This window comes from Crinia signifera, chromosome 6, assembly GCF_055691185.1.
Source record: "Crinia signifera chromosome 6, ASM5569118v1, whole genome shotgun sequence".
Lineage (NCBI taxonomy): Eukaryota > Metazoa > Chordata > Amphibia > Anura > Myobatrachidae > Crinia > Crinia signifera.
In genome coordinates, this window is record NC_139222.1 from 152,953,756 (window position 1) to 153,025,844 (window position 72,089).

The following is a 72,089-nucleotide window of genomic DNA, read 5'->3' on the forward strand; positions in this document are numbered from 1 at the left end:
ATTCTCTGTGCAAATATGAGTAGCTCTGAAGATTCCACTAATGTGTGACTGAGACAGGGTGGAAGTGGTCATCTCTGATGTCACACACTCTCCTCAAAACACCTGCCATTTTCTGGGTGTGGCAGGAAAGATGCAGGTTACCACCTGTCAAGCAGCAAGAGAATTATATTTATGATCCTTATGCATTTTGACACTAAGAGACTCTTAGAAAATGGCTGTCCCCATACTGCAGACAGAAAACTGTCTGCAGTATGGGGGCAGCCATTTTCTAAGTGTCCGTTTTCATTATAGAAGCAGGAGCCAGCGCTGGGAGAGACGGGACTGTGACGGCAGGGCAGGCAGGTACCGGCAGACAGCAGCGGGTAACTATAGCCCCGCAGACCCCCGGCGCCCAAACTTTCTCTGCGCCTCCCCGCCACCGCGGGGGCTGCGGAGCTATAGTTACGCCACTGGGTGGGGAGAGGAGGAGCAAGGTCGAAAGAAGGGTCCCAAACGGACCCTCACGGGCTCGCTTCGCTCACCACACTTCGGGCACGGTGGCTCGCTCCCCTACGCTTCGCTCGCCACCTGGTTACTAAAGGCAACCAGTGGTGGTGTGGATAGTGAAGGAGCAAGCCCCCCGGCCTTGCTCCTCCCCCTGGGCATGGAAGGCCCTTTAGCCCACTACAATTTAGCATCTACCGTATTAAGTCTTCTAATGAGTGGTGACATTGCCCATAGGGGAGCTTCTATCATTTTATAGAATGTACCTGAAAAATGCTATCTAATAGATGACTGATTGGTATGGGCAACTTTTCCAGTAGTTCACTCTCCCCCATAGTTTACTGTTATACTTAGACAAAAAGCTCTCCTCCCCATTATAAATGCTAATACCAGTTACTTTAAATGTGATTAATTCCTCACAACGTGAAATACATCTGGTAAATGTTATCAATGACACGATTTGGTCACGTGATCCCTTCAGTGACATGTAGTAGTAGTATGTAAATGTAGCCGTATGACCTCATGCACACATGATGCTGACTGTACACTGCTTGTTGCATGTATTGTACTCTACATCTAGCAGGCCACTACTGCGCCTCCCTCACCCACACCCAGTAATAGTGACGCACGCATGCGCATTAGTCGGTACGTGAGCTCGCCTCGGCTGCCAGCCAGATCCTGCGCGACGTCACCAACTTACGAGCGACTTGCGCCTGTAGTCTTAACTGTGTTAACTAATGTGTTTATATCGATCTAATATAATAGTCAGCATAACGTTATCATGTAGTAAAGGGGGCACCCAGGTGATGAAGCATATGCCAGTGGTGGTGCCGGCCGTCGTATATATAATCCCGTTACCCATTGCAGTCATGTTTAAGCAATAAGCAGACAGAAGCCCAAAAGTAAAATGGCCGCCAGTGACTCAGGGTGAGGAGCCGTGCCCCGCCTCCTTTCCGGGTGAGGCGAGCGCGTGACGCGTGACGTCGGTACGCGGTGGCTGGCTGGCCGGGGCTGGTTTCTGGTTGTTGTCCCTGTGAGGAAGCGACGCTCGGAGTCAGCAGCAGGAGAAGCCCGTCAGGCCCGGCGCATACGGAGACCAGGCCAAGCAACGTATCGGGGGGATGTCGGTGTTTGGGAAACTGTTCGGTACCGGGGGTAAGGGCGGCAAAGGCCCGAGCCCCCAGGAGGCCATCCAGAAACTTCGGGACACAGAGGAGATGCTGACCAAGAAACAGGAGTTCCTGGAGAAGAAGATCGAGCAGGAGCTGTCCACGGCCAGGAAGCACGGCACGAAGAACAAACGAGGTGAGACCGGGGCCATGGACCGGTAGTGGCAGCACTGTCACCGTCCCCAACAGGCGTCTATGTGGGGGCAGGTCCCTAGGTAATGATACGTATCAGGTGCCTCTAGCTCCCCTGTTACCCCAAACTGCTCCCACGTGATGGGGCTCCAGGTGTTGCACAGTAGCCTGGGTTAGTGCAGGTGGTGAGAGCTGGGCCCGGGTGTGTTATGTCAGACTAGAACTAGATTCTTAGTCTAATAGTAGGATAGAATGGGCAGTGTGGCCGGGGCACAGGCAGAGGTGACATCGGGGCTAATGAAAACTGGAAATACCAGGTAGAGGAGAAATCCAACTAATGACAGGATAGTCTAAAGAGTACCATATACTATACGTGTTATACCCTATATATGCACCCATGCACAGCACCTCCTCAGTGATGCTTAGGGGGGGCTGTATGGATGTTAGAATTACTTGGTGGTATTGCAGAGTCTAATAAAATTGTCAGATTTTGATTTTTTTTCATGATGTTTCATTTGCGGAAGATATGATCTGCAGTTGTGGATAGTTGTTAATAAGGAAACCCACCCGTTGTGCGTCAGATGCATTGTTTCAAAAATACCTTTTAGGTCAATAAAGTCTCAAATATGATCTCTTGTTTGAGATCATAGGACCTTACCCCAGAGCAATAGAGGTAACCTGCTGTATTTACATGGTGGCTGTTGCATCTTTAATGTTATGGTTATATTGGTTTTCAGACCAGCCTGAAATTTATAATTCTGCAACAGGTGGAGTGTCAGGTTGGTCCAGGTGTCTTGTCAGTTACTAAATTATCATTTTTATTCAGTGGTTCCCAATCTGTGTGCCATGTTGGGGTGCCTTGGGTTAGTGGTCCAAAACCAAATCAAATTATTTATGGTCAAAGTCAAAACCAGTGATAGTGACTGCCAATCATAAAACATGTTTAAAATCAAAAGCACCTCTGTCCACCACCTCATAATTGATCATGGGGATTACAATTTACTTAATTTCATATCTTTTTGCCCAAATTTAGCAATGAAGAACATTTCTCCTAAGGGTGCCATGAAAAAAATTCTGATTCTCTAGGGTGCTGTGATTCAAGAAAGTTTGGGAACCCCTGTCTTAACTATTAATACTGTGGAGAAATGGCAGAGTTTGAAATAACCAGATACAGTATACTGTATGTGGGTAATCCACTAGATTACAACAGCCAGAGTGGGAAAGGCGTAGTGTGTGTCTGTGTCAGAATGAGAAAATGATGTAATAAGACACTTGGGGTCAAAGTTTGTTTTAGAAGACCTTAAATACCATTGTCTTAGTGTATCCTACAATGATTATAGAACACTTTATCATCTAGAGCAGGTAACTTTGGCCAGCACTATAGAACAATTTCCTCAAACAGCAATTATGTATTGTGCACGGGTATGGATCATTAGGTCACCCAGCAAGTAGGTTGACCTGCAGAAAGGTCGAAGTGGGTAAGGTCGACAGTAACATAGTAATTAATGCTGGAAAAAAAGACAGTCCATGGAGTTCAAACGATCTAAAAAACCTAACCTAAGTGAAAAAGTTGACTTTTTTTTTTTCCACCCGATTGTCAACACAGTCAACAAATACTAAAATGTAGCACCGCCCTCCCACCACGCACTAGTGGATGGTAGGGCATGAAATACCACCTGTCGGCACTTGTCATGTTGACATGGACACGAAACGTACCAACGCTCGCCATGATTTGGGCACACAATTTTATTCTCCCACCACACCCTAGTGGATGGTAGGGCATGAAATACCGCCTGTCTGCTCAAAAAAACATGTTGACCTTCCCCATGTCGATCTAATGACCTTATGAACCTTCCTGCATGTCGTCCTAGTGGTGTCGACCTAATGCTTGCTACTTGGTGTTGACCCAATGACCATATCCCATTGTGCACAACAACTGGTCAGTCTTTATTAATACATTAATTAGGAGTAAACCAAAAATGATTTGCAGATTAAGGTTCCCAGGAAATAGTGCACCCCAAAAAATATCCATTATCCTGCTAAAAGCAAGTATTTTAGCATTGAAGCCATTTAAGCTGTGTACACACAGGGGGCAATATATTGCTCAGTTTCTCCTTTTCATCAGCGACCAGGAGCAGCGATCATAAGGGAGCGCACACCCAGCGATTTATCGCCGGTGCACATTCCAATCGCTGGCAATATGGTCGCTCAGCGTCCATATTGCCAGCGATTATAGCCCGTGTGTACACACCTTTTTAGAGTGTTTGTAAATCAATATTTACATTCTGGTAAACTAGGTGTGGGAGGAAACCTACTCTGTCTACAGGTGCAGCTGCATGGCTTAAGAAGGAAAGAATATGTATGCGTATATCAGAGAAATAATGTAATTAACACAGTAGTAAATTAAGATAATGGTATATGTCCCCAAACAAATTAATAGCAGAAAGGGCGTAATGTTTAGTCACAAGCAATAAACACTTTAACTCACTCTTCAGGAGAAATACAAGGTACTTATTTGTCCACTTACAAATTAGATCTCCTCCTGAGTCACCAGGAGTTGTAATTCTCCATAAAAGGAATTATAGCTGATTAGTTTCTATACTTGAGGAGCATACTTCTGTTTATATGTGTGTATTTTCCAGCCACAAACTGCCTTAAAGTCCAGTGTTATGTGGTTTGTAGTGACCAGCCCTGAGTTTTTCAGGTGTGCTAGGGCTGCAATGTGCGGAAGGTGGTTATACCAGTAGTAACGTTAGATCTGTACGTAGAAAGGGGGGGGCGTTGTTAGGTCAGTTGCTAGGCGTGTAGCAGCCTGCCAGAGTACAGAAATAAAGCTAGGCTGCTTGTTGTTGGTACAATCAGTAACGTCGTTTGACAAGGGCAGCAGTGATTTTGTGAGAGGCCACAGCTTTAGGTTTAGCACTATAGTGACAGCAGCTCTCTGTTACCACAGGTTCTAACTAGTAGGGAATGCAGTATTGCTGTGTGTGGTTTTGCTTCATGTCACAATCTGCTTTTAATCTTATGATGGTTCTATGAAACGCAAGTCTACACTATGCTTATGTTTTTAGAAAAGGTGGCTGATTTAAACTGGTTACTGGACCAATATTGGGCTATTTGGACAAAAGCACGACATGTCAATGTGTTTTTTTTTTTTTTTTTGTTAATCCAGTTTTCTTCATTCTGCTTTGACTTGAGGCACGGTGGTGTGAAAAAAAAAGTCTATTAAATAATTAGTATTGTTATTCAAATGGTCAGATTCGATAATTTTTTTGCCCAGCCATCAGTGTCCAAGCCACTGGGTAGTATTCAGTGCCGCAGCGAGGGGGTTAAACAGCGAGGATTGCAGAAAATCAGCGATCCTCTCTGTTTAACCCCCTCGCCAGCCACTCGCCCTATTCAACGTTCTGGGGAAATCCCCAAAACAGCGAGACCTGCGGCTAGTGCAGAAAACCCGCTGTATTTAGCCGCGAGTCTCGCTGCTTCTGGAGCCGCATACGCCAATTCCCCCTCCCTCAAAAAACGGAGCGAGGGGGAATTGGCGTATGAAGGGGGGTGCGTTGAATACTGCACTGCTCGCTGTCGCCACTCGCCCACGGCATTGAATTCACCCCACTATGTTTTCGCACTTCAGGAGGCTGCAAGCTGAAATATATGTTCCTTGCTACCTTCATGCCCGAACGGAGCAACAATTGAATTGCTTCATTTAGTGGCAGCCGGAGCGAAGAACTATTGACTATCGGCCCCATAATAATGGTTAATGCTAGTGGAATGCTTAACACCTACTTTTTTGTGTATACGTATTTTTCGTTTTCTATATAAAATTTTTTTTATTATCAGATTAATTTAATTCTAAGTAATAAGTATGACTAATGCTAAACATTAACATGCTCACATTTTCTATTTCATCTATCTCTGAGTGTATTTTGTATGTTTAATTTGTCTACTTATAAAAATATGGGAGAAAAAGAAGACTCTTTGCTGGGGCCCTGTTTAAGATTATGTAAGGGGTATCCCTTTTACACCAGCCACATATTCCGGTTTGTTGTCGGGACAACACAGGTCAGGGCTCCGTGTAATACCCCTTTTTACACCGAGGCAAAAACCCAGGATTTTGCCGTGTGGACCCGGGTCAGCGTCTATGTAAAAGGGGTAGCTGAAAAAAAAAACACTGGTCCATTTCCCCACGAATCCTACCCTGGTCCTGACCAGGGTGGAACACGGGGAGGACCCAGGTGAGGGCCAGTGTAACTGAATATACCGGGTCATCTGACCTGGCTCCCATTTACAGCAATGGGGGAGCCCAACCTCGTGAACGCAGCATCCTACGGTTAGTTAGGAGATTGGGCGGGGGTGCACACAGCCTCTGCTGCTGTCTACTGTACTGTGCAGACAGCAGAGGAGGCAGGGAGGAGGTGATTGGATGCCTGTGGCATCCATTCACCTTGCGAATGGGGAGGGGGGGTGCTAGCGGTGCATGGAGGCTGGGGGCAGCCCAGCAGCTTGCCTTGGTGCTGGGTTTTTCTACATCACGGTGATCGGCGGTAGCGGCACTTGGGAATGATGCCATCTGCAAGCGCCGCCCACGTTTACATTTGCTGGCGGCACCGTAGTGTAAACAGGAAAAATCCCGGATCCAACCTGGATTGGAATCGTGTTCCAGGATTCTTTTGATCAATAATCGGCCAATTATTGCCAATTATCGGTAAAAATCATCCGATATATCGGTCGGACAAAAAATCGTTCTAGTGTGTGGGGGCCTTTAGAATAGAGAATTCCTCACAATGAGCAAGGTTGGTCCAGATGGAAAAGCAGTCTGTGATAGAAAGGCTGTCTGGGTTAGTGTTAGAAATACCCCTTTCAGACATATGCAAAAATCCCGGGTTTTTTCACATGAACGCGCCCAAACCCGGGACTAGCGTATGTCTGTAAGGGTATACCCGGGATTTCACTCCCGGATACTGAGCACCTGCAATTGACCAGGGTTTTTCCCGGTATTTAACTCCCGGGTATAATACCCGGCTTATGTCTGAATGGGTTTACCCGGGTTTTTCAGTTTTAAACATGTAATGTTGCTTTTTTTTGCTGCCGGGGCGTGTCCCATTTTAATGATGAAATACTGAAATGCTTGAAAAGCCTGGCTTATGTGTGAAAGGGGTATACCCGGGTTTTTCCCGGATTTGAGGTGTAGTGTGAAAGGGGGTTTGTTACAAAAATCCCGGGAGTGACCTGGGTTGAAAATCCCGGGTAAACCTGGACAAAATCCCAGGTAGTATGTCTAAAAGGGGTAAAAGTTGAAAGTCTAGGAGTGGTCACCCAGCATGATCCAAGCAGATGTGTGGTGGTGGATGAGGTAAAAACCTGACTCGTTTTGCTGTTCTACGCAGCTTTATCAAAAGTAATCCTTGAAGTGCTGATACAGGGTTTATATACCTTTTTTATTTAATTGTATGGCACACCTGTCAAATGCAATCCCACTAATATTTTGTCAATCGAAACATAAATTGCTCAAAAGTACTGGTAAAGGAGACTGTTTTTGTTTTCTATACATCATTAATAGTAGTAGTAGTTGTTTGTTTATAAGGCGCCACAAAGTGTCCGCAGCGCCGTACATAGCAAACAAAAAACAAATTACAAGGTAACGTACAGGGTGTGTTGATTAAATACAGCATAAATAGGGGTATAGCTGGTAGAACTAAAATCAGCATCAGTTCTTAAGTAGGTGTCCAAAATGTCTAGGAGACTTGAGATGAATTAGAGGAAGGGAAGAACAGGGCAGGAGCACTGGTGAGGTAAAGAAGTAGGGTGAGGAAGGAGGGCCCTACTCAAGAGTTAACAGACTAAAAGGAGGTGGGTGGACGAACGAAAAACAATAGGATAAGTAGGAATGGATGGGAACAGATGGAGGGGTAGGGTAGGCAAGATTAGGAAGAGTGAAAGAGGTTAGGAGGAGGAGGGGGGACAGGCTAGTCGGAAGAAGTGGGTTTTGAGGGAGCGCTTGAAGGAAGTAAGGGAATCAGAAAGCCTGATAGGTTGCGGGAGGTTGTTCCAGTGCCGGGGGGCAGTGCAAGAGAAGTCTTGGACACAGGAGTGGGAGGAGGTGATTAGGTGAGGTCAACAATTAATAGATAAGTACTTTAGGGTAATTTTATGTTTCTATTGATATAAAATTATATTAGTAAATACAGTGCTTACAGAAAATGATTTTTACAGGTTGTAAGCTACTGCGGATATGCCACACTTCACTGTATAAGAAGACTATTGTTTGAAAATAGTGGATGGATTTTGAGGAAAATGTCTGTTCAAAACTGTGAATACAGATTGAGTATCCCGTATCCAAAATGCTCGGGACCAGGAGAATTTTGGATAACGGATTATTCCGTATTTCGGAATATTTTAATATTTCAATGATGTATTTTGAAGTATCTTGCATTTATGCTGTATAAACACATAATATACACACAAATATATTTTATTACCACATAAAATACACACAAAAATATTTTAATTGTTCAAAAAACAAGGTTTCAAAACGTGAAACAAAATGTGTGTACTATCTCAGCACTGAATTTGAATGCCAAGCAATCATTGTCTTGCACATATATAGTGCCAGTTACATATCATGTGAGTTTTTAGCAAAAAAAAAAATTTTTTTCACTTTCTGGAATGTCCGTATTTCGGAATAATTCGGATAACGGATATTCGGATACGGGATACTCGACCTGTAATTAGTGCTGTACAAAACCTGAATATTAAGTATACTAACCTTTTGACTGTCGGCAGCTGGTACTCACGGCTTTTTAATCGCGAGTATCTGCATTTCCTGACTTAAGTGCCCCCTCCCGCATTGCTGGAGTTAGCAGTAGTGTTCCCGCTAGGCTGTTTGAGCAGTGCCCTGCCCCTCTAGCAGCGCCCTGCTAAAACAGCCTCACGGAGAAGCCCAGCGCCTCCGTAGTAGGCCATGCCCGGCGCTTCCCCGGCAGCACAGCGACTTCGGAGGGGCCGGGCGCGCCCCCTTTGACGTTGCAGCCTGGGCACGCCCCTCTTGTGACATCGGCAGCCCGGTCCGCCGCCCTGCCTGCTCTAAATTGAACACTATAGCAGCATGCTGATTATAATAGCTGCGGGTCTGATCAGTAAACACTGTTGACCTGTCCTAAGGTTCTTGCTATGTCTGATTTTTTTTTTTGTCTTTTCGCTCATTTAGTATGGTTAGTCACTGCAGAACCCTTGTAGAGCCATACAAATAAACAATGATAAGAATGTGAAACTTTTAGGTTTTTATTTTTTTTGTTTTGCCATTAAACAGTTCTGTGTGTTCTGTCTATAGCTGCTCTTCAGGCACTGAAACGTAAGAAGAGGTACGAGAAGCAGTTGGCACAGATTGATGGAACGTTATCTACTATTGAATTCCAGAGGGAAGCCTTGGAAAATGCCAATACAAACACAGAGGTTCTCAAAAACATGGGCTTTGCAGCTAAAGCTATGAAAGCTGCTCATGACAACATGTAAGTAATCTGGGTCTGTTGGTGTTACTAATGTCTGTTACTGGGCATCTGTCTCATTCCTGGCTTTGTGTTGCAGAGCCATAGAAGGCTTTCTCTGCACTTACTGACCCTTTTAGCAGGCAGTTATGCTTTCAACTTAGTATCATTAAGACCTAAATTTGACTAATATATAATAATATAGTGCGATTAATAGACAGTGGTGAAGGTTAAGTTTAAACAGATAATGACTGAAGCGCCCTGCATGAATTAACCTTCCATTGGTGAGCTGTATGTCAACATTGCCCGGTGTATGGAAATGCACCTTGTATGCTGCCACATTTGAATAATGCTGTCGGGTTTGAAGATACCTGTACAAGCCCACTTTTCAGTGGGACCTTCCAAAGACAGATGTACCTAGCATTTCAGCAGCTAACCTCTGGCAACTGGCTTACAATGGTCATTTAACACCATGAAAGATAAACCGACTACTATATGATGCCTGTCATTGCTAATATGCTTGTTTCCACAGGGATATTGATAAGGTCGATGAACTAATGCAAGACATTGCTGACCAGCAAGAGTTAGCTCAGGAAATCTCGGATGCCATTTCCAAGCCTGTCGGGTTTGGGGAAGAGTTTGATGACGTAAGTAACCATAATAAAATGTATGTCGGGATCTGCTTTCTCCTTCTGAAATCTCTTCTATTAGCCACACACATATAAGCCCATATTCACATTTTAAAGCATATTCGACTAAAAGGGTGATTCTATCACAACATCAGTGCAACGTGTTTCTGAACACACAACACACTACTATTGATGGGGAACCTTGCCTGGTTTTCGCTCTCACCTTTATGGGACTAAAGCTAATACAGGCAAGGTGTTCCAGCCTAAATAACACAGTAAAAACCGTGAACCTGACCAAGTGGCTAAAGTGTTATATTTGACACAGCCTATTCTAATTCCTTTTATATCTACCTGCATTCCACTGTTTCTAAGAGCAACACTACTTAATAATAATGCTTGTATCTGTTCAAACTATTTTTAGATTTATTATTGAAGCATAATAAAAAATTCTATTTTCTTTGGTGTATCAACAGCAGTGGATATGCCTTTAAGTTTACTCTTCAGTATTCAAAACCGCAGCAGTTTGATTACTCTTTAAAAAACATCTTGTTAACATATAGTAACATAAGCCTTATCCTCCAACATTAAAATATGTGCTAGCTGTGTGAATGTAAAAGGTGAAATATATTGCGAAAAATGTATCTGGAACATTTCTTAGCAGCTTGCGATTGTGAACATAAGGCATGTAAAAGGTCTGGTGTGTGTGTTTTTTTTTTTTTAGTTTTTTTTTAAATAATCAATCGATAATTTTTATTGGAGAAACAATTTTATATGGGGTACAGAAGTAAAAAAAGAACATTGGGGGAAAAAGGGGGTTAGGGGCAATGGGGTGGAGATGGGGTACATCCAGAAACTGTCATATGGCATAATACCAGTATTAACTCCCAGGAACATCATTAAAGTATATAACGATCACATTTTCACTGATAGCAAGGTGTGGGCATTGAGGGACCCAAAAATGTAATATAAGAAGTGTAGATAGATAGTGGGGTGCGAAACATATCAGGTATGAAAATGATACGGATATTAGAAATTCCAACGGTTAGTCGGTAGGCGTTTCATTCATGCTAAACTGGAGTGGGTCAGTATGAGAAGAATTTGGGAAATATTGGGCTTCCTCGCCCTCTTTGCCCTCTGTCACATATGTGTTCCAAAGGGTCCAACGCACAAATGGGGAACTTGCTGTATAAGAATATGGCATAAAATCAGTTTCCATGAGGAGATGGTAATTTGTTTTATGAATAAAGTAATGATGGATAATCAATAATGATGGAGGGGAAGTTGCTTCCACTGTTGAGCTAGGTTGGCACGACAGCTATGAGAATATGTAGGGGGATAACATGAAGCAGCGCTAAAGCAGGATCAGGCAAAAATCTTGAGTACTGTGTTGATTAAGGTGAAAACCTCATTCCAATACTGTAGTATTGCTGGGCAGGACCAAAAGATATGACCTATATTGCCGCATAATCTCCAGCGCATATTGGGGAAAAAAAGGGCCAAAATGTATGGAGGCGGTCAGGAGTGAGGTATAATCTGGACATATGGTGTAAGAGGATAAGAAAATCTTTCGCCATTGGGCAGTGGTGAGAGTTATGCCTAAATCCAGTTCCCATTTCTTTTGAGCAATCGGGGGTTGTAAGAATTTTGTACCAATAAGATATGTCACCTCTGGATTTAAATAGGAAGGGCCGGGTAAGGAGTGTATGTGAGATGGGTAGGGGGAAGCGACTTCCACCAATGTGCAACTTGATAGTGTAGGTTTTCTGAGGAAGGGATGAAGAATTTTTGTTGTATGGAGGGGAATGGCAGAAGGAAGTTTCCATCTAGGATGTCGCTAAGGAGGGAAATACCATGAGCTGTCCACCTATGCAAATTAAGGTTAGGGATCAGCCTCGCTACAGTCGTGATGGGTATGTTGGAAATGGTGCCGGCCAGTGAGGGCATGGTGGCGGACAGTTTGTCCCAGATTTTTAAAGATGCTATTGTAGATGGGAGCAAGGTAAGATGGTCTGGACTGAAAGGCTTAGGGATCTGTAGCAGGTCTTTAAGAGGGAAGGAGGGGGCAGAGGCTTGTTCAATGTCCACCCAGATATAGGTTAGACAGTAGACAAGAAGAAAAAGGACTGTTGTTTAGGGAGCGCACTTGAACAAAAAATATTAATCACATAAAATTTAGCTTTTAATAGGTCATATTTTAAAAAATCCCATTATATAACATAATGGGAAGCCGCAGTGAATTTTAAAGAGGTTAAAATCACACGTACAAACATATACACACACAGATGGTGTTTTAGGTGACAAAGAATTAAGGAAAAGGTGATTGAGGGTTGCTAATTGGTTGGGGGTGAGAGTGGGGAGTTGGATTGAGTCTAGAATGGAAGATAGTTACGCTAGTGGGCTGAGGTGTGTCAAAGGATCAGTGGACAAATTATATAATTGGGAGTAGTGCAAATTGGTTCATGATATCCTTAGGGTTTACATTTTTGTCATTAGTAGGAGAGAATACATGTTTAATCCTACGTCTAGCCTGTTGGGCACGAAGTCTACAGGCTAGCATCCTACCAGATCTATTGCCTAAGAGCTACAAATTTTGTCGAATTCTATTCAGGGCTGACTGCGTGCGAGCTAGGAGCATTTTCTGTAGTCTGCTCCGTACACTTGAGATTTCTTTTTTAAGGGCTCTGGAGGGACTAGTTTTGTTTCTAGATTCTAATTTAATTACGCCGGTCTCGAAATCTGATTGTAGCTTAAGGGATTGTCGTTTAAGAGTGGCATCTGCCTGAATGGCGGCACCTCTCGCGACTGCTTTGAAAGCACACCAATGATTGACAGTAGATGTATCTTGAGGGGTGTTAATGGACATATATGAATTAATGGAGTCCAGTATGGCTTTTTTAGACAGGTGGGGAAAGAGACGCCAGGGTCGGGAGGGTGACTGGGGGGAATTCAGATTCCATTTCCATAGAACAGGGACATGGTCAGACCATGTTATGGGTAAAATATCAATGTCTTTATTGTTTTGCAGAATCCACTTATCGCAGATAACAAAGTCTACTCTAGAATAGGGATTGTAGATGGGAATAAAAGGTGTATTCACGACCGGAAGGGTTGCGAGATTTAGGGGGGGGGGGGGGGTGTTAATGGCAGAGAAGGGAGTCTTCTGTAATGCAACAATATCTGCCTTCTGCTTGCGGAAAAAGGAGAGTCCCAGTCTACGTTTATAGGGGAGTTTAACCCCTTAACGTTCAATGATATTAGATTGGGCATTCTGGTTCAGGATACATGGGCGAGGTGGATTTAGCTTGATTTGTAACATATGGGGGACACATAGGGAAAGATCAACGTGTTTTCCTGAAAATAGAGGGGTTCTGGAGAGGAGAGGGACATCTGTATTTTTCGACTCCCTCGCCGCTCTGAGGATTTGATCCTTGACCGTGAAGAAATGGACCCACAAGAGGGTGTCTTTTGGTAGGCAGAAGAGACTGTCCGCAGCCTAGGGAGGTGGTGGATAAGGTCAATCAGGAGCTCCTTGACGTCGGCAGTAGGAAGGAGCTAACGAAACAAGGCATAAGCATAGTCCTCTAATTCAGAGTTGGAGACCGAATCAGTGATGCCTCTGATCTTAAGATTATTGCTCAAGATCTGCAAGTTTATATTTGAATTGTTCCATGTTGTATTGTGGTGGCTATCATAAGAAGAAATCGGGTCGTTATGTGAGGCAACGAGCTCCTCCATCTTGCGTTCAAGTTGGTCAGTGAGGTCGCCGATAACAACCAATTCGTGAATAGCAGATTTTAGGTCCTTAGACATTTTCGTCTTGAAAACAAAGAACACTTGGCACAAGGATTTCACGTCACAGGAGCATCAGAGTTGCAGTCAACCCCTGACAACACAAAGGGGATAGAGGAGGAGCCCGATGCAGATGTCGGCGGACTGTGTCGTGGTGGGGGTGTTTGTGGGGGTCTCTGAGGGGGAGGGAGACTTTGGGTGGCTGTGGGTCTTTTATCTTCTTGGAGGGCATAGCGGAACAGAGAGGGGCAATTAGTATGAGGAAAGTCTCCAGAGGCTAGGGTTGCCAGGAAGTAGTAAAGAGGTTAACTCTGTAGTGGTTGTTACATGTAGATTAGAAGAAATGAGCGGCAACTGGGACTGTGAGGGGCTCACATGTGCAAATCGTGGGCACAGTAGTGAAAGTTAGTGGGATTCCAAGGGGAGACAGTCCTGAGTCACCAGCTTGGACCCACCAGGGTAGGGTAGCTGGGTATGCACAGGCTCACAATGTATAGGGGGAGAGGTGCAGGGAGCACAATCCACCCCACCAGTCACCAGCTCCCAGAAGCAGGCAGCCAGGGTGGTGAGGTCTGGTGTGTTTTTATTATGCATTTACTTTGGTAATACTTTACCTGGGTATAGTAGAGCATGCAGACTAAAACTAGGCATCTGCATCCACAGCAAGTTCTTTGTATATTGTTTTGTTCACTGCAGCAACAAAAATAAAATGCCCTACCTTTCACGTGTTTCCATTAAATCTTGTTTTCTAGCATTTTGCTGCCCTGTATCTCATGTTTGATTAGTACAATTTGTCCTAAATAGGATTAAAGGCTTTTTGATGTAAGCAGCAATTACTATTTTTAGTGAGTATGTGCTTGGCCCTTCTAATTATCAAAAATTCCACACTAAACGCTATACTTGCAGGCATCAGGATTACAGGAACATGCTACATTGTGACAATAGACTAACTTGTCAGAGCTCTTGTAATGCTATGTAAGCGCAATGCTCTAGCAAGCAAATGTAGCGAGCAGCTCATTTAGTGAGCAGCCATTTGTCATGTCTAATTTGTTAGCAGAGGAGTACCTGGAATAACCCTGCGCTGGGCACTCATTACAGATACGAGCACGGCTCTATACTATAAATTGTGGATTACAACCCTTTTATATACCCATTTATTTTTCTTTTTTTGCACACAATGAAGCAATCTGATGCCAGTAAGGGTGAATGCTCTCTAGTGTTTGTTACATTCTTGCAAAATGAATGGGCTACTATTTTTAAAGGGCTGGAAAGTGGAACAGTGATTGGCATTGCTGCCTCACCGCGCTTGGGGCTATTCCTTAAAACCGTGGTTCTTAAACTCGGTCCTCAGGACCCCACACAGTTCATGTTTTCCAGGTCACCCGGCTGGTGCACAGGTGCACTCATTACTCACTGACACATTTTAAAAGATCCACAGGTGGAGCTAATTATTTCACTTGATTCTGTGAGGAGACCTGCAAAACATACACTGTGTGGGGTCCTGAGGACCAAGTTTGAGAACCTGTGGTTAATGATATTAGAAATGTGTTTTTTTTTTTCTACTTGTGCTTTCATAAGTTTCTTAATACTCAGATTTCATACCTCATTCCCAAAAGATATTGGTCAAATAATTGGCTTTTGACAGAACCCTGAACATTGTTATCTTGTGTGCGTGTGTATGTGTTTGGTAGCAAACTTAGGGGTACATTTACTAAAGCTTCTATAAATTAAAGTGATGTTGCCCCTAGCGACCGATCAGATTCTGTCTGTAATTTTCTAGGATGCAATACAGAATGATAGATAATCTGGTTGCTATGGGAATAAAAATAATTCATTATTATTTGTGAAGTCCATTGTTGTTAGTGTTCATTCTAGCACCCGCTATCTTTTAAAACCCCTGCAGTTCCTCTTCCCTGCCTGAGGTGTCGCTGTCTGCTGTAGTGCTTCTAGCACAGTGTGGTCTGTATATCAGCACTGATATACAAACCAGACCTGTGCTAGAAACACCACAGCAGACAGCGACACCCCAGATAGGGAACAGGAACTGCAGGGGTTTTAAAAGTTAGCGGGTGCTAGAATGAACACTAGTTGTCACACACAATAATACAAATAAAGGATAATATATTCCTCACACTGGACTTTTATTGCTCTAAACCTGTGGTTCTCAGAATCTACTTTCGGCTACAAACAGTTAGTTTTCCATGTCACCTTGCAGGCGCTCAGGTGTAATTATTCCTCACTACTCTTCTAAAGGCCACAGGTGGAGCTAATTATTTATCTTGTGGTTCTGTGACCTGTAACACAGGCACTGTGCGGGATCATGAAGGCAGAGGGGCAGGTGTAATAATACTTAGAGATAAATGCAAGGGTGAAAAAGAATGTTAAACTTCCAGCAAATCAGCTCCAACTGTCATGGTTTAGGCATTTTGAAAAATGGCAGTCAGGAGATGATTGGCTGGATGTTTATCATTCTTTTTCACCCTTGCGTTTATCTTTTAAAGGCTTAATACATCTGCCCCAGAGTTTGATAACACTCTACACGCTATGGTGTGTGTGTGTGTGCGCGTGTGGGTGTGGTTTATAAGTATTTTATTGGACTGCATTGTTTACTTTTTAAACAAGCAGTTTCCTGATAAAACCATCCTTTAGGTCTGTACACACTGTACAATATGCGGCACCAGGTCTGTACACACTGTACAATATGCGGCACCAGGTCTGTACACACTGTACAATATGCGGCACCAGGTCTGTACACACTGTACAATATGCGGCACCAGGTCTGTACACACTGTACAATATGTGGCACCACTGATAGGTGGGTACACACTGAATGAGCTGCACAATGATAATGTCATATTATTGTGAATATCATTCATTAAAATCAGATGGTGTGTACCTACCTGTTTTTTTTACTCCTGCCGTAGCTGTATATGTTGCGGGATTATGCATGGCTTCCACTTTGTTGTTGTTAGCCGTAAATGGAAAAGTCTTTACCCATGTGTGGTATCTGGGAATACTTTGATATGTACTACATTATTTATAATGCTAAATTTCTTTATCTCCAGGATGAGCTGTTGGCTGAGTTGGAAGAGCTGGAACAGGAAGAACTAGACAAGAATCTTCTGGAGGTCCATGGTCCAGAAACTGTGCCCCTCCCCAATGTGCCTGCAGCCTCTTTACCCGCAAAGCCAGGTAAACGAGCTACATTTCAGATATTTGTATTTTGTAGGTGGAAATGTTTTTTTTACGGCCTATTTATTTTACCTTGTATACATGTATATAGACTTAAAACTATTGCCCCACTGGGCAGACACTAATTAATGGCAAGTCAGTAAATTCTATACATGAACAGTATTAGAACACGAGGACATGCACTGAAACTGGGGGGAGTTTTCAAATCGATTTCTATTAGATATGGACTATTCGACCTGCTCTGAAGTTTTTTATGCTGCTTTCCCACTGCCTAAACGGGTAATGACCCGGTATTTGTAAACAGGTCTTTAAACGAGTAAGAGCCATAAAGACCCTTTCCCACTGCAGCTCTTAAACGGTCAATTGCTGTTTAAATACCGTTTTTGTCACATTCACATTGTACCCGTTTAAACCAAAAAGCAACCTGTTTAAACCCATAGCAAACATGGGCTGTCATATTTCTTGCCCCATAGGATGTGGTGTGTACAGTCATCAGCCAATCCTATTCTTAACCTTTATTATTATTATTATTATTACTAAATACCGTTTAAGAGCCTTTCCCACTGGCAAAAAAACCCGGCTCTTAAATGGGTAAAACACTGCTTTTTACCCATTTAACAAATACCGGTCAGTGTTCGCGAAAACCACCCAAAAAAGTGGGTCCCGGGGACCCTTCACTTCTAAAAATTGGGGTCCTACCGGACCTTTTCTGGGTCCCAACGGAATAAATCCTCCTCTCCCCTTCTCCCTAGCATAACACATGTGGGTCGGGGGGGGGGGGAGAGAGAGAGTATCAATTGGCCCACTCGCATAAAGGTACATATATACTAGAAACTAACTAAACCTGAAAACAGGGACAGTGCGTGCCGAAGGCGCGCGCTAAAAATTTATGGCATGTTTTTTGGGGGGGAAGTGGTGTCACATAGTAGTACACATTACAGCACACCCCGTAATGCCCAGTACACATTACAGCACACCCCGTAATGCCCAGTACACATTACAGCACACCCCGTAATGCCCAGTACACATTACAGCACACCCCGCAATGCCCAGTACACATTACAGCACACCCCGCAATGCCCAGTACACATTACAGCACACCCCGTAATGCCCAGTACACATTAAAGCACACACCCCGTAATGCCCAGTACACATTAAAGCACACACCCCGTAATGCCCAGTACACATTAAAGCACACACCCCGTAATGCCCAGTACACATTAAAGCACACACCCCGTAATGCCCAGTACACATTAAAGCACACACCCCGTAATGCCCAGTACACATTAAAGCACACACCCCGTAATGCCCAGTACACATTAAAGCACACACCCCGTAATGCCCAGTACACATTAAAGCACACACCCCGTAATGCCCAGTACACATTAAAGCACACACCCCGTAATGCCCAGTACACATTAAAGCACATAAGTGCTGCTTACTTACATGCTTGTTGCTAGGGGTTACATGCTCCTTGCAGGGGTCACATGCTGGGGGGGATGGGGGCATTTTATGCTGGTTGCCACATGGGGAGGGGACGTTTTATGCTGGTTGCCATTGGGAGGGGGTGGCGCATATCGGTTCGTTGTCACAGTGGGGGGGGGGGTGGGGGGGGGCTGGAAAACATGCCGCTCAGCAGAGTAGGTGAGCGGGCTATCAGCGCGGCGGGGGACTGGATGTGGCTCGGATAGCTGACACGCTGCTCTGAGTTGCATTAGCCACATCCAGTCCCCCGCCACCCTGACAGCGCGCTCATCTACTCTGCTGAGAGCGGCTGTTACAGCATCCCATCCTGTCCCCCCCCCCCGCTCTCAGCAGCGGAGTGGACTTAGGATGCAGAGTTTGAAACGGTAACCTGCTCTCATGCAGGGTGCGTGGTGCGCAGCGGCAGCAAACTGTATAAAACCTACAGTGATTGGGTCCCGGCGGCCGCTGCAGTCACAGTGATTGGCTCGCAGCGGCGGCTGACAGGATCAGTACAGCGCGTCCTCGGGGACCCCTTTAGTTTTAAAAACTGAGTCCCCTGGGACCGTTTTAGGGTAAAATACGCGCTATAGCGCGTTTTTGCGAACCCTGCCGGTATTTGTTAAACGGGTAAAGCACCCTGCAGCTCTACCCGTTTAAAAGGGCTAAAAAAAACCAGCAAATTACCATTTAAGAGCTGCAGTGGGAAAGGGGTATGATACTCCTTTTTGATTTCCACTATTTTCTATTCAATTTTCCATTTGATGTGCATTCGATTTGCTATTAGATCAACACTGGCTTCAGGCAGGAGATGGACATCAAATTGAATGCTGCAGTGAACACATTAGCTTTGCTCTCTCTAAAATTAGGTTTCCACTATATAGGGCGGTATTCAATGAGCCTGATTCGCCATGTTTTTATGGCGAATTTGTGCTGTTTGGCGAATTTTTGACTAAAACGGTGAATCACCCTATTCAATGACCAGACTGCGAATACATTTGAAGGTTTTTTTCGCCATGATTCACCGAGTAGCAATCGCTATCTTTTTATGGTGAAGTGGAATGTGAACTTTTAAAATAAAGTGTTTTGTTTTTTACATTTGGTGTAAAAAAATCAGGAATTTTATTCTGAGGAGGGGCATGCTATTTTTATTCATGTGCTGTAAGCACATGAATATATATTTAATTTAAATTTTTTTTTTTTTAACACAGCAGCCAGCAGGGGGCGCCGGAGCCGAGCCGCTCATTAGATATTCATATATTCACTGCACCCGATCGTTACATATGCACGATCGGGTGTAGTGAATATACCCGGTCCCCTGCTGGCACCCCCCGGGGGCAGCCTGTGCTGCCTGGCACCCGGGGAGCCCACTTCCCCCCCACATACGCTCTGGGGCAGGCAGAGAGACTTCCATCTCCCTGCCTGCCACCGTCCTCAGGCTCCCTGCGGCGTTCGCCGCAGGAGCTCATATTCGCCGGTCAGGGGCAGCGAGCTCCTGACTCGTTGAATACCGGAGCCGGGGAGGCTCCGGAACGTGGCGAATGTGCAGCGAATCCTAAACAGGATTCGCTGCACCTCGCCGGTATTCACATTGAATACCGCCCATAGTCTTGGCTGCCAAGACTAGTTTTCTGTTAGTTTTCTGTTCGATTTACACTACACAGGGCACTGCGTATTGGGATCGAATCTGCATCGAATGTAGAAAAACCATTCGATGCCCGTTTGATTTTCTATTCGCATTTTTTGCTTCTATAAGCATTTTTAAACATGGTTAAAAAGGGGGCAGAATAGATGGGCCAAATGGTTCTCCTCTTCTGTAAATTTCTGTTTCTATTTCAACAGCCTTGCATAGCTGACTTTTTTGTACCTAGAATACGTCACTACTTATGACTAGCAGAGCGCATATCTGGTCATATAAAGCATAAATTGCAGGACCTTCTGTCATAATAGGTTAAGTACTGTATGAATATATAATAATAATGGCAAATTCGGCATTCATGGAAAATCGCAGTGCCAAATCTTTAACTACTTCTTTTTATTACCAAATCTGCACATTTATTAAATAAAATATTCTGAAAAAGATTTAAATAGCTATTTACATAATTTGATTATTTTGAAATTCTACAGTTTTAGGGACATCATGGAAAAACATATTTGCCAGTTTAAGCTGATACAGAAGTTGGTGTCATATACAAGATGTGGTAAAAATACCTAGCAGTGGGCATGAAAACATAGTTCTATTTGTCAATAGTTATAGAAATGTTAAGTGTGCACCAGCTAAGATTTTTTTTCCTTTTTCAGTCAAGAAAAAGCAAGAGGAGGATGACGACGATATGAGAGAATTGGAAAGCTGGGCCAACGTGTAAACTTTTGTAGCTGTGTAAAGTTCACAGAGAGACTGATCACCTGTTGGAGTTGGATGTACATATACGTGGGAAGAAAGGGGGAGGGGGTACAGAAAAGGACTACAATTTTTCTTTCTCCACAACTCTTTCTCTACCCAAAGCCTGGAATGTGCATTCGGGGAAAAAAAAAACAAATGAAAATTATCGGGGCTCATATTTTGGCCTAATTCCAAATGGTTATGAGTTTCCTTCCCCTCATCCCCTTTTTCACTCCAGCATCAAATCTTCAAGCCCAGTGTTTGGGTAACTGATATGTGGTAGCCAGATTATAAAGGAAACCTGGATTATTGTTGCATTTAACTGCTTGGCCTGAAATGCCTGCGCTCTGAATAAACCTTGGACTAGATCACTTCCGTAAATCTCCATGTTCATTGTAATGTTTCTCACATGGATGCCTTGTATCCTGAAGTTATTTGCCATACAGTATACCACACAGATTTCTAGGTTGCGTAGGGGAGATGACTATGTGAGGACACTGCAGATATTGCTGTTCATTTCCATGTGTGTTCCTGTTAATGCTGCACACACCCTCTGTCTGTCATACTGTAGTCACAGAGGACTGCAGTGTTGAGCATCAATGAGTTAAAATGTTACTATGTCTTACAAACCGTAATAAATGCATCAATACAAATAGAAAAGGAAGGGGCATAGCTATGTAAATATGTAGTCAATGCTATGTGCTATATTTGTATATGTTTTGAACTATACACATCAAACTGTAACAATACATGTACTTATGTTGAGATATATTCAAACACACATAATATAAATGAATATACAGTAAATGTTGCTTGGCACTAGGAACTACGTTGTCAATTCTTCAGTCTCCCCACAGGTGTCTTCGGGCTCAGGCAGAGATACAGTATACTGTAAGATACTTGACCACAATCCAAAAACTTTGAGCTTCTAAAATAAATTTCCTCAGTACACTTCTGAGCCGGTACCAGCCACCCAAATATTCTTTCACAAAGATGGTTTCAATGTTAAAAAAAATATTTTTCCTTCTATAATCTGTTTTGCATATTTATTGCTCACTACACAAACGTTGGCTTTTAAGTTACACCTTTAGAATATCTTGTTTACAAGCATCCAAGAGCCTTTCCTTATTCTCCACACTTCTCTTCTCTGTTGGAATTAGCTGTACATTGAAGGCATTTCCTGTCAGTGAAGGGGATAATGGGGAGCAAGTAAAAAAATAATCTTTTTTTTTTATTGGTGTATTTAAAAAAGGAGAGAAAAAAACATTTCACACTAGTGATATTGTTATGTATGTAATAAGTTTTTTTTTTTTTTTCCAATTTTTTTTAACCTATATAATTTGGAAATAGAAATAGACTTTCTATAAGATCTCTATATTCCTTTTGTTTTTATTGAACCGTTATCCTTTTTTGCTTAACCAAGATACTCTTAATAACTAAAATATAAGAGGAATAGACACTGCTCTGAGAGAGGTGGGTGTAACCTGTAGACTATATACATAACTAAAGTGAATGGCTGCACAAATCTAGCTTTGTACATGGAGTGAATGTATTTTGCAATACTATGTCCTTGTTTAGAACATTTTAAATTTTCAACTGCATTGCTCTCACTCATGAAAGAAAATAAAATATATTTCAAAATGTGAAGTATTTTTCTCCTATTCAGTGGTCTGCAGCCTGATCTTTCAATGTAGATGAAATCTGTCTTCCCTAAGCCCAGAGTTTCCCAAGCTCTTTTACAACCCAAGTTTTAAGGCTATCCATGCGTGAGCACAGGTAATTTAATTATTACCTTATACCTCTTTCAAGCCGCACAAATAACCCGGGATAAAAGCAGTGTTATACCCAGGTTGCTGGGCAGTCTGGGTAACCCATTCTGTTTCTATAGAGGAGGCAGCAGCGTCACATCCCACCCCCGCCTGATGCTCCGCCCCACGCTACGGATGACGTCCGCTACCCGGCAAAAAGTTGGTCGCTGCTAGGACAGACCAGTGTCCAAATCACAGGTGAGAACCGACATTTTTCGACGTGAAAGAGGTGTTGGCCAATTTGATTTAACCACCTGGACTAAAGCTGCATTGTAAGGTAGGAGTTAAAAAAAACTCTGCCTTAACCATTTTTTTAATTATTTTGTTAATCCCCCTCTTTTTTTTTTTTTTGATCTACTTTAAAGGATGAAATTGTAAAAGAAAAATGTAACCAGTATCCAATTACATAAAAAATGGGGTGCAGCAGTATCAAAAGAATGTGATAAAATTACATATTGTTCAGAGTCAGCGTAGGAAAAGGGTATGACAAATTTGCTAAATCGTTGTTGATTAGATTAGGCTTGTTATTTGAGTACCCCTCCTATTTTAAATTTCCACAGTACTTATGAGTGGCGTGGAAGTGAGAGGTATGCATGTACTTATATTAAGGAGTAGAGGAGGAGTAGTGTGCGGTCAGGAATCGGGTCGCGCTGTGTTCTTGAGGGGTTCCCGCTAACACCTGTAGGGTTAATGCCACTGCTTCCTCCACCTGTGTCACCATGGGGCTGATGTCTGAGGGCAGTGTGGGTAGGTCCCTTTGGATTGCTGGTCAGGAAAAAGCATGAGGAGATGCTGCAGACCCAACCGGAACTGACGTAAAGTGGTTCATCTCCATGGCAATGGGAGACTTATTCTGCCATCGAGAGACTTTTTCTTCTTCTGCCATTACCAATATTTTCAAGTGCCCTAGATTGGGAACCACTGCTCTAGTACATGGAATTTTAGTATTGAAGGACCATTGTAGTCAGTTTTTTCAATTAAGTGCTTAAGGTTTTCTCTTTATTTTAGATATTGGACGAAGGGTGTTTTACTGCAGTGCATAGCTAATTGTGAGCACACAGGTGGAGATGTATCAAGTCTTAAGAGAGAAAGTGAAGGTCGATAGAGATTACCAGTGATAACGCAGAGATTTGTTTGATAAGATTAGATATGATTGATAACCCAAACCTGTATATTTACTTTATTACCTTTAAATAAAACGGCAACGCTGAAATGATTGCACACCCACACAACCTTGTTATAAAAGGTATGACAATGCTTTACTTAAAGAATAGCTTCATTACAGGTATTTGCAAATGCAGACTAACACAAGAAACATCAAATTGATTAGCTAATACTTAAACAGTAATTCTAAATCAAATCAAAATGGACACCTTTCAAGGACAGTGATCAGCCATGATTAAACCTCCTTCATAATTACCTCCAGCCCCCTGTGCTTCCTTGTTCTTCCTCAACTGCCTTTTTCCCTCCTTCTATCACTCTGATATTTAAACCTTTATCACATTAATTAATTACTCATAGGCATTGAGTCTTATTGGCAAGCTCTGCTTTCAATCATGATGTCATAATTAACCCAACACCCAACTTCAGTGGCCTTGTGGGTCTACGCATGTGTGGCCTTGTTCCCATATTATTCAGTTTGTGGAGACTAGCTTTCTGTCCTTGCTACATTATACTGTCAACATCACATTCTTAAGCTTCTAAAACCAAAAACAATTCTCTATAAGAAATCACTCTTACAGCACTGTTCTGAATGATCAGCCATTTTATAATATTATTATGCAAGTCATGCCTAACAAAATGGCTGCTGCTTCTAACAAACACCTGCTGCTTAGCGCAAAGGGTAGGCCTCATACGCAGTGAATAGTACATTGTGCAACAAGCTAAAGTCATCTGCAGCAATAATAGCAGCAGTCAGGAAAACAGAATATAATAAAAGCATAGATTTATTGATTCGTTGATTTTCTGTATTATCAGTCCATCCTCAACTTTTTTAATATCTCTGAAGAAAGTTCATATCTCTCGTACTGTGCATCATTTGTTTCTCTCTTAATACATCGGAAAACCTTCTTGAAGCATTTCACTAGTATACAGAAAAATCAATAATATTATCTTGGCAAAAACATTAAACTTCTTAAAGCATATATAACATTGACTTATGCGAACCAGTTATTGGGGTTCAACCAAATAAACCAACTGTAGGGAATCACATCACTCACACCTGTTCAATAAACTACATTTTTTTTTCAACCCAAATAATTTAATTCAACTTTCCTTTTAATGTCACCATCAGTTTAGTATTTGTGATGCTTGTACCATATTTTAATTATATTCACAAATTCAAATACAATTTTATAAACTTGGGATAATGTAAATAAGTGTGTTTCTTTAATATACCATGTGTTACTTTCAAATCTTTATGTCGAATCACCACTGTATTAATTAGTTAAAGTAAAATTTATTACAATAGATCTTGTTTGTAACCATTTAGAAACCTTAAGTTTGTAAATATAATATAATCCTTGTGGTAATGTCCATATCTTAAGAGACAGTATGTTTGAGAAAACATCATAAGAAACAATTCAATGAGTACCCTTTTTATCAAGATTTTCCACTAGCTCACCCAACTCTGTCACATGATAACTACATGTTTTGTTGTACTCCAAAATATCTCCTGTTATTACACTCTTTACCAATTTTAAAGCTGGGGAGAGTCAGTAACCTTATAAGATTCACTTGTGTAAATCCTACATAGAAAATTAAGTGTTGTTTGATTTGACTGCAAATATAAGTAGCCATTAACCCAACATTACCGGAGTGATACCGTAGATGACAATATAACCAACAATCAGTTTACCTTATTGTTCTTTTTATCAGCTCATGATGAGCGTCTTAAAGAAGAAATGTCAGTTTGCATATAGATATTATGTTTGCACTATTGTTACCATCCTTACTTAGAATGCCTCTTCTTTACTGATACCTTACTAGATGTATTCTATCAATGGTTCTGGTGTGGATGTTCTTAGTTACTTTTATGTTATTACTCATATATTTATTTTAAACCTTCTAATTAGTTTAACATATTGGCTATCAGTATTTTATTACCATCCTCTGATGCATACCGAAACCTGGGAGCATCAGTAGTATGATGTATATGTGTGTCTGTTATGATTATACTTGTGGGATTAAAATTAAAAGCAGAAGTAGAATACACCATCATGACTCTAGTAATACCTCTTTGATAACTATACACACTGTCCTTGCCAGCAACCAATCCCTGGTAACCCTCATTCACTATAAAAATATGAAAACTTAAAAAAACAAAAATGACTTCTTCAGTTAGCGAGTGTATGGTAAACTTAGTCACTCATGGGGATCATTGTTTTACACCTTGTCCACAACCCGCAGGGACACCACTGAGGATGCCCCCCGATTCCGTGGACCTTGTCTTGGTCTGTGTGGGGGCCCTGGACAGGCCCATCATCAAATAAGTTTATTAAGTTAAAATCAAAGTCACAATATTTATCTGCATCAGTTTCTTTTTCTTTCAACTGATATCACCACCAGGTCGGAAACCTTCTTGCAGTGAGACGCATTAATTCAATTGGTTTGTTTCACAGGGACGGGTCTTTCCTTTGATCTACGAGACATTTAATTGTAAGAATTTTCTCACCATTGCATAGTCTCCAGGCTGGACCTTATAACAACATCCCTTCATAAGCTTGTTTGCTTTTCTGGTAAAGTATTTAGATGATGTGAGAATTAGAGTGACAAGTCTGCTGCTGGATGTTGAATAGGGTTTGCTGGTCTCCCAAAAATAAAAAAATGTATATATAAATTAAAATAATGATCTTATAAGGGGACAGGTTCAGTGGCTGCTGAGTAGTAGTGTGAATGTTATACAAAACCGAAGACAAAACTTCAAGTCAACTCATGGTAATTTCCACACCCACCTTAAATAATGTGTTCTCAATGTGCATTTGTTAACATGTTCAATATTGACTAAAACCTTTTAGTGTGTGGTGAGTGCAACCAAATTTTCATACCCATATTTTGACTTATTCCTTAGAATACCTTTCCTGTCAAAATATGTACCTCTATACTTTTTTTTTTTTTAATACCATATACCTTATGGGATAACGTATCTGAACACAAATTTCTCAATAAATTTATTTGCTGTATAGGATGCTGTACATGGGACAGCTGGGATGTATCTTATAATCAAGATAACATATCAGATACCATTTAAATATAATGACAATTTTGTATGCATGTAAATTCAATAAATGTATTTTTAACCTTAGTAATGGACCAGTGGTAGGAGAAATGTTAGATGGTTCTATAGGAATAATTTTCCTGAGTTCATTCTTCTGCAGATGCGTTTGGGCCTCTGCATAAGATGAAATCAACATACATGCTCTCTCTCTCCTTCCATGGGTCATCCCATGGGCAGCTTCCGCATATGCCAGGAGGAGGGGTTTGGGGAGCTACTGGTCTACCCCCTCCATCTTTACATAGGCCATTAGCCTTTTGACTGCATCCATTCATCATCCATTGGCACATTCCTGTTAAATACACAACTCTTGATGTTTTATGAGCTTCTGCTGGTCAATTGTAAAAACATTAAATTGTATAGTGGTGTGATTCACAACAGTGGCCGTCTTATTTTTGTTACCAAGTGCAACAAGATCACTTTATAACATGTGAGCTTGACACTTAACTACTGCCTTTGCAGGGAGTTGCACAGCCTCAATGAGCTCCTTTACTTGCTGTGATATTAGCGTATTATATCATAGCAAAATCACGATGGAAAATGAGGATCTCTAAATCCAATACTACCGCATATCCCGTATATGGCCATCCTGAGTCTCCTTGTTGGTGACAACTACAATCTTTGTAGATGGTAGTGGCGTGTCAGAGATATCAGGTCTAATTGGAGAAATTTTGCTTTAAATATTCCTCACAATCATGTTCTAAATCCTGCCTCTCATCCATCCTCTGGGACTCCCGGGTCCCACCAGGTAGCAGAGTAGCAGGATTTAGCATACCACACCTGACAATGGTCAGGTCATGTGGCGCTGGGAGCAAAAGTTCCCAACAAGAGAACCATGCACTGGAAATGTGTCTTGTCCGTGAAGAGTTCATTAGAAAAGATGTAGCATTAGAGACACATAGTGTGCGGTGTTCTGTAATTTCTATACAAAGGCTGCAGCAGCCGCCACAGTCCTTAAACATGTTGGTAAAGCAGATGCCACTCGGACAAGTGTGCAACTGTAGAACCTGATGGGTCTATGTGAACCCCCATGTATATGTGTTCAAACTCCCAAGGCCGCTGCCTGTTGTTCCTTACAGTAAAGACAGGTATATGATAAATCTGATATATCCAGTGCTGTGGTTTCTGTCAGTGCGTGTATCAGAGCCTCAAATGAAGCAATTATGTCAGTATATTGTACTTTGTCAGCTCTGTGTCAGTTAGATTTAGTAGTAGTAATAGAAAAGGTGTCAGTAAGAGAATCCTGTAAAGAATTTAAACACATCATTAGATCATAAACATATTGAATCAGCATTGTGGTAGCAATCATGCAACTCATTGTGGGACATAGTGGGGCTGTCCATAAAACTTTGGCTTAATTAAGTCCACATATATTGGACTGTGCTGTAAATAAATGAAGTAAGTACTGACTATCTGCTATTTGATAGTAAGATATATGCAGATCATAAATCAATGATTAGATGACTGTAATACTTCCATAACTGTAAAGTGAATTGATTTACACTAAAAAAATAATAAGAATAATCACATTGGGCAGATAACCTACAATAACAGAGTGTTGCAAATACTATGGGTATTAAATAATATGCGTTGTTGTAAAATCTGGAATAAAACTATTTCTTGTGGTCCATAGATGTTTAGAAACTTGTGACATGATTAGTAATGAAAAACTCATCAAAATACTAATTGCTTAATGCCCTATGAGCATCACTCGTATCCTCTAACCCCGTGAGGGTGCTCATATCGGTTAGTGCCTTCTGACAGCAGTCTCTCATGGATTCCTGTTAATAATACACAATTTCTTCCAAACCACTCTGAGAAAAAAATAATCATTAAATCATTACAAATATTTGAGATAATATCATGATTAGTTGTGCAGCAAATGCGATTACTAGTAGCAGGACCCAGTAGTGCTGCGCCTAATTGTGAACTCCATTCCTTATTTGTGGGCTCATATGCATGACCAATGGATCTAGTAAAGTGGCAACATGCAATCAGATAAATCAGTAAGCATAAAAATGCAACTCAATATGCATCTTATAATAATCACTATAAAAATCTATATTTTTCAATAAGGGCTTTGATAAGGATTCTGCAGCATTACCTGCAGACTCAATATCTTTTCTAAATAGTTTCTAGTGGCTCAGTAATAATAATAATAATAATAATAATAATAATAATAATAATATTTTTTTTTAAAAACACTTGCTTTTTTCTGAGCAAAATGAAATGCATCAATTTGTAAATTAATCTTTTCTCTGGAATGGTCACACCTCTATTGGCTGGGTTTTTATTTAAATAAAACAAGCAAAAGCAATAGCATTATTAAGCTCAGACATCATATTAGCATTTGTCATTTGGGAAAAAAATGGCAGTTTTTAAACAGATGACAAAACAACATTATCACATGAGGGAAGCAATGGGGAGGGGGCTGGAGGTCATCCTTGGGTATGGCTGATCACTGTCCCATACAAACATTGCAATAACTTTAATCTATTCATTGTGCCTTTTCAAAAGGGTAAACAATATCTTCAATTCTAAGATCTTTCAACACATAATTGTTTAAATATCCTTGTTATGGAAAACAGTTCTGTAACACTCCTTGGATATTTCACATCATTTAGGAATAAAACTTTACTCTCTTATCAATCTCATTAACCATTTCCTGCCTTTAATTTCCTATTGAGTTATTTCTGATATTACTCTCACCTCATCACTGAAAAAAACTTCTTCCCTTCTGCTTTTTCAAAAATAAACAAAAATTTCAAAATTATTCTTCTTTTCCCCATTTTTCTTTTCTCCCTAAGGCTCTAAAAGATATATCACCTCTCCTCACTTCTCACTGAACAGAATTAACCCCTCAGTGGGACAGTACAATCTTTCCAAAGATATGTGGGTTAGTGGGATATACTATCTCAATTCTTGAAGCTTTCACCACCTGTCACCAGACCATTGCGCGTTCACTCTCATCAAATAATCATTACCTCACAGGTGCATCATCATTGCCAATTCCAACTAACTATGACCATCATAGTATTTTCGGTACTTATGTAGTAACTGGGCTGCCGATTTTGAAATCGGGTCCATCGCATCGCATCGCACCCGACCATATCGCATGCGATGCGATGCGATGGACCCGATTTTTCCATAGGATTCAATGTTAAAATGGACTGAGTTCATTTTAACATGGAATTCAATGGGAAAAGGGGTCCTTTTCATGCCCCTACTATCCAAGTGGGCATGGAGTTGGATATAAACCTGTGGCGAGCGTAGCGAGCCACCGAGCCCGAAGCGTGGCGAGCGTAGCGAGCCCCGCGAGGGGACACAGAATACCGTCCCCTCGCGGGGCTCGCTTCGCTCGCCACGCTTCGGGCTCGGTGGCTCGCTACGCTCGCCACAGGTTTATATCCAACTCCATGCCCACTTGGATAGTAGGGGTATGAAAAGGACCCCTTTTTCCCATTGAATTCCATGTTAAAATGGACTCAGTCCATTTTAACATTGAATCCTATGGAAAAATCGGGTCATCGCATCGCATGCGATATGGTCGTATGCGATGCGATATCGCATCGCATCGCATCTGATTGTATGCCTTAACTTAAGGCATACAATAAAAAAATCTGCAGCCCGGATACTACATAAGTACCGTATTTTCTATTCCTTTTCACTTGCTCACACCAGTCACATACTCAGATAACTTTCTGTGATCCCATACAAATGCTTAAAACAGTGTTACCTCTTTCAAAGACAAAAATGTAAATAAAATAAATGAAAAATTTCCCAAAAAAACCTAACCTTGCGTTATGTGTCTGTCACTGTTATCACACCTACGCCTTCCACATACTGTCCTCTGTTATCAGTATAGTGGGCCACCTACTGTCCATCTCTGTTATCAGTATGGTGTTTCATCTACTGTCCTCTGTTATCAGTAGTCACGTGTCCCACCCCCACCCTTTTTTCTCAGTATATTCTTCCCCATATATTCTACCTTGTACGTAGGTGGCAGATACCCCCTGTGAATCTCGCTACCGGTCAGCACTCTCACAGGAAAAAATCAACTCATCAAATCAGAAAAAAAATATATGCAATATGTCATTCTTTGTTACCATATCTGCACATTGTCTAAGCGATCATTACACGTTTAGATCACTATCTCCCTTGGTTATTTAGCTAACTGTGGCCACAGTATTAACCCCTTAAGATACTCTATCAATTTAGTACCCTCCCCCTTTCAAAACAAACAAAATTAAATTAACACAAATCAAAAACAAAACAAAAATTGGCTTAAAGAAAACCCCACAGCCTTGAGTCAGTTATCACTGATTACCTTCCATTCATAAGAATAAAAATAAACCCAGGATTTATCTGCGCATTACTCAAGGTATATCTGATTCAATATATGTATCCAGATCAAGCAAATAAGCAATAGAAATTGCCAACAGAAAACACGGTCTAATATGTCAATATGAACCTTTAAGAATAGATGTTATATTGGACTTATATCTCATCGATATATATATCACTTTTTTTATCCAAAATGTATTACTCATTCAAAAACATTGAATTCACATGATCATTTCCTGTTTCTTCACCTAACATGGACAACTCCTTATCTCGCATTACATCAACTGAATCCATCACTTTAGAGTTTCCAACTCGCAGCTGCTTTGTTTAATAAACCAAAAAAATTAAATCAAAAACCCATAGCAGAAAAACAGCAGTCCTACATTATGTACTTCATCTCCGCAAGACAAGAGATCAAAAAAACTTTACAATGAGATAAACTCTATCTTACTTTCTTTATTATAAACAATATTCCAATTAACTTTATTTATTCTGGTGGTAAAAATGAACTGTTACTTGGCTTACAATATTAGCGTCTACTCCTTTAAACTCTGTATTTTAACGGACCTCTGTCTATGGATATAAAGAAATTAGCTCAAACTGTTATTGTAATCCGACTGCTTGCTAGCTCTAACAATGCAACGTATACTTAATTATTTATTAACATTTTCTTATATAAACCATATACAGTAGACAATCCGGGGGTTTCCAAACAATACAGATTTTGGATAAATCATGCATTCCATTTCTTCCACATGTTGCTGGCCAGTCAACCAGAAAGAAATGTAAATGCACAACCTCCTATCTCTAATCACCAAATTATAAGCACGGGAAAACCTACAACAAATATATGCAACTTCTTTAAAAGTTATAGATTGGACAAACAAAGAACTCTAATTATCAAAATAACCGCTACAGATTAGTTACTTCAGCAATATCCTCAGCAGACAATATACACCAAACAATCCAACCGCGGTCAAAAAACAAACAAACAAAAAAAAAATACTGTCATTTAAAGAAATTTTTTTTTCCTTTTCTTTTTTAAAAGTAGAAAATCATTGCCAGCATAATTTAAATATTTAAATCAATATGCTTGCTATAGTCTGCACGCTTTGCAAATAAACGAAAGAACAAGCAAGGTTGTTTAAAACTTCCTGCCAAGTTTCTCGCTGCTCTCCTTATCTATTCTCTGACACAGAGAAGAAATGGGCGATGCGGGGGGGGGGGGGGTTTAGCAAGCTGACAGTCTGCAAAATGCAGCGTTGTCTTTCCATGCCTTAAATTACAATCTATTTGTTTTATAATTAAAGAGCGAATTTGTTTCAAGTAATATGGATTACCACACCTTAACAGATGTTGAGAAAGATAAGGGTACAAAAATGCACCGACTTTACAATTTTTTCTACACATTTTTTTTTTTTTTTTAAATAGCTAATTTTTTTTTTTTCAAAAACTTTGATTTTCTCAATAACTGATAAAATGTAAAAACCAACATCATTGAATCTCGATGGGGCCTCCAACTGATAACGCAGAGATTTGTTTGATAAGATTAGATATGATTGATAACCCAAACCTGTATATTTACTTTATTACCTTTAAATATAACGGCAACGCTGAAATGATTGCACATCCACACAACCTTGTTATAAAAGGTATGACAATGCTTTACTTAAAGAATAGCTTCATTACAGGTATTTGCAAATGCAGACTAACACAAGAAACATCAAATTGATTAGCTAATACTTAAACAGTAATTCTAAATCAAATCAGAATGGACACCTTTCAAGGACAGTGATCAGCCATGATTAAACCTCCTTCATAATTACCTCCAGCCCCCTGTGCTTCCTTGTTCTTCCTCAACTGCCTTTTTCCCTCCTTCTATCACTCTGATATTTAAACCTTTATCACATTAATTAATTAATTACTCATAAGCATTGAGTCTTATTGGCAAGCTCTGCTTTCAATCATGATGTCATAATTAACCCAACACCCAACTTCAGTGGCCTTGTGGGTCTACGCATGTGTGGCCTTGTTCCCATATTATTCAGTTTGTGGAGACTAGCTTTCTGTCCTTGCTACATTATTCTGTCAACATCACATTCTTAAGCTTCTAAAACCAAAAACAATTCTCTATAAGAAATCACTCTTACAGCACTGTTCTGAATGATCAGCCATTTTATAATATTATTATGCAAGTCATGCCTAACAAAATGGCTGCTGCTTCTAACAAACACCTCCTGCTTAGCGCAAAGGGTAGGCCTCATACGCAGTGAATAGTACATTGTGCAACAAGCTAAAGTCATCTGCAGCAATAATAGCAGCAGTCAGGAAAACAGAATATAATAAAAGCATAGATTTATTGATTCGTTGATTTTCTGTATTATCACCAGCCAATCGGCTCCTGTCATGTTACAGGCTGTGTTTGAGAAATCACAAGAGCTAATTGGCTGGTTCTTTATCGCCCTCTACTTCATATCTTATTAAGGATTAATACATTTGTCCCACAGAGCCTTATGCTGTGTACACATGGTACAATTTGACATTCGATTTTGACTATAAAGTCAAAATGGATTCGGGATCACATACACATCGTATGGAGATAGAACATGTTTTTTTTTTTTTTTTTTAATAAAGTATTTTTTATTTCACAGGTCATTAATACAAAACAGAACAGCACATCAAGCATTGTGCATGTGGAACAGTCAATCAAAATCAAGCATTGAATATCAAAATGTACATTATGTTCACATACAGTATCGTCACCTTACATATGTATTAGAAAATATAATAAAGAATCAATTGATAAAAAGAGGTGATATCGCCATCCTATTCTGACTGAGTATCAAAATTTTATTTTTTGTTTATTTTAAATTATACATTAAGAGAGAAAGAAACAGAAGAAGAGAAGAAGAGGTGGGAGAAAAAGGGAGAACATTAGTCATTAATTAATGTGCATATTAGGGGTTCAATCCCCTTTAGGGTGATAGATCTATACATAATCTTGTGTTGATCAGTTCTTACATGTATATGAGCGGTATGGTTATCAGCGTCCACAGTTAACATTATAGCCCAGCTTTGTGTCATCAGGAATGTGCTGAGTGCGGGGACTCCAGCCACTTGCCCCATATCTTGTCAAATTTAGGCAAGGTACCCCGAGACATGTAAACATATTTTTCATGCTGTACTGTGGTGTTAACTAGAGCTCTCCACTCCGCCATTGTGGGTCCCGAGCTAGCCATCCAATGTCTAGCTATGACAACTTTAGCTAGGGAACACAAGTTGGTCACGTATTGTCCCTCCGTGTTATTCAATTATGTATTTTCCTTGCTTCCTAAAATACACATCTTGGGCGTCAGAGTTTGCCCAGATATCCCAGTTGATATAATGGCTGATTTAACCGTCGCCCAGAAAGAGTTAACCAGAGGACATTCCCAGAGGAGATGCCATAGGTTCCCCTGTGTGGAACCACACTTTGGGCAGGCCGGGGAGGCCCGTCCGCCGAATTTAACCATAGTGCACGGTGTTAGGTATGTTCTGTGTATAATGAATAGCTGGACTTTTTGAAATCTTGCGGAGACCGTGGCATATCGTGGTGATGCCAGTGCCTCCTCCCACTCCTCCTCCTCAAAAGCATCCACATCGACCTCCCACTTGGCCTTTAAGGCGGGAAGCGAGTCCTTATGTAAAAAGGATAACAGGAATGAATAGGCTAGAGAGATGGTTTTTACCTGTCCAAGATTGGCAAGGAATATTTTTGCTGGGGAGGATAGTAGCACAGGGGGGCTATTGTTAAACTGGGTGTTAAGGGCGTGGCGCAACTGCAGGTATCTAAAGAAGTACACCTGAGATAACCCATATTCCTCCTTTAGCTGTTGAAAAGATTTTAGCATGGTTGCCTCATATAGTTGTCCAATCGTCACCACCCCCCCAGAAGACCACAGACTCCTGCCCGACAAACAAGCGAGTTCAGACAATTTGGTAGAATGCCAGAGGGGAGCTCCAGGATCTATAGCCTTGTATCCCATCACGGATTGGGCCTCCTGCCATATCTTGATGGCCTGGACAACCAGCGGAGGGGCCCCCCCGGGTATCTTCCCACCCAATAGTAGCTGCGTGGGTGTGATGTCGGGACATATTTGGTGCAAAAATGTGGTCGGGAGCGAGCTCTGGTCAGTATCCTGCATCCAATGCCTAAGGTGCGAGAACTGGCCAGAGTAGTAGTATAGTCTGAATTGTGGTAAAGCCAGACCCCCATCTATCCGTGGTCTAGTAAGGGTGCTGACGCTGATTCCTGGGCGCTTATTAGCCCATATCAGTGAAGATAGTAAGCTATTTAGGTGTCTGAAGAAAGAAGCGGGCACGTACACCGGGGATTGATTTAAGACATATGTTATCTTGGGCTGTAAGATCATTTTAACCAAGTTGACCCTACCAACAACATTTAGGGGCAACTTGGTCCACACCGACAGTTTGTCCTTAACGACGGACAGCAGTGGGTGTAGGTTTCTAGGGATAAAGTCCTGACTGGTGTTGGTGATATTAATCCCCAAATATTTGAATTGGGAAACCCAGCTAAGTGGAAGAGGGGTGCCCAGGGTCTGCGGTGGTGGGCCTCTTAGGGGCATCATGGAGGATTTAGACCAGTTCACAGTGAGGCCGGAGAAACCGCCAAACTCCTCCATCAGCTGCAGGGCAATCGGTACTGACAGTCTATAGTCTTTTAAAAGGAGAAGTAAGTCATCGGTATAGAGTGCCACTGTGTCCGTCCTCTGACCCAGTTGGAGCCCATCTATGTCTCGGTGTGTCCTAAGGATGCAAGCAAGCGGCTCGATAGCTATAGCGAAAAGACCAGGGGAAAGGGGGCATCCCTGTCTAGTACCCCTTCCCAGCGCGAAGGGAGGTGAGACATGGCTATTGACAGAGACCCTGCCCATCGGGTGGAGGTACAGCAGCTGGACCCATTTTAGGTATTGTGGGCCGAAGCCCATACGTCTCATTACCTGCCATAGATAAGGCCATTCGACTGAGTCGAAGGCCTTATTGGCGTCGAACGAAACAATAGCTGAGTACGTTTCCTCCTCATGGGTGGCCTGAATATGTGTAAACAGCCGTCTTAAATTTATACTGGTGGACATACCTGGCATGAAGCCGGTTAGGTCCGGATGAATAATGGACAGTATCACATTATTCAGCCGTATAGCCAGGACCTTCGCCAAAATTTTGATGTCAGTGGTAATCAGGGAGATAGGTCTGTATGAGTCGGGGTGTTCAGGGTCTTTCCCGGGCTTGGGTATAACGACTATAACGGCCTCGGACATAGAGTCCGGCAGGACATTGAGGTCAAGGAGGTCATTAAATAGGTTAAACAGCTTAGGAGCGAAGAAGTCCAAGTGTGTCCTGTATAGTTCTACCGGAACCCCGTCCACGCCTGGAGCCTTCCCACCGGGAAAGGACCGGATCGCAGCCTCTATTTCAATAATTGTAACCGGTGCCTCGAGGGAGGATCTAGCTTCCTCAGACAGTGTGGGTAAATCTATGCGGTCTAGATAGTCAGTGAGTTCCCCCTGCGAGCATCTTAGGCGTGAGCGGTACAGCTCCTGGTAAAAAGTGAGAAACACATCCGCTATTTCCCTGGGGGATGTCCTCAGTACTCCGTCAGTGTCAAATATTTGGGCCACAGAGTTGGTAGGGCGGTCCAAGTGTACCAGGTGAGCCAGAAGGCTGCCTGTCTTGTCCGCATTCATGTAAAGTTTGTGGGATTTGAATAACAGGCTGCGGGCGTTACGCTCTTCCAAATGGGAGACCCAGGTAGTTTGTGCTAACTCCCACCTTGCCCTGGACTCCTCCGAGCCCTCCTCCAAGTGTGTGATCTCTGTGTGTCGACATTCATCCTCCAATTCAATACCCCTAGCTTTATGTGTTCGTTTAATAGAGGCAATTTTAGATATGAGGGTGCCCCTCAGGTATGCCTTGAATGCTTCCCACACTACCGGGGCAGGGGCTGTGCCAGTGTTGATATCAAAGTACCCATCCCACAGAGTCTGGAGGTCCGAGGATTCTCCAAGTTGTAATAACCAGGAGGGATGTAGTTTCCAGAAGGACTGTCCCCTCTGGCATTCCATCCCCACCGTCAGCATCAGAGGAGAGTGGTCCGAGACACCCCTCGCTTTGTAGCAAATGTTTTGGAGTCTGGGCAATACTGAGGGAGTGACTAGGGCTAGATCAATGCGCGAGAAGGAGTTATGAGTCTTAGAGAAGCAGGAGTATTGAGTGACCGCGGGGTGCTTTAGTCGCCAGGCATCCCTCAAACCAATCGACTCCACATACTTTGCAAAGCCTGTGGGGCGGTCGTCAGTAGGGACTGAACCAGGGGGCCACCATCTGTCTAGCCGTAGATTCATTAGTTTGTTAAAATCCCCAAGGCATACTACTGGTGTATCAGGGGATTGGGCCACATAGGCAGCAGCTTGTTTTAGGACATCATAGTTAAAAAGGAGGGGGGACATAGACCGCCAGGATAAAGAAGGACTGGGAGTATAATTTACATTGGAGGAAGACATACCTACCCAGTGGGTCTGTCTTAACATCTAGCAGCACAAATTGTACGGATTTGTTAATTAGTACAGAAACCCCTCTAGAGTGAGTCGTGTGGGAACTATGGTATGCCCATCCCACCCAGGGCCTGCGTAGGGACATTAGTCTATTTCCCTCCAAGTGGGTCTCGGTAAGGCAGGTGATGTCCGAGCCGTACTGCCTAACCATTTTAAGAACTAGGGAACGTTTAACTCTATCATTTATCCCCCGGACATTCCAGGTTAAAATGTTAAGTTGCGTCATATTGAGTTATAGGGCGCGGGCCGTAAAAAGCTGTTATGTCAGTGCTGCCACCTTGTGGACCTGAATATACCGCAACCATTACTTCAAAAAGCATCATACCCTTCAATTGTATGCATATCAAATCAATATACCTTGCATGACTAATAGAGAAAAAGAAAAAAGGAAAACAAGAAGACATAGAGAAAACAATCCCAACAAAATACACCCCCTCCCTGTATACCTCCCCCAACCTAGGCATACTTGTAACCCTAACCTAGTAACTATGGAGACCAAGAAAGGTCAGCAATATCTACGAACTATGGGAGCAGTCAGTTAATAACTACCAATGCAAGCATCGGGGCCCCCTGGCCATATATTGGGCCTTCATTTGTCTAAAGCGACACCTATGCAAAAAGTACATAGCATTTAGTAACATTCCCCCCGCCACCCCCCCACCCCCCCCTCCCGCACAAGGCATAATATATCAGATGAATTGTAATATATCTCTAACAATATTCGCGTTAAGCAAGCAACATCGGTACCACTCAGACGTCTTGGGATCTCCTGGAGAGCGTATAAGAGAGTGCAATGAAAAGTCCACATAAGTGTAAATCGAGTCCTTCTTCTGGCTATTGTAGAGGATCAGGCCGGAGCTAACTGGCGAGGACCAGGCGCAAATCTATCGAGCCAGGCTGCCACCTCACGAGGGCTGCTGAAGAATTTAGTCTCTCCCTCCGCCACCACCCGTAGCCGGGCCGGGAAGAGCATGGAGTAGGGAAGGCCCAAATCTCGCAACCTGCGTTTCACGGGGAAGAAAGAGGCCCTCTCCTTCTGCACCTCTATGGCGAAATCAGGAAACGTAGAGATGGTGACGCCGTTCCTGATCATAGGGCCTTTGGTGCGGTTCAGTCGCAGGATCGCATCACGGTCCTTATAATGTAGGAGTTTGGCTATAAAAGTTCTGGGTGGGGCCCCCGGAGGGAGTGGACGGGCAGGGATTCTGTGGGCTCTCTCGACAGCGAATTGAGGGGTGAAGGATTCTCTGCCAAATGTCTCGATCAGCCAGGCCTCCAAAAAAGCCTCTGGCGCCGTGCCCTCCTCCTTTTCCGGCAGGCCGACGAAACGGACATTGTTTCTCCTCAAACGGCCCTCCATATCCATTAGTTTATTCTGAATACTTGTGACCTGCTGTGTCAGGGTAGAGACTGTGGCTTTCATAGGATCTATTGCGTCTTCAACCGTTGAGACCCGAGTCTCCACCTCCCCCACACGCTCCCTGATGCGCTGCACGTCCTGTCTAAGGAGGGATAGGTCACACTGCACCTTCTCCATTTTATCAGATAAACGTTTCTCAGTGCCAGCAATGGCCTCCAGGATTTGTTGGAGGGATGGGAGTGCAGGTGAAGTGTCGTCGGGGGGGGCCTCAGGGCCAGCTGGGTCGCCAGAGCCCTGCCCGGAGTCCCCCGGCGGTGCCGATGGGCCCTGCGCCTCCTGCCCCCTAGCGAATTTGGCCAGCTTTGCTGCAGAGGTGCTATGATTCTGCTTCACCATGGTTGACCGGTGCCAGGCCAATATATACCCCCTCCTCAGCTGAGGCAGTCTCTGTTAGTGTAACTTATAGTGCTGGATCTAGTTAATGGGGTGAGAGTTACTGTAAGCCACCGTCACCACGGGCAGTTCAGGGCAATGGCAGTTCTGTGTAGAACACACTGGGCAGGTGCAGCTGGCAGGGGATATGAAGCCCTTCTGGGGGGGCTGCTGCAGGCTTGTGAGCTTGTATAGGTGCTGCGTTGAGCCCAAGATGGCGCCCGCAGCACAGGACTCACCAGACTCCGGGTGGACAGATGGAGGATGTTTCCCCCTCGATGGACGCCGTTATCAGGCGGAGGGTATCAGCGGGTGAGTCGCTCGCGGGGATCACCTCCACGGCGCGGTCTCAGCTGCAGCAGCGGCTGGTGTCTGGGCGGATGTGCGCTGTGTGGCAAGGGGGGTAGGCCGCAGTCCTCTCCTCGGTCCGGCGGGCTGGCTGCTACGCCGGGACCGAATCTGTCGGGCGGGCGGCTAGTACGGGGCTAGCCTGAGTCACCGGGCAACCGCTGGCGGGGAATTCAGGTGTCGCAAGAGGCACAGGATGGGGTATCGGATGGTTAGCCAGGGAGCTCCGTCCAAACGCGTCCTACCCGCTCGCCGCCGTAGCCACGCCCCCGATAGAACATGTTTTTAAGCTTTCTATCTTGATTCGATGGCGATGCGTGCTCCCGTTCAGGTAAAATTGAAAAGCCAAATAGACTGGGCAGCAATGACTATATAGTGTAAATCTAATGTAGATTGTATGTAAATAGCACAGAGTTAGCAAAGATTGCATTGCAATCGAATCTAAAGTTAAATAGCAAGAGAATCTAACCGTATGTACATATCATTTCATGGAAGGAAAGGGTGCATGTTCTCTATACAAAAATTGGGTTTCCTGGCATAACTTGCACCCACTTTCATGTCTGCCTGAAAGCTAAGCACTTTAACTTTGTTAAATTGCCTTAGTCAACTCCTTAAATATTTTGGGACTCTCCATGTTTTTAAAATAAAGGTTTGACTATTCATTCTCATGCACAATAATCCCATACACCATAATTCCAAATACCACTAGAGGGCCTCACAGTGCTAAGAATAATCATGAGGCTCCAGAATTTTGTGACTACAAAGTTTTCGATTTACATTTTATTTATAAGGGTCTAACAAGTGGTTTGTAGCACCATTCATAAGGAACAAATTAGGACAATATAGAATTATTTCAGGAACTTTCTAGGCAGATATCTCCTGAAACATTAATTTCAGTTGGTGCTTCAGGCTATGTATCCAAAACACTCTTAATAGGAAGGCAAAGATCATGGAAATAGTGCTCTTTACTTGATTAGGTAAAATGTAGCTTTCAGACAGTTACTAATGACTACCCCTGTGCCCCATATAAGGGGGTCTGGAAAACAAACTGTTAGTAGATCTTAAGGTAAGGACTGATATGGCCAGCATTTCTCTATACCAGTGGTAGCCAACCCTAGCCCTCGAGAGCTACCAACAGTTCACATTTTCCAGACAACCTAGCTGCTGCACTCATTAATCACTGACACATTTTAAAAGATACACAGATTGAGCTAATTAGCTCACTTGTGATTCTGTGAGGAGACCTGCAAAACATGCACTGTTGGTAGCTCTCGAGGACTAGAGTTGGCTACCCCAGCTGTTTACTATATTCATGATAATGACTAATAATAACATTTCCATGCATATGGTCTAGTGTTGGGGTAGCCAACCCCAGTCCTCGAGAGCTACCAACAGTGCATGTTTTGCAGGTCTCCTCACAGAATCACAAGTGAACTAATTAGCTCCATCTGTGGATCTTTTAAAATGTGTCAGTGATTAATGAGTGCAGCTGTGCAGCAGCTAGGTTGTCTGGAAAATGCGAACTGTTGGTAGCTCTCGAGGGCTAGGGTTGGCTACCACTGGTCTAGTGTGTGTAAGCACCATAATGCTGACAATGTGATTTCCAGTGGGCCATTTGTGGGACGGGTGACTTTTTCCTTCCACAGTGGCAGCAGCATGCAGTGTACTGATGAATCCTCCCCATGGTACCAAGGGTACCTAAACTTTGTTCACTGGATCCTGGCTCACACCATGAAGTATTCCAGTGTCCATCTATGTTGCAATGTTGTTCTGTCTGAGATGCTAGAGGGGACAGCACAGAAAATAATTGGAATGCAACCTAACAGGCTGGATTCGAGAGGGAGAGGTTCACAGGGTAGAGGAATGGGGACATAAAAGGAGAGAACAAAAAAGAGAGCTGGGAGTAGTGGATACCTGACAAGAAAGGCTGATCATCTTAAAAAAAAAAAAAAAAGTCACCATTTTATTATACTACAGTGGTTTAGCCCTGGTGCCATGCCAGGGCAGAATTACAGTTGTCAATGCTGGTTGATCGAGCGGACATCACCAATCAAAGGGGTCTATTGGACTGAGCCTTGGAGAGAGATAAAGTGGACAGAGATAAAGTGTCAGCCACCCAGTTCTTAACTGTCATTTTTCAAACAGCCTGTAACTTGGTAGCTAGGAGCTGATTGGCTGGTACTTCCTTTCTGACCAAGGCTTAGTAGATAGACCTGCCTGGGTGAAGTAGGTAACAAGGAGTCAGTGGGAGGAGGTATGACACTATTGGCATTCACGGGAGAGGCGTGCAGCATGATTGTAGGTGGAAGAGTATAGAGGAGAACCAGAACAACCCCACAAAGCAAGAAAGAGACCTAAAACCATCATCATAAAATGGGTGAGACATACCTACCAACTTTGTAGTGCCAGGGTTGGGACTGCTGAAAAGGGGGCGTGGCCTTGGGTAAATTGAGCGTTGCTTTGTGGGAATGTCCAGGATTTTGAAGCCACGCTTCCCTTTCATTACTGTTGGGAGCATGGCTGGCACTCTGTGAGCTGCTTCTGTGTATAGAAACTGCGCATCCCATATCCTGTGTGAATTATTTCAGATTCTCCTGTGCGTATCGGATCCGATCCGGACATAGGTCCTTATTCTGGTTGATTCGTTCGCACTCACACAGCCTGCGAAGGCACGCCCATAACACGTGAATCACAGCCAAAGGGGAGTGGACTGAAAGTGCACGCACACTTAACTGTTCGTACGCACATCAACGTGTTCGCAAGCTCGTCCATTGTGCGTGCATGCGTGCGAACAGGCTCTGTGGGTGATTTAATTCGAACTGTAACAATACGCTTGCAGGTCACCTTTCATGCAGTTCATTGTGTTTATTGGAACTCATTTAAACATTGTCTCCCCATTATTTACTACATGGTTGATGCCTGTGTTTGTTTATGTTCCAAAACTTTCCTTTATTGTCTTTACTTTTATCATATGCTAAAAGTGTGAATGGTGTGGTGATTAACACCAAAAAATAAAATGAGTTTTTTCCTTCAATAATGTGTGTAATGTCCAATGTTTTCACAGCAGTTTTGTTAATAGATGTAATAATGTGTCTAGTAAGGAAATGTGTGAGCTTTGTAGGGTAATGAAATAATGGTTTACCACATTTTAAGAGCAGTAAACACGTGTAAAATTTAAACGAACAACATTGATGGATGTCGGCATTGAGTTGCATAATTAATGTCCAGGACTCCAAAAAACATGTAAATCTAATTTAAATGTATTGACAGGGTTTAACCCCTTCCCTGGTTATTCAGAGAATTTTCCGGGCTATGCCTTAATGCCCAGACTGGCAAGCCCGGAAAATTCTCGGGATTGCCAGTGTTTAGCGCCAGGCAGCGCTGCTGAGTTCATTGCTGAACTCAACTGGCTTCAACGCAGCCTGGCTCCCTCTCCTCCGCCTCGCAGCCTGGCTCCCTCTCCTCCGCCTCACCCCACCCTGCCTGCAGAAATTTTTTTAGGCGCCCCTGAGAGGGGAGGAGAAAGTCAGAGAACAAAAAAGAGAGAGAGGGGGGATTTGTGTGTGTACTTACTACCTCCTTGGTCCCCTCAGTAGCGCCGGCTCACCAAATCAGCGTCAGTGTCCTCAGCGGCGCCGGGTCGCAGTCTCATCAGCGCTGTGAGCCGCTGGGTCTCCCAAACAGTGCCAGCCGTGGTCGCATTAGCGCTGTCAGCCCCTGGTCTCCTGCACAGTGCCAGCCAGCGATGTCCGCTCCTGGTCTCCAGCCGTGACACAGACAGACTTAAATTATTCGTGCCGGGACTGGCCCACGTGACTGCAATGTCAGTGAGAGGGGAGGAGAGCAGAGACTCTGACGGCGGAGGGGGAGAGGAAGTATGGGGCGGCGGGGGCAGGGGAAGAATGCTTGCTCAGGTTATGTAGTTTCAGTGCGCCCAGCTGTTGCTGGCTCCCCCAAGCTGCCGTGGGGGCTGCCGCACCATAGCTACGCCACTGGCTGTTATATTACAGCCTGCGGCGCCGGCTTATGACAAGCCGGGGCGCAGGGCCGGGCAGCAGCTGATGAATGGTTCAGCAGAGCTACCTGGACCCAGGGACACAGTGGTGGGAATTTTTTTAGGGAGCGCTGTCCAGAAAAAAACTCTCCCAGTGGGGAGTGTTCCCTAAAAAACCCCCACCACTGAAGGGGTTAAACCAATGAAATATATAATAGATATGAAGCATAAAAGGTGACTCCATTGCCTCCGGGACTTCTGCCACTGTCTGCTAAGCTGTTGCCTTGCGAGACCTGAGACTTGGTTTTTTTTGCAAATGAGTTTGAGCTTGAGCAGTGCGAGCGTTTGTGTAATTCTGCAAAGCCACCACTTGTAGTCACCACCCTTGTGTATGCCTCAGTTCCTGCCCACTTTTCTGGCCGCACCCATACCAACAAAGGCTTTAAAAAATCAGTTATGTTGGCCTCACATCAGACCAACTTTCCTCCAACCATCCAACTAATTGCTTGGATGGAATAAAAATATGGTACTGGATGGGAGCAAATGTAATATTTTCTGCAGAAATTTGCTCCCAAAATCTGGAAAAGGACAAAAACTGTCGCCTAGACATGGTACTGTATTTGAACCTGTTTGATTTAAACGATTTGACTGAATGTTTTTGTCCATTTTCCTGGGTTTGTGATCACATTTCTGCTTGTCCTTCGCTCCCACACAGTACCATATTTTTATTCCATCCAAGCAACCATTTGGATGGTTGGAGGAAAGTTGGTCTGATGTGTGGCCAGCATTGCTCCCAGCCTCCCGGAAGGGCAGGCATGTTTAGAGGTGTGGCCAGCCTTCTCGGAGGCTCAGAAAACCATTAGACTTGCAGGCCTGGCCACCTGTGGCTCTCCAGCTGTTGTGAAACTACACATCTTAGAGCATACTGCAACATTATCGATGTTAGAAAATGCTAAAACTATGGCAGAGCATGCTGAGAAATGTAGTTTCACAACAGCTGGAGAGCCACCGGTTGGCCAGGCCTACATTAGGGAGTGCATGATATTCTTCTATATATTAAATACTGCAATTGTATGCAATGTACCAGATGCACTGCAGCAAATACACCATAGTCCTGTGCAGTATAATGTAACATATAGATGCAGTCACTCCCAGGGTGACTCCAATATTGGGCGGCTGAGACTTGTATCCTGTGATGAGTGCACAACGGCATGCATGTGAGCCTTTTTCGCAACCGTGGCTATTGACTTTCCATTAGCTGCAGCCCAGCTTTCCGACTAGGCTCACTATCCTTGCAGTTGAGGCTGCATCGCAGCCACGATGAGCGTGGTGGCGACATCAGTATGTGTAATTCAAGTGCACAATCTGGAACCAGAAAATCTGTTCCCTAGAGGAAGAGTTAGCCCCCAGGCAGTGGTGTCCTGAGGGTTTCCCCTGTACCCCTGCCAGTCCAGCCCTGTCCCCCAGGTTTTAGGGACATCCATGGCTGAGCAAATATGGTTAAATCAACTTGATTGGTTGGTTCTGATTAAGTCACCTGTGTCTAATCTTGGTTATCCCTAAAACCTGGACTGAGCTTCGGAACCTCTAGGCTATAGTAATAAAGGTTCCACAAAAAATGATAAATGCTTCAGTGGCTGCTGGGATATAAAACAAGTATGATACTTGGGCCAAGCACAATCTAGGACCCAGGGTCATTACAATTTTGAGGCCCAGTATGTTCTTGCTATATTGCACACTATATTTTCTGTGCTTGTTACCTATAATGTATGTGCTGTATAGGATACAGTATATCCACTCCATATAACTCTCTCTTGAGAGATCAGAGATTGAGAAAATTCTGCATGCGAGTCAGCTACTTTGTCTTGTCACAACCGCTGTTGCTTTTCAGATTGACAGTTGGGAATAACATCGTATGTTTAGTGTCATCGACTGTCCCTGGTGATTTTAACATGACAGACTAAGGGCTCTGTCATCACAAGTACTGATCATTAGAGGGTGCTGTTGTACCACATCTAGTCTTTAATGGGAATATTTTTTATTTTAAGTAGGACATGACAGCTTGTGCTGATGTGCAATTTAATTTACTAAATATATGATATACAATAAGGAGCATAACACTAGAGTCAACACTGCATTGTCTCTGTTGCATGCCAAACAAACAACACAATGCTACACTCCTCTCTGATATTCATTTACATGGCTGAAAATAGTATATTCCAATGTGCAACAAGAACACAACCACCAAGGGGGGTACTAATCCAAACTACGTTTCAATAATAATGATGCAGAGCCCACATAGGGCAGCACGTAAAGGATTACTGCATGTAGGTGGGAGTTTGGCTACACAGTAATGAATGCAGTAAGAATGTCCAGGAGCATCATCATACCAACGAGTCAGGACAAGGTCATTGGCTGATTACAAGCTGGACGGACAGTTTAACTGTTCCTGTATACTGTCATTGCAGCTGCCATCTCTATTCCTCCTTTGTGATCTCCATTACCTGCTTTGTGGTACCACAACTGCCATAAAAAATAGAAATAAGTATCCCATCCCTCTTTCCAGTAGCAAGCGTGATATTAGAGATACACAGCTATGCCAGGCTGGTGGATAACAAGTGCCTGTGCTGCAGGAAAGCAATACTCATCGCCAGCACCAAAACAGGTAGCAGGATCAATAATGATACATTCTGAAGGACAGTTGTGGTTGCCAGCAAACCTCTTTTAGGATGTCTGTAACCATCAAGTTCCAATAGTACCATACCCCCCAGGGCCAGATAAACAATGGTGCGGATGGAGCTTCAGCTCCAGGCCTCCACTTAAAGATAGACCCATAATCATGACAGCATGATTATCACCAGCTGTTTACATGATTTAGCCATAGCTCATAAGTATTCAAATTGCATTTCTATTTTCCACACATATTTTATACATTTAGGGAGACACCGGGGCTTACAGTGTGTGAGGTTGCCCTTAATCCGGTCCTGATACCAGCAATTTGTCATTTATTTATATCCCTGAATGCAGTGGTGTCCCTACCTCAGATGACACCTGGTGTGGCATCATGGGTAGGGGAAGGGTTTGAAGTGGGGGGGAATGGGGTGGAATGGAATTCCACCATCTGTAATGGTACGGTGGAACTCAGGCTCGGACTGGCCTGGCGGGGAACCGGGGAATCCCCCGGTGGGCCCCGGTGATTTCTGACCCCGCCCACTTGTTTAGGGGGGCGGGGCCTTTGATATGCGTGCGCACGGGGGTCTGGCCGGATGCCTCCGCTCCTGGCTCAGTGCTGCTGCAGTGCGGTTTCCTGGCGGCTGCCGTGAATGATTGACAGCCGCCGGCGCCCGGGTCCCCTAGAACAAGTACAGGACAGCTGAGCGACGGCTCAGCTGTCCAGTGGTTTTACAAGATGCAGCCTGCCGGGCCTGCAGCTCAGGGATTGGCTGAGGCTGAGCGCGCAGGCTGCAGGGAAGGAGGCGGGATTCCGGTCCGGCCTCAGCAGCACACAGGCAGCTGCTCAGCCAGGTGAGAGGAGCCGCCGGCCGGGTAGCCAACTGATATGGAAAACCAGTCACAGGCTGCAGGATGACACTCTGGGGCTGCGGGGGTAGATGTCCGGGAGGTCTCCTCCCGGCTAGTGGAGAAGGAGCTGCTTTTGGACCCCTCTGCAAACTGGTAGGTAACTGACCATGTGCTGCATTAACTTTTTTATATTCTTTTTTTTTAGGGGTATGTGCTGTATTTTGTGTGTGTGTGTGTGTGTGGGGGGGGCATATTATCTGGGTAGGGAGGACCTATGTGATGTATTACATGTGGGGGTACATATATGCGGTGTTATGAGTGGGGGGACCTATGTGCTGTACTATTATCTGAGTGGGGGGACCTATGTAATGTACTATATGGGGGGCTATGTGCTGTTCTATTTGATTGGGTGGACCTATGTGCTGTATTATATGTGGGGGGACCTACGTGCTGTACTATTATCTGTGTGTGGAGGACCTATGTAAAGTATTATATGTGGGGGTACATATGTGTGGTATTATGAGTGGGGGGGGGGCTATGTAATGTATCATATGTAGTGTTCCCACTAGGCTTCTTTCGCAGGGCGCTGCGCCCTGCCCCTTTGAAAGCCGCCGAATTCCGCCTTGCCCGTTTTTTTCCACCCTGCACAGTAAATATCTGCCGCTGACAAAATAAGGTCTGTGGGTCCCTGGGAGGTAGGTGGTACCTGGGCAGCAGGGTCTGGGCATGGGGGTGCCTGCGGCGTATAGACAATCTCGGCGAGGTCCCTGTGGTGTATGGACAATCAGTGGCGGGGTCCGTACGGGATATGGGAACTAGTTCAGTTCCCATCCACCGCAGGGACGCCACCGTTGATTGTCCATACGCTGCAGGGAACTCAAGCCCGCCTGCGCTTCCCGGACCCCGCTTCCCAGGTTACCACCTGCCTCCCAGGGACCCACAGACCTTAATTTGTCAGGGGACCCTTCCCAAACCCCCCTTGCACCTATTCATGTGCCACGTGAATCTGAGCTGTGCACTGCTGCCGGCAGCAGTGTTCAGTCACAGGTTTCACAAGCAATGCACCCAGCACTGCGGTCCCACCACCCCCCTCCTCGTCCCCGGCATCTGAGCTGCACAAGCAGCTGGGTACAGGGCAGCTGAACAAGTAAAGTGCCCAGCACAGCGCCGCAGTCCCGTCCCCCCTCCTCTCCTGCTGCGGGCAGGCTGCACAAGCAGCGTACCCAGTGCTGGGGTCCGCCACCCCCCTCCTCTGCCATGGCATCTGAACTGTGCACAGGCAGCTGGGTACCGGGCTGCTGAACAAGTAAAGTGCCCAGCACTGCAGTCCCGTCTTCCTCCTCTCCTGCTGCGGGCGGCTGGGTACAGTCACAGGCTGCACAAGCAGCGCTCCCAGTGCTGTGGTCCCGCTTCCCTTCCTCCTTTGGCCCAAGTTCTGAGCTTTAGTCTGAAGCAGGCAGCTGGGTACAGGCTCAACTAGCAAAGTGCCCAGCGCCTCTGTACACCTCAGCGGGAAGCAAAGGTGCAAGATGAAGAAGGTGCCCAGTGTGTGTAGTATGTATGAATGAGGGTGGCAGTGTGTAGTATGTATGTATGTATGTATGACGGCGTCAGTGTGTGGAGTTTGTATAAATGACGGCGGCAGTGTGTATAGTATGAATGAGGGCGACAGTGTGTGTAGTATGTATGAATGAGAGCGGCAGTGAGTGTAGTATGTATGAATGAGAGCGTCAGTGTGTGTAGTATGTATGAATGAGAGCGGCAGTGGGTGTAGTATGTATGAATGAGAGCGACAGTGTGTGTAGTATGTATGAATGAGAGCGACAGTGTGTGTAGTATGTATGAATGAGAGCGGCAGTGGGTGTAGTATGTATGAATGAGAGCGGCAGTGTGTGTAGTATGTATGAATGAGAACGACAGTGTGTGTAGTATGTATGAATGAGAGCGACAGTGTGTGTAGTATGTATGAATGAGAGCGACAGTGTGTGTAGTATGTATGAATGAGAGCGGCAGTGTGTGTAGTATGTATGAATGATAGCGGCAGTGTGTAGTATGTATGAATGAGAGCGGCAGTGTGTGTAGTATGTATGAATGAGAGCGGCAGTGTGTGTAGTATGTATGAATGAGAGAGGCAGTGGGTGTAGTATGTATGTATGAGAGCGGCAGTGGGTGTAGTATGTATGAATGAGAACGACAGTGTGTGTAGTATGTATGAATGAGAGCGACAGTGTGTGTAGTATGTATGAATGAGAGCGGCAGTGTGTGTAGTATGTATGAATGAGAGCGGCAGTGTGTGTAGTATGTATGAATGAGAGTGGCAGTGTGTGTAGTATGTATGAATGAGAGAGGCAGTGGGTGTAGTATGTATGTATGAATGAGAGAGGCAGTGGGTGTAGTATGTATGTATGAATGAGGGCGACAGTGTGTGTAGGATGTATGAATGAGGGTGGCAGTGTGTGTAGTATGTATGTATGTATGACGGCGTCAGTGTGTGTAGTTTGTATAAATGACGGCGGCAGTGTGTGTGTGTGTGTGTAGTATGTATGAATGAGGGCGGCATTGTGTGGAGTATGTATAAATGATGGTGGCAGTGTGTGTAGAATGGATGAATGAGGGCGGCAGTGTGTGGAGTATGTATGAATGAGAGCGACAGTGGGTGTAGTATGTATGAATGTAGAAGATGCTGGTACCTGGTAGAAGATGCTGCTATTGGGTCCTAGGGGAGAGGGAATGTAAAATGAAGGTAGATTCTACCTCCATTTTACATTTTAATTTGATTTAACCCCTTCCCGCCGCAGCCTGTTTTTGCCTTCCTGACAGAGCTCTTTTTTTCAAATCTGACAGGTATCACTTAAATGGGGATAACTTTTTTTTGCTTTTACTTATCCCAGTGATTTTGAGATTGTTTTCTCGTGACACATTGTACTTCAAGTTAGTGGTAAATTTGGGTCGATACAGTCTGTGTTTTTTTGTGAAAAATACCAAAATGTCGTAAAAAAATGGAAAATTTAGCAATTTTCAAAATGTTAAATTTTCTGCTTGTGAGACAAATAATCATACCACTCAAAATAGTTAATAACTAACATAGACCATATGTCTACTTTATGTTTACATCATTATTTCAACATCCTTTTAATTTTTTTGGACACTAGGAGGCTTAAAATATGAATAGCAAATTCTCAAGAAAATGTCAAACACTGATTTTTTTAGGGACCAGTTCAGTTCTGATGTGACTTTGAGGGACTTGTATGTGAGACACCCCCATAAATGATGCCATTTCAAAAACTGCACCCCTCACAGTATTCAAAACAGCATTTTGGAAGTTTGTTAACCCTTTAGGTGTTTCACAGGAATGAAAACAAAGTGTAGGTGAAATTTCAAAATTTCATTTTTTTTGCAGATTTGCAATTTTAATACATTTTTCTAAGGAACACAGTAGATTTTACTAGAGAAATGTGACTAAAAATTGATTCCCCCAATTCTTTTGTTTTCATAAATATCCTATATGTGGCCCTAGTGTGCACGTTGACCAAACCACAGGCTTCATAATAGAAGGAGCACCTACTTGATTTTGGAGCCTCCTTTTTATGAGATTATTTTTTAGGCACCATGTAGGTTTCTAAGCACCATAAGATGCTAAAAGTTAGGAACCCCCCCACAAGTGACCCCATTTTGCAAACTACACCCCTCAGGGAATTCATCTAGGGGTATAGTGTACATTTCAAACCCCCAGGGGTTTCACCAATTGTGGTACAACTGGGCAGTGAAAATGAAAAATTAATTTTTTGACACAAAAATGCAGTTCTGGCTCCAAATTTTTCATTTTCACAAGGAATGAAGGAGACAAAGCACCCCAAAATCTGTGCCCCAATTTCTCCCGAGTACGGCAATGCCTCACATGTGACCAAAAAATACCATTTGGGTGCATGGCAGGACTCAGAAGGGAAGGAGTGATTTTTGGATTTTGCAGCTCAGATTCTGGTGGAATGTTGGTGGGTGCTATGTCGCATTAGCAAGACCCCCGAAGCACCAATACAGTGGAACCCCCCCACAAGTGACCCCATTTTGCAAACTACACCCCTCAGGGAATTCATCTAGGGGTATAGTGTACATTTCAAACCCCCAGGGGTTTCACCAATTTTGATACAACTGGGCTGTGCAAATGAAAAATTACATTTTTTACACAAAAATGCAGTTCTGGCTCCAAATTTGTCATTTTCACAAGGAATGAAGGAGACAAAGCACCCCAAAATCTGTGCCCCAATTTCTCCCGAGTACGACAATGCCTCACATGTGACCAAAAAATACCATTTGGGTGCATGGCAGGACTCAGAAGGGAAGGAGTGATTTTTGGATTTTGCAGCTCAGATTCTGGTGGAATGTTGGTGGGTGCTATGTCGCATTAGCAAGACCCCCGAAGCACCAATACAGTGGAACCCCCCCACAAGTGACCCCATTTTGCAAACTACACCCCTCAGGGAATTCATCTAGGGGTATAGTGTACATTTCAAACCCCCAGGGGTTTCACCAATTTTGATACAACTGGGCTGTGCAAATGAAAAATTACATTTTTTTACACAAAAATGCAGTTCTGGCTCAAAATTTGTCATTTTCATAAGGTATGAAGGAGAAAAAGCACCCCAAAATCTGTGCCCCAATTTCTCCCGAGTATGGCAATGCCTCATATGTGACCAAAAAATACCAGTTGGGTGCATGGCAGGACTCAGAAGGGAAGGAGTGATTTTTGGATTTTGCGGCTCAGATTCTGGTGGAATGAATGGTGGGTGCTATGTGGCATTAGCAAGACCCCCGAAGCACGGTAAAATGATGAACCTAATAATCCATAGATGTGTGGTATATTTTAAAACACTCCTTTATACATAGGCCGGGTTTGTCGGGGCAAGTGTCACACTGGAAAATAGTTTGCTTTCTTATTCCCTTTTTATAGCAAACTTTGCACCTTTTTTGTGTCCTGCCCTTTTTTCCAGTGGAGGGGATTTCATCAGGAAAATGCTGCCCTGGTACAATACGGGGGCCAGTACTAGAAGTACTGGGGCCCTCTGCCTGCTGGTTCCCAAATATTAGGCCCTTTATGACTTCCTCTTGAAAGTGCATAAATGTCCCCCTCTGGCTGGTAGAACGGAATAGCACGTAAGCGTTATACAGTGCCATCTGGATGATATACACGGCCAGCTTCTTGTACCAGATTTTTGTTTTCCGCAGGGCACTGTACGGCTTCAGTACCTGATCTGAAAGATCCACTCCACCCATGTACTTATTGTAATCCAGGATACAATTAGGTTTTGAGGTGTGGGTACTGGTACCTCGTACAGGGACGGAGGTGGTACTGTCTCCGTGAATTGTTGTCAGTATAAGGACATCCCTCTTGTCCTTATATTTGACCAACAACATATTTTCGGTGCATATTCCCCTGCTTTCACCCCTTCTCAGTACTTGGGCAATGTGCGTTTTTGGGAGGCCTCTTTGGTTCTTGCGCACAGTACCGCAAGCTGCTGTACCTCTTGAACCAAGGGCCTTAAACAGGGGGATGCTAGTGTAAAAGTTATCCACATAGAGGTGATAACCTTTATCCAGGAAGGGGTGCACTAAATCCCAGACAATTTTTCCACTAACACCTACGAGGGAGGGGGGGCATTCTGGCGGTTCAATTCTTGAATCCTTCCCTTCATATACCCTAAACCTGTGGGTGTACCCTGAGGTGCTTTCACACAGCTTATACATTTTTATGCCATACCTTGCCCTCTTATTGGGAAGGTACTGGCGGAATTTAACCCTTCCTTTAAAATGTATAAGGGACTCGTCTATGCAAATGAATTTATCTGGGATGTACATCTCTGCAAATTTGGCACTGAAATGATCAATGACTGGCCTGACTTTGACTAGCTGGTCAAAGGTTGGATCATCTCTGGGTGGGCACTGTGCATTATCGTTGTAATGCAAAAATTTAAGGATTAACTCAAAACGAGTCCGGGTCATGGCCATACGGTAAAGTGGGGTGCTGTACAGAACATCTGTACTCCAATATTGCCTAATTTCTGGCTTTTTTACTATGCCCATATGAAACACCAGACCCCAAAACGTCATCATCTCTACTGCATCTACAGGGGTCCACCTAGCAAATGATGACGTGGGGTTTTGAGCAATAAACTGCTGGGCATATAAATTAGTTTGGTCCACCATTAAATTTATAAAATCATCAGAGAAAAATAATTTGAAAAAGTCAATTTCTCTGAGACCTGTGGAATCAAATTGGATTCCTGGGATGGCCAAAAACTCAGGAACCTGGGGCTCAAAATTGTCTGGTGGTGGGGTCCATACGAGATCAATTATTGGGGGGGGGGTCTCAGCTGCTCTACGGGGGCATCTTTGAGGGGGTCCCTCATCACTAGAGGAGGAAGAGGAGCTTAAGATGAATCCTTCAAATTCCCCGCTTGCATCACTGGCTGTGTCAGAGTCAGAGGCAAGCATGGCATATGCCTCCTCCGCTGAATACATTATTCTGGATGACTGGGATGACATTTGGGATGCCATTTGGGATGCCATTTTTATTTTTGTGTTTCTGGTAGTGAAATGTTTCAACACGTGTATAGTGTAGGGGGGGTACAAACTTTATTTCAACACGGGGGGTATGTAGTGTGTAGTGTGTATGTAGTGCAGAAAAAAAAAATACTTTATACAGGAATTTGATCCCAATAAAAAAAAAATGAAGGGGTTAAAAAAAAAAAAAAAAGGTCCTGCGCCAAAAATTGAGCACAGATGTTGGTCAGTAACGTCCGTCACTGAACAGCGCTCAAAGGCAACAGGAATTTGATAAAAAAAAAATATATAGATCAACCCTGTGCCGAAAAAGCTGATCAGTGATGTACGTCACTGATCAGCGCACAGTGGCCACAGGACACCCACAAAATCACAGTGTGTGTAAAAAATTTTTTTTAAAAAGACCCCACAGCACCCTCAAAAAAAAAAAAAGGTGATCACTGATGCGACACTGATTACCAGTGAGGGGCAGCAGGTGCACAACCTTTGGTGCAACTGACAGTGCAACTGGCAGCAACTGACAGGTATATATATAAAAAAAAAACTCTGCACCCCCAAAAAGTTGCTGATCAGCACAGATATACTGATCAGCACAAAAGGGGGGGGCAGCAGACACAAAATATAGCACTCTCTATCACTCTCTGTCACTATCTCTCTCTATCTCTCTATCTCTCACTATCTATCACTCTATGACACTGCAGCAGCAGCACTGACAGGTATATATATAAAAAAAAAACTCTGCACCCCCAAAAAGTTGCTGATCAGTTAATTTATACTGATCAGCACAACAGGGGGGGGGGCAGCAGACACAAAATATAGCACTCTCTGTCACTATCTCTCTCTATCTCTCTCTATCTCTCTCTATCTCTCTCTATCTCTCTATCTATAACTCTATCACAATGCAGCAGCACAACACAGGAAGTCACAAGAAGTCACAAGATCCAGGAAGCATCCAGCACGCTACAAGCAGTGATCAGGTAAGTATTTGCAAGGATCAGGTCAATATATCACGGCAGATAGGCACGGTGACCGCACTGCTGCAATTCCAGACCGGAATGGCGTCTGCAGTGCAGTCACCGTTAGTTTAAATCACCCTCCATGGCTGTGATTGGTCCGTCGGTCCGACGGACCAATCACGGCCTTTGGGGGCGGGTGGGGTGAGGTGGGGTGACACCAGTGTCACCCTTACACCCCGTTGTGATTGGTGCTGTACTTTACAGCACCAATCACCACCGATCCCTGTGTCACCGGCGAACGTTATTCGCCGGTACACAGAAAACGCTGTAATTGGCTGTTCACATTTGAACAGCCAATCACAGCGATCGCCGACGGGGGGAGGCATCGCCGCCCCCCCTGGACATGCTGGGACATGTCTGCTGTCAGGGACAGCAGACATCTCCAAACTGTCACCGCGTCTATAGAGGAGAGACATGTATGGATCATGCCGTAGGAACACAGCGGACATTACACTGGAGAATCAGAATGGTATAGCGCTGGAGGGACATGGATGGTGAAGGAGTACAAAATAAATAAAGTTTATTTCTCAAATAAGCCAGCAGGTCATAAGGTTAAACACATCACCAAACTCCGACGTAACTATCTGTGTGCCAGTTGTGCCTTGCCCACAGTGCATTTGCACTGTATAATGGACTCATTATATATAGGCCACACACCGTGATGCCCATTATACATTTGCCACACACAATGATGCTCAATATACATATGTGGCTCTCTCTGTGTCCTCGCTGTCACTCTCTGTCTGCTGTCACTCTCTCTGTCCTTGCCGGGGACATAGCCAGCAGCTCCGAGCCACTAGCCATGCCCCACAGCGTCAAAAATGGAGGCGTGGTCTCATTGAAATAGGCCACACCCCCATATTGCTAGGCCACGCCCCCCAAAAAAATCGGTTGGTGGGCCCCTGTGAGTGATTTCCCTGGTGGGCCCTTCATGCCCCAGTCCGACACTGGTGGAACTAGTTCACCCTCTGCCTTGGCTGTGCACAGTAGTTCTATCAGAAAAGCATTGCAGTTTGCAGGGAGGTGCCAAAAGCCCTACCATTTGTTCTCACTCAGGGGTGAATTTATGAAGCTTGGAGAAGTGTTATCTATCCCCATAAAGAACGTTATGAGCAAGGTGATAATGGTTCAGCCAATCAGCTCTTACCTGTCAATTTACATATTGTAGCTGATTGGCTGAACCATTATCACCTTGCTCATAACGTTCTTTATGGGGATAGATAACACTTCTCCAAGCTTCATAAATTCACCCCACAGTCTAATGGGGGGAGTGGAGTGGAAGGGAAGGAAATAGGTGGCAGAGAGAAATGAGTTCCACCACCTCCCCAGGACCACTTTAAGCCCTGGTGAGGGTGCAAGTTCTTTCAGGTAGGGGTGTGTGACCTGGCAGTTCAGATCCACATTTTTGGCACTCTAGGGATCCTGGACGTATGGGCTGCACCAGAGAACAGTCAGTATGTAATGCTGACTTCTATACTGTGATAGGAAATGTGTGCTACATGAAATGTTACAGTGCAGCACCTGACTCCTGTGACTGAGCACGAGTCATCGCTTTGGTGTGGCCCACACCCCCATTGTGAAGTCACTGTCTGAATGTACAGTGCTGTGTGATGTGTCTGTACTGTGTAAATAAATTCTCATCCAAAAGGCACAGAGGAAGATAAAGGACTGGTTATTTTGGTCACCATTAAGATCATTCGATCTCTTAGGACAAACAGAAAAAACTAACCCCAAAATTACAGGAATTTATGCGGTTTGTCCTAGCCCTTATGCAGTATCTCCTCTAATCCATGTTTAAGCCTTTGAGTGCCAACATCTCTGTGAGACATGTGCAAACTATGGGCCTTATTCTAGTTCACTCTTTCTGACAAAATCCTTCTTAGATGGACAAAACCTTGTGCGTTGCAGGGGGGCAGATGTAAAATGTGCAGAGAGAATTAGATTTGGGTGAGTTATTTTGTTTCTGTGCAGGGTAAATACTTGCTGCTTTATTCTTACACTGCAATATAGAGTACCCCACCCGGTACTTGTGTATTATCTGGGTGCCCAATTTTGAAATCGTATGCCACATACGATTTTGATGCAATGCGACCCAATTTCACCCCATTTTTCCCTTGAAATTAGCTGGAGGTGCTACTGAAGACAAAATTGCGTCGCATTGCATACAATTGTATGGTATACAATGCGATGCAATTTTAACTCATCCCGCCCAATTGTAATCCCGCCCTCTGCCACATCTGGCAGAATTTCACTTTGAGGGAGTTTTATGAGGAGATAACAAGTGCTTTGCTGTGGTAGTGTGTTCGAGAGGTTTTGTGAGGGGGAACAGGCAGAATCGTAGAGATCGATGAGTCGCTGTTTGTGAGGAGACAAGCAAATGTCGGCAGAAGTATAATGATTAAAATAAATATAATCCAACACAATTTCACTGTCCTGTTTTGTCTTGTTGTGGATTTTTACATAGACAGTGTCTAGACAAACAGTCAATAGGTCGACAGGGTGAAAAGGTCAACCTAGGAAAGGTCGACAGGATCAATATGTCATCATGAAAAAGGTAGACATATGAAAAGATAGACATACATTTCCTCTACCTCTGCCATGGCAGCCATCATATATGGGTTTCTCCCTGCTGGGTAGTGCTTTTGGAAAGGAAAAAAAGACCTCTGGATCCTATAAGAAGGCTCCTCCTCCATACACCAGTGTCTTTTTTTCCTTTCCGGGTAGTGCATGTGTGTGGACACCGGCTCACCTCACGCTGCAGACTGTCGCTCCCTGCAGCTGCTGTGGCTTCATGCAGGGAGAATAGAGAGCATAAGCTCTCAGAGTGCCGAATGCGGGCCCCATGGGGTAGCTGTGCGGCGGCGTCCAGGAGAAGCAGCACTTTTCCGTCCAACCTGCACATGTTCTCCTGCCCCAGCTCTGTGCTAAGGGCGGACGCCGGGTAGTGCGCTGCGTGACGTAGTTCCTCTGTGAGCAGAGGGATAGGCAGCGTGTCATTTAGGCACGACTTCCGGTATTCAGCGGTGCGTTTCAAGGGGACTTAACCAGCGTGGGGACAGGTGCCTCGCGGGTCGGAGGTCTTTGATACTCTGAGGAGGTGAGGCGCGTTATAAGGCTTATACGCTGGAGAGGTGAGTCTCTTAAATGGTGCTTGTATGGTCTCAAGTTTGTTACTGGTACTTAGACGCGGCTGTGTTTTAGAAAGCGCACTACCAAGTATGGAGGAAGACAGACAGTCTGGCATGAAAACTGGGTGAGCAGCGTGTTGGTGCAAGGGTGTCCACGTGGTGTTGGTTTGAAGTGTTGATTAGTGACTGGTTTGTGGTGTCATTGTAGGTCTGAATCTAGCAAGGATAAGGGTGGAAAAAGTAAACAAAAGAAACCGGCTCAGAGCAAGTGTACAACATGTGACAAGACGCTGCCAGAAAAACACACGGGAGCTGTGTGTGAAGGCTGTAAGACGTCTCAGTTATTTCCCCCGGCTCAAATGGCGAGCCTGGTTCAAATGTTAAAAACTGCGTTGGCAGATACGTTTGCGCCCAAAGAGGATTCGGGTAAAGCACCCATTAAACGAAAAAATGTTATGTGCTTAGTGAAGAGGTGGATGATTCGGCGGGGCAGTCAACCAGTGCTAATATGCTTGGTGGTGACTTGGAGGACAAAGAGGACGATGATCCGGGGCAGGATAGGTCAGACACGGACTTTAATGCCGACATGGTTGATAACTTGCTGGTCCGTATTTATAAGGCACTAAATATTGAAGACAAGCAAGAGGATTTAAGCTTGCAGGAAATGCTTTTTAAAGACAGGAAGCAGAAAAGCAAAACATTTCCCTTGTCGCAAACTTTGAAGGACATAATAACCGAAGAATGGAAGCAGCCAGACAAAAGAGTGGCTATTCCAGGAAAGGTTAATAAAATGTATCCCTTTGATAAGGCACAAGTGCTCTCATGGGAAGAAGCACCAAAGATAGATGCTGCGGTGGCAAGGTTGTCAAAGAAAACTACGCTGCCACTTGAGGAGGCCAACGCTTTTAAAGATCCTATGGAGCGGAAGATCGAGTTGGGCCTAAGGAAGCAGCACTTAATCTCAGGGGCTTCCCTGAAAGCAGCATCGGCTATGGCAGTAACATCCAGAATAATAAGAGGCTGGTGTCAGCAGCTGGAAGGGGATATTCTGGATCACCTCGCAAGATCGGAGTTGTTAAAAATTGTGCAAGATGTACAACTGGCAGTGGAATTTGTTTGCGAAGCATCGATGGATGCGGTGAGGCTGGCAGCCAGAGCAGGGGCAGCAACAGCCGCGACAAGGAGGGCCCTGTGGTTGAAACCATGGGCGGCTGACGCTCAGTCAAAAAATAAGCTCCTGTCCATGCCGTTTCAAGGGGACTATTTGTTCGGCAAACAGTTGGAGGAACTTGTGGCTAAAATCTCAGGAGGGAAGTCGGTCTGGCTCCCTCAGGATAAGGGAGGCAGGAAAGCACCTCCAGCCAAGTTCGGAAGATTTCAGCCCCAAGACTACAGAGAGTCACGGGCATATAGACCGGGAAGGCCCTACAGGAGGGGATCCTGGATCTCAAGGGGCAATTTTCGTGCCCAAAGAAATAGAGAGAATAAGTTCTCCTCCAAGAAGGAAGCACAGTGACGTCAGGTCACAAACAGTAGGGGCCAGACTGCTGAAATTTGCAAGCACCTGGTCCAGGACCACTGGAGACAAGTGGGTCCAAGAAGTTGTATCCTCCGGGTACAAAGTAGACTTCAAAAAAATTCCCGGAGAATTTTTTGTTCAGTCTCCGATTCCCAAAGACAGGGAGGAGAGAAAAGCCTTGTTTGCAAGTTTACAAGAAATGCTGGAGCAAGAAGTAGTCAGCATTGTTCCAGAGGATCAGGAATTTCGGGGATGGTTTTCCCGTTTCTTTATAGTAAGGAAAGCAACAGGAGGATTCCGGACCATACTAGATCTGAGGCGACTCAATCAGTTCATAGAGGTCAAATCCTTCAAGATGGAAAGTATCAGATCGGTGATACTAGACTTAAGTCAAAAAGATTTTATGACATTAATAGATCTCAAAGACGCCTATTTGCATGTTCCGATCTGCAAAAGCCATCGAAAGTATCTGAGGTTCAGGTTAAAGGGCACAAGTTATCAATTCAACGCCCTTCCCTTCGGTCTGGCTACATCCCCGAGAACATTCTCCAAGGTTCTGGTTGTGGTGATAGCAGCGTTAAGACAGAGCGGGATAAGGTTATTTCCTTATCTCGACGACATCTTAATAGTCGCAGATTCGGAAGAGAAGGCGCAAGAGCATACGGACAGAGTGGTACAGTGTCTGATAGAACACGGTTGGCTGATAAATTACAAAAAGAGTCAATTGATTCCTACCCAAGAACTGACATACCTAGGGGTAGTTGTCAATACAAGAGATCTAAATATTTCCTTAACAGAAGGCAGAAGAAGAAAGCTGGTGCAGCAAGTAAAAAGTCTACAAAGAAAACGCGTTGTGTCCTCACGAGGTTGCATGGAGGTGCTAGGCCTAATGGCAGCAGCCATAGAGGTGGTTCCGTGGGCAAGGTTCCATACGAGGAAACTCCAAAGCTGTTTTCTTATTCAATGGAACAAAAACCCGAAAGATTTGTCCCAAAGAATAGTCCTGTCCACAAAGGCCAGACAAGACTTGGACTGGTGGGCAGCAGAAGACAGGTTGGTGGCAGGAAGATACTTCGGGATGAAGCAGCAGGTTACGCTAACCACAGACGCCAGCGAAATAGGCTGGGGAGCAACGCTCAATCATCAAGTGGCCCAAGGAAGATGGCAGCGAGAATGGAAGGAGGCTCACTCCAATTTGCGAGAGATGGAGGCAGTGGTCAGAGCCTGCAGGTGGTTTCAAGACCAACTGCAAGGAAAAGAAATTATCGTGAGATCAGACAATCAAGCGGTAGTGGCCTATGTAAATCGGCAAGGAGGTACGCGAAGCAGAGCATTAATGGAGGTGGCCGCCAAATTGTTCGAATGGGCGGAAGGTCGGATACTGAGCATCACGGCAGTATACCTGGCAGGGAAAGAAAATGTGGTTGCCGACCAATTAAGCAGAAGAGAATGCCTGCCAGGAGAATGGGGTCTCAACCATATGGTATTCGAAAAGTTGGTAGAAAGATGGGGACGTCCACGGGTAGATCTTATGGCAACGGCAGAAAACAGAAAAGTACCCAGGTTTTTTGCCAGGTTCTGGGAGCCACTGGCGGAACAAGTGGACGCACTGTCAGTTCCTTGGAACATGGAGAGAGTTTACGTTTTTCCTCCGATACCAGTGATTCAGAGGCTACTAAAGAAACTGCAGAGGGAAGAGGTCGAAGTGATAACGGTCCTTCCTTATTGGCCTCGCAGAGCATGGTTCAATACAGTACAGAAACTGGCAGTGGACGATCCGTGGAGACTACCTTCAACCAAGGACCTGCTAGTGCAGGGAGAAGTATTCAAGGAACAACCGGAGTCGTGGAAACTGACGGCATGGTTGCTGAGATCGGAATCTTGAAAGCAAAAGGGTTCAGTGAAGGAGTAGTAGATACTCTACTTAAAGCAAGGAAGCCGGTAACCATGAAAATATACTATAGAGTGTGGAAGAAGTACGCTGTTTGGGTGAGGGAAAACAGGAAGAATCCTCGCAGTGTGGTCACCGTACTGTCTTTTCTACAGGAAGGTCTTCGAATGAACCTTTCATCAAGTACTTTAAAAGTACAAGTCTCGGCCATATCATGCATCTTGGACTGGGACATAGCCAAGAACAGATACGTACGGAGGTTCATGCAGGCAGTAAAAAGAATTAAACCAAGGGTGAGAAGTCCGATACCATCATGGGACTTGAACCTAGTGCTGGGAGTCCTTACAGAATCACCGTTTGAGCCACTACAAGAGGTAGCCTTGAAGTTCTTGTCATGGAAAGTGTTGTTTCTAGTAGCCATGACGTCAGCCCGTAGAGTATCAGAACTCCAAGCACTATGGATAAAGGAGCCGTACTTTAAGATATATACGGATAAAGTGGTCTTGAGGACAAATCCAATGTTTGTACCGAAGGTGGCGTCGGAGTTCCATATTAACCAAGAGATCATATTACCCACATTTTGTACAAACCCTACGAATAGTAAAGAAAGTAGGCTGCATTGCCTAGACTTGGTTAGAGCCCTTTCCATCTATAAACAAAGGACAGCTGAGTTTCGTAAAGTAGACAATTTATTTATATTATCAGAAGGAGTAAGAAAGGGGCAAAGGGCCTCTAAACAAACACTGTCGAGATGGATCAAAAGCTGCGTCCGACAAGCATACGTCATAAGGCAGCAGGAGCCACCTGAAGGTTTTAAGGGTCACTCAACGCGGTCAATGGCGTCATCGTGGGCAGAGAAAGAATCTGCATCACTAACAGAGATTTGCAAGGCTGCAGGGTGGTCCTCGGCCCACACATTTACGAAGCATTATAGAGTGGACGTCTGGTCCTCTGCAGATGCTAAGTTCGGGAGGAAGATTCTGAGCGCGGCGGTGGATTAACCGTGAAAGAAACGTTTTACTTTAAGTTATGAATTATGGGGCCGGTGGCCTGATCTTATGTTATATGTGAGTATGACCCTCCCTATGGAATGTGGTACTGCTTGGGCATGACCCATATATGATGGCTGCCATGGCGGAGGTAGAGGAAATACCGGGTTATTACCTGGTAACAGGTTTTCCTCTACTCCGCCATGGCAGCGGTAGTTCCCGCCCTTAATACGTTTGTGTTATGTGGATTAATGATGTTCGTTTGTTTTAAAGCTGAAGAAATATAAAGACACTGGTGTATGGAGGAGGAGCCTTCTTATAGGATCCAGAGGTCTTTTTTTCCTTTCCAAAAGCACTACCCAGCAGGGAGAAACCCATATATGATGGCTGCCATGGCGGAGTAGAGGAAAACCTGTTACCAGGTAATAACCCGGTATTTTTCACATATCTTTGTGTCAATGTCCACAACTGTCAACATGGACCCTCAATTAGAGTAATGCTGCGCTCGCCATGCTTTGGGCTCGCCACAACATTATGTTCTCCCTCTATGCTGACATGGATGGTGAAGTAAGAACAAGCCATGAAAAAATCATGTTGGCTTTGTCATGTGTTAATAAGATATGTATTTTATATTGTGTATAAATGAATCACATTTTATAGCTTGAAAAATAAAATAAACCAATTTGAAAAAAAAAATTAACATAATCCATATAGTTTACTTCCTTTATAAGATTTTATTTGATTAAAGGATATCACTAAACATGTAATCCCAGAAATATACAAAATAATGCCCAGTCTTTAGACTTTTCAGAGGTATCCTGACAATAGGAACACACTCACCATTGCCCTCCTACCTCCTGCTGTGTACTCTTTTCTCAGTCATTCATTGCAAAATATATATATATATATATATATATATATATATATATATGGAGAGAAAATAGATAAAGCGCACAGTCAGCAGAGTGTAAAAACAACAATTTTACTGATATTAACTGACATACATTGGGGTTTTGAAACACCCCCTGACGAAGACCGCTGTCGAAACGCGTTGGGCGTGGCTACAATCCGTGCTGACAAGTGACGTCTCTTTGGTCCTTTGTGAACGTTCCCGGTTCTGTGCTGACTGCGGCGGGTGGACGAACCCCGCAGGGCTGATCACCCCGCGTGTTCCTGAGACCTGGTCGACTCCGCTGTGCCGGTAAAAAAAACCATCTGTGGCGAGTTTCTATTTCAAAACCCCAATGTATGTCAGGTAATATCAGTAAAATTGTTGTTTTTACACTCTGCTGACTGTGCGCTTTATCTATTTTCTCTCCATATACAAATTATCTCGGATTCGTGGTCGTATCCTACTGTTGGAGCTGCACGCATTGGGACTATATTTATGGACCTGGTTTAAAGGACTTTGCTGGACTGATTTGCGCTGGGTATTTTTCTCTCCATATATATATATATATTTGCATAAATAAGGTTATGAGGACATGTAACTTTGCATAAATATTTAAGAAGAGATCATAACTATAACAATCGGACAGCTCAGCAGCATTGCCCATTCCGCAGCTGCAGAGATAACTAGATTAACAATACTGGGGAAATGTAAAAAAAGTGTAACCAATTCTGTGGGTTGATCAAAGGTAACTATTCTGTGTACAGGGGGCATCTCTACAGGTTACAAACAGTATACTTTTGACATCAATCCTCCACATCCTCACGTAGGCCAATACAGTAACAATGCTGACTTCTCATATCAAAAATGACCAGACCAGTCATGATAGACAGAGTGTGCACTTTTGGTTCTAGAATCAGCACTTGTAAGGTTGTCAGGTGAGTTTTTTGGGTCAACGCTTTGTCTGACCAAAGGGTTTCCTTCATCTTAATGCTAGATGATCTTGTTGTCTCCGCAGCTTTACCATTTCAGACACTGAGGCATGTAATTCTTGTTTGGATAACCCTCTGTTATACAGAAACATTGTTTTCAACTGCGGAAAAAGCGGGTACTCATCTTGCCAGCTTTGCCAACTATTCAGATCATCTACTTCCATCTGTTGGTCAAGTTGACTTGTTCCTCAGGAAGTAGTAGTCTGTGCAACCTTTCTACTAGAAGACTGAAAAAGAGCAAGTTCCAGTTTCCCACTGATGGTGCACTTCAGGTTCTTCTTTTGTTGGAAGCTGCAATAGTACATCTGCATTAATATTGCTTTGTCCAGGCCAGTAGTGAATGTTTAATTGGTAATTGGCCAAATGGGAGTGACAACATTGTTCTAATGCTCCCAAACTGAGCTGTAGCTAAATGTGCATGTGGGTTGCAGTTTTTATATGCCACAAATGGGGCTGCAGCAAGATAGTCTTTGAACATCTTGGTAATGGACCACACATGCCAGAAATTACAATTTGAAAGCACTATATTTGTCATTGATGCATTTTATTTTCAGAAGGCCTCAACTAGCATAAGCTAAAACATTCTCTTGCCATCCTGCACTTGAGCAAGGTCTACTCCGAGTCCCTGCTTGCTAGCATTGGTTTGTTAAAAGAAGGGCTTGCTGTAATCTGAGTGCGCTATCAAGGGATCCTAGGGATCTCTGGAAATCCCTAGCAATTTGAGAAATGGGACATTCTCCATCAACTGTTATCTTCTCTGAGTCTGGTGCTACTAATAGGCATATTAATATCCTTACAAAGAAATAAGGATTAAAAAGGTTTGAGATTACCTGAAGGGTACAAAAAGGGGCAGACTAGATGGGCCACATGGTTCTTATCTGCCATCAAATTCTATGTTTTTATGTTTCTATATTACTCCTTCAGAACTCACCAGATGTCCTTAATACTGGACCTTGGCTTTCATCTGATAGCATTTGGTGGGGTTTAACTTGAGTCCTTATTTTTCAAGTTGCTAGGAGACCTTTTACAAATCCTGTAGGTGGTCAGTCTAAGATTTTGAAAATATGATTATATCATCAATATATAATATATAATAACACCATGTCGAAATTCTTCTGGTCTAGACATTGCTCCATCACTTAAAAATGTTGTCAGTGCATTGCATAATCCAAATGGTATTCCATTTAATTAATGCAAAACCACTGGAGTGGTGCATGTAGTTTTCTCTATGTAGACCATCAGAATTTTACAAAAAAAACACTGGTTAAATCTAATGCGGTGAAATACCAGAATTTGGTGGGAAGTTAACATTCCCAGTTGATCCCGCATATCTTACAAATTTTGGCTTTTGAGAGTTTTAATAGTTTTTTTGTGACATACTCTGCCCTTTGCAAGCCATTTAGACAATTCCTTTTTAAGAACGCATACCAAATCTTCAGCACACCTTTGAAGGAGATTCTTTCCGAGGATGATAGGTATAGCTGGTATGAGTGATAAGACATCCTTGTTAAGATAGGAATGTTTCTCCAGTCTTTACATCTACTACCCAGTAACCCAACAGGAAATATCAAGTCCTTTACTGGTCATTAATTGTAGCCACGTGTGTGGAGGCATCGAAAGCCTGTCATCCCCCCAGTTTTGTTTAAACGTAGAAAGCTGTATGATATTTTTGAGCATGTATTTAACGTTAGAATATTTTCCTCACCATTTATTCAGATTGGAATATTGGGACATTGTCCCACATACTGGAGCCACCAACCTCAGGGCATTGGAGTTTAAATTCTCCCTATGATCTCAATTCCTCTCCACATGTTCATTACTTTTACATCAGTGGCAATATGATTGGTTGATCTTCGTTCACTCTACTGAGTTGGTACCGACCATTCACTGGAAGACCACCTTCTTTCTCTTTGCCACCTTGGTTTAGACCAGAAGTCTGCTGTTTATTTACTCACTTCTTTACAAACTTTGTCAATTCCCACTACTACTTCCATCTGACCTTTGAGAGGTTGCATGGGATTGGGGCAGGTGCTTGGAGGTTCTGTACAGCTGAGTTCAGGTTTTTATTAACTTTTCCTACATGAAGAGAATTGGTTATGATAGGATACTGTTTCCTGGTTCAGGAAAACTGGCTTCTGGGGTGACATTTAACCCTACCACTTTGAATCTGCCTCCTTAAAATCTAATAATGAATGGTCAGTTATTTGCATCCATAATATTCTCAACTGGGCTCTTATCCCCTTCCCATTAGCTCCTTTGATGATTGAAGCTTCATCCATATTTCTTATCTCCTGATCATCTATAGCCTGGATAGCATTTTGCATAATCCTGAAGCATCTCTCATAGTTGGTGTTTAACGGTTGAAAATGTCTTCTGTTGTGGTAAGTCATTGTAGGAATTTATCAACAACCTTCCTTTTGTCCAAGAGGTGACTTTTCCGAGTGCTAACCTTTTTAGTTTCCCATTTGAAATCTGGACTTGATTTTGTTCACTTAATTGGTACAAGCAAAAAAAATCAATTTAATTTTATTTATAATTTCAGTTACGTTTCCTTCTACAGTATGAACATCCTCGCTTCAGTTGGTAGCCATGGGGCCTCATAGTAGTATGGCAGTGATTAGGATAATTTGTGTCATTGTAGGACCTTCTACTGCTGACCTGCTAAACTCACCGTTGGATGATTGCTCCCTTGATATCCCCACTTTGATTGCCAACCTGCTCACTTTGGTCTCTGAATCCTGTTTGTGACGCCAAATGTGATATACCACAACAATTACGATATTAGTACTTTTCACAGCTATGGAGTAGATTGAAGCAAGCTAGGTACAGATCAGAGTATATATAGCATTATTCAGGCCTGATTGCTGGGCTGCTAATTTGCAATCATGATATTGCCACCCAGCTAGATTGAAATCCCACCATGTGCAAGGAATAAGGGCCGTAATTAGCTGCAAATCCATTCACAACTGCTTGTTATCAAATGATTTCTCCACTGATTACTACAAAATAGCACTCTCCAAGCAGAGACTGAATGATGGCGCTCAACACTGCTGAATGCATTATCTCAATAGACAATCTAATGCTACTAAAATAATTACAATAATGATATATGGCAAGATCATGTGATGGAAATTTGCATTATTAGTCAGGTATAAAAATCCAACCAGTAAGAGTGTGTGTATAACTTTTGATAAAGCTGCTTGTACACAGTAAAACACGTCAAAGGCACTCACACAAGGACTCCATTCCTTTCCGCATTTGGCTCAAAGCCCGGGCACTACTTGTTTCCATTAGCCAGATATTTGCTACACTGATGATACATACACCCCCATTGCTGTCTACATTGGGACAATTTCACCAGTCTCCAGGGGTAATATCCTATTCACCTAACCATAGAGCATAGGAGATACAGCAGACATTAACCATATTTTTTTCTGACTATTGACCGGCATTAAAAATAGGTTGTCTGGACTAATACTGGGAACAGACTTATTAAGCATAGCTAATATATGTCAATAACCTGTTTATAAATCTAACTACGAACTCAGCCTTTTATTATATTGTAAAGTATCCATCAAATGATTTTTCCTTCTGTTCGGGTACATGTGAGCAGATGTGTAAGTGTACACATCTGCTCATAGTGTAGTAAGGGAATTCAGGTGATGGGGTGGGTGTGCTCTTTCGGGGCGATGTCAACCTGCTTGTTAGGCTTTGAATATATGCAGCCTAGCGAGCAGGTCTGAATCGGGCCCCATATCTCTGGTGTTATTTGATGTAGTATTCTCTCAAGTGTAGTGGGATATAGTCCGATACCTGTGCTCCCTTTTTACCTCCTCAGTTCCACGGATGTACTGTGCTCCTGCCACATACATGCACTGCTCCGCTGCTGTTTAAAAGAGGGTGCTGACATCCGTTACTTGCAGCATTTAATCATCACAGCTTATTACTTTTTTCTATTACCTCAACCATCTGTCAACCATTGATCTGTCTGGACACAGCACACTCTGCCTCTGGGGCCAGCCACAATAGTAATGCCTCCTGGTTGGTGTTCAGTCTCTTGCTTTCTCTGGTGCCTCACACAGCTGCCAGCTCATGTCACTCAGTCGCTTTGACAGACAGCCCTCCACAGCACTGGTCAGAGCTTTTTCTCTCCTCTCGGTGCTGTCCAACTGCCACACCACCAACAGTCATTTTTAAACCAATTTTCTTTTAAATGACACTAGCATCAAACCCTTTATTAAGATGTCAACTGCAGGGTATTAAAAAAGCAGCCCGGTACCTTATTTGTAGCCACATGCAGTGGCGCCAAGAGAGAGAGAGAGAGGAGGAGGTGGTACTAATTTCCAAGGCCAAAATGGACTCCCGTTACCTGGGAGCAGGAGCTCTTCTCAACCCAGCACATTTTGCAATGTGCTGGGCATGCAGTGTGGCCAGGAAGGCACTTCAAGTGCTATTTTGCCATGCCACCCATGATTAGGCCACATTTCTTGAAAAGTACCTGGGCCCAGCCAGACTCTCTACTGCTCTGGCCAAATGATGTCTATAGAGAGGAGCAGCTGTCAGAAAAATATTTAGATGGTTTGAGCATCAATGGTTTGATATCTTTGATGTTGGTAGAAGGGCTGCGTTCACTGTGTGCAGATTGTAGGTCCACTTTGTATTGCATATGTAAGAGATTTCCAACACGGTCCCCAAGGCACCCCTTGGTTCATGTGGTTCAGATGGTTCATGTTTTAAAGATAGCCATGGTTTAGCACTGATGGTTGAACTTACTGAGGTACTAATTTAATATTTCTCTTATTATATTTTTCTTCCCCTTATTCACTATTCACAATTTTGGTTTGGCACCATGATTTTATTTTCACCCACTTATGTTTTCATCACATCATTCCTCTTTTCCGTGCCAGTAGGCACCTTAATCTACCAATTTTTTCACATATTTACTATGACAACATTAGTGGTTGTCTCTTGATATTCACTTTATTGCAAGACACATCTAACAGCAAGGGCTGTAGTCTTGGGTTAATCAGCGTGGCATTGCCAGACTGGATTGAGCTCTTTTAGAATAAAATCCTGACATTAATTAAAATAGTAAAAGTGTATGATTAATTTTAATATATCATATTCAATAAATGACCTAAACCCATTTGTGCAGCACCAAGCATAGGCAGGTTGGGTTAAGTGCAAAATGGTGTAGGTAATCATACACACTGTCATATATTGAAAATACAAAATAAAAAACAAAAAAAGGCAATAAAAATAAAATATAAAGCATTAAAAATAAATTTTAAAAAAACAAAAAATGTAAAAAGTCAAAAAAAATTTCAGCCTTGCACTAACTCAGAGGCACCATATGGGCAGAAATCTTAGTGCTAATGAGAATATGGGAATTAAACAATGAAGCAATAATACATAAAATCTTAAAAAATAAAAAATAAAAACCAATAAAATCAAAAATATTTTTTTAGGGTGATGTACCTTTAAGTGATAATGTTAGTAGATCTGATAACCATCTAATCATATTTAGATATTGCCGAGGCACACCATAAAGAGGTATCATATATGTAGAAATTTCATTGCTAATGAAAGTATGGGAATTAAACAATGAAGCTAAAATTAAAAAAATCAAAAATTTAAATAATAAATAATAAAAAATAAAAAAACAAAATCAAAAATATATTTTTCATGGTTTTTTTAGGTTGATGTAGTTTTTTTAGGGTGATGTATTGTTAAAATAGCTTATTGATTTAAAAGCGATAATGGCAGTAAATCTGATAACTATTTAATTATATGTAGATATTGCAGAGGCACACTATAAATAGTTAATGAGGCAAAAGGAAATGTATAGCGTCAAATTAGAAGTGATCATTGATTGGTTGTGCCCCAACATAAAGACTCACAACAGAGCAGCTGCAATACACTGCCTGTGTGACCAAGCTCCGGCGAAACGCGCGTCACAGAAGCCGCTCACGTGTGCACACGTGACCGGCAGAGCGCTCTCCTGCACGAAATTGAAAGTTATCCAAGTGCGGCTACAGGAGACATCGCTACTATCTACAGGATCGGTAAAGAGGGTCCCCCTCCCTGTGGAGCTTCACTGTCTTGGCCGTTCGGCCTGGCTCCTTATACAGGGCAGCGGTCCCTCTCTCTTTTTACTTAATCATTCACTGTGCGGTTGATTGTTTCTCTTCCCTTTGATTGCCCCGCTATTCGGTCTCCCCAGCCCCATCTGTTTTACACAGACAGGCTTGCTGACATACCTTAAACCTATATGCACTGCCGACTGTGCCATGCAGTAAGTTCCCGCAGTGTGGATTGAACTACTGGCTATACATGTAGCAGCTCTGTCTCTTCTTTCTAAAATACGTAAAAGCCTTTATTCTATTAACAAGTGAACCTGCACTATAGTTAACGCTAAATAACCTGCGTACCTTCAAAGCTTGCCATTGCTAAATATCTAATGGATAGCATGTTTCTATACTATTTACCATCTGCTTAAATTTTGAGGGTGAAGTTATTGGAAGTACACAGAGCAGTTCCAGGGCTTTTTTGTATCCAGGGGTGTTTATCTTGGTTAGTTATATTAGTGTGCAGATTGTGAATGTTCTCTATCTGCATATGAGTATGTATGCTGGCGCCTGAATTATATCATTGACAACTGGTGCATGATATATACACCTGTGATCAATTGAAATTAAGATATACTGCACATTAAGTGAATGATTTTTTATGCGTATTTGAAAATTATTATTATGCTTTGTTTCTCTTTAGAATTTTGAGTTATGCTGATCTATGATTACAATCCTTATCTCAATATTAAATTGAGACTAAACTGAGACTGCCTTTTGGATAAAGGCAAAAAGGATATATGATGGTCAGCTTTCTCAGTGTATATTTACGCATAATAGGTAAATCCTAAATAAAAATTAAAAAATCACCAGGACAAATTTATTGATTATTAATTAGTAATCAGTTATTGATTAAAAAACTTTTTTGTTCTAATATTACTTAATAAGTTTGGTTATTATAAACACTCAGCAATAATAAAAAACACACAAAAAAATTTCTTTATTAAAATTAATAGAGTATCTTTTGAACAACTTTGTGATTGGGATATCAAGAGTGCACCCCACCCGAGTTTCTTTTTTCTTTTTGTTTCTCATGTTAAACTTCCAATAAACTCTGGGGTGCACCACTGACCATTACATTTATCAGGCCCTAAGCTAAAAACAGCAGCCTGTTTGTAATGCTAATTGTGGAAGGCATTCCCTAAATTATAGTCAGTTATATTCCCAATCCACTATCCGCATTTAAAAAATATTTGAAAATTAATTAACCCCACCTAGTGCAGATTTCCCTCACAAACCCTCCTTTCCAGTGATTACTTAGTGGCTGGGACACCAGCTTTCTTGAGGGACACCTAGCACAGTAATAGGGGCCATTTGGAATCGCCAGTGCGTTCTCTCTCTTGAGAACTACAGGCCTCCCTACACTCTTATTGCTGTGAATTGTTCTAACCATCACTATCAGCAACAATGAGCTTCAATTTGAAACAAGAACTGAGCACCCGCAGAAAAGCTATGGAAAATTTGGAGGAGATTTTTCCAAGTGATATACAGACCAGTGACCCACACACTAACTGGGAGAATGATTTCTTCAAGCTAAAATCGATATTACAAAAACAGACCAG

At 43.3% G+C, this 72,089-nt stretch overlaps 1 protein-coding gene across 1 annotated transcript; it reads left to right on the plus strand.

Annotated features, from left to right (window-relative positions):
- The first annotated feature begins 1,404 nt into the window (after nucleotides 1–1,404).
- On the plus strand, nucleotides 1,405–22,372 carry CHMP4B (charged multivesicular body protein 4B). Its single transcript, XM_083147686.1, has 5 exons — nucleotides 1,405–1,788; nucleotides 9,115–9,292; nucleotides 9,801–9,915; nucleotides 16,752–16,878; nucleotides 20,644–22,372. The coding sequence occupies exons 1-5, from the start codon at nucleotides 1,605–1,607 to the stop codon at nucleotides 20,706–20,708; spliced, it is 669 nt and encodes a 222-aa protein (XP_083003812.1). The 5' UTR covers nucleotides 1,405–1,604; the 3' UTR covers nucleotides 20,709–22,372.
- The last annotated feature ends 49,717 nt before the right edge of the window (nucleotides 22,373–72,089 follow it).

Coding starts and splice junctions, on each gene's coding strand:
- CHMP4B (XM_083147686.1), top strand. CDS start 1,605: ATGTCGGTGTTTGGGAAACTGTTCGGTACCGGGGGTAAGGGCGGCAAA. Junction 9,916..16,751: donor TTGGGGAAGAGTTTGATGAC/GTAAGTAACCAT, acceptor CTTTATCTCCAG/GATGAGCTGTTGGCTGAGTT. Junction 16,879..20,643: donor CTCTTTACCCGCAAAGCCAG/GTAAACGAGCTA, acceptor TTCCTTTTTCAG/TCAAGAAAAAGCAAGAGGAG.